A 72,089-nucleotide genomic window follows, 5' to 3' on the forward strand; every position below is an offset into this window, starting at 1 on the left:
TGGAGGGCCCTAATTCTTAGGGTAGACTTGAAGGGACTGGGCCTTTGAGAAGCCATAGGTGGACTCTGGTGAGCTTATTAGCACGTATGTAGGTTCTTTTATTGATTTTAACATTTTCTCTGTGATACTTTTCACCTTAAGAATAAAGGAGGCTAGCTTAGAAAGAGCTGTGTGGCAACTTAGACTGATTGCTACATGTATGTTATCAGTATCTGAAGAGAAAGCAAGCAGGTCTGTGTAGCCAGGGAAATACACAGCAAAGGCAGGGAACTAGTCAGCCTGGACATACTCTGATTAGAAGGGAGTGAGACATCAGTTTCCACACAAGAGAGGCAACAGCTGGGAAGGTAGAAGCTAAGAATGGGTGCCCTTGCAGAACCACGGAGGGGAAATACAGGTGGCAGACCCTATGCTGTATGATAAATAGAACTGACAAAACTGGAGTGACTTAGGCCTGAGTGACGACAGTTGAGGATGTGACTGAACTATTTAAACTGGCCAAGAGTTACAACATATTATTGTTTTTTACTGTAATTGCAACAGTGCCCTGAACGAGCTAGGCACTGTACAGACAGGAGAAAATGTGTCTTCTGGGCTAAACTTATATTTAGGAAGAGATACAAATTACAAGGAAAATGATCAGGGCATGGACTGTCACAGCCCTGGTGGTTAGCCAGGCACTTGTCATGTGTAACACAATATAGCTTTTTGTCCCTTTCTCATGGCCATGCCACATGTAACCACTTGTGAGTCTGCTGCTGCCCTTGAGCTAACAGACTGAGTCCTTTTATCTCAGCCAGCAGGTGCTCAGAGTTTTTTGATTCAGAGGGTCAGTCTCGTCTCAGATGTAGGGGACTCAACTTGTTGACCAAGATGATACCATCCAGTTCTATTTTCGTATGCCCTGAGTAGAGGCATTTGCTAAATATATAAGTCCTAATAAATTAATAAAATACATGGCTACCTTCTTACCCAGCCTCATTTTATTTAACCCGTGTATATTTTTTTAATAGGGAATGATTAGGGGAAGCTGGTAAAACCCAATCGGAATTGGGTAGGAGGGAGCAGGGGCCATGTTGGGGGAGGGGGCGGGGCATATGTGGGTTCTTCATCCTAAAATCTGCAGAAATACTTGTTTAAGTTAGAAAAAAAATCAGGTGGAGAGATGGGAAAAACTATTAGAAATAGTTTGCTCAACCTTCCCTCCAATGTGCCCACATGGTTACAAACTGGTTTGAGGTCTTTCTTATTTTTTGGGTAGGCACCACATTTTTGTTCTGTGTTTGTACAGCACGTAGCACAATGAGGTCCTGGTCCATGACTGGGGCTCCCACATGCTATTGCAATACAAACACTAAATAATAATAAATCAAATTTGCCTTCTGAAGCGTTCAGTTGATGAAAACTGCTTGCTTTACATGCAGTGACTTTCCGTGGGTAATGTCATTGCCTTAAAGCAATGGAGCTCCGACTGAGCCACACAGAGTGCAGCCACCAGCAAAAAACATGGTGCTGCTGAGCATGTGGACACTAAACAATGAGCTGGCAGTGGAAACAGAAAAGCCCATGGCCAATGGCAGGTCTCCCATAATATATTCCTCTGCAAAGGGTAAGGCTGCACATGCTTAAATTTCTCCTTTAAAATAAACCCCTCTGTCCTTCCAAATCCTACCTCCAATAAACTGAAAATCATCTTGTATTTCCTTATTACAAAAACTTAAAGGAAAATAATATTAAACATCAATAGCGGTCAAGAATACAGATTTTTTTTAAAATTGCTGATAGAGACATTGAGTCAAACGTCTGTAGAATTATCTGCAAGACTCTGACGCTTGAATCCCTCTAAACATGAACTTTAGAAGAAACCATTGCCAAATTGCCACAATGAAAGTTTTAAATGATATTCAGTTTTCACAGGCTAGCAATAAATATAGCGTTACACTGTACATTGACCTTGCAAAGGCATCTGATAGAACAGCTTGTAGTCAACTGTAGGGATTTACTTGCTTGAAAACAGAGTGCAGCAAACTTGATTTATTTATGTACACGAGGCAATGTTACAGCATATATTCCACTCTCTAGTTTTTAAACAGATTGAAAGGAATTATGGTCAGCATTCAAATGTTTATTTCCATGCATATTAAAAGCCCAAATAAAACCCTGCATTTTTTAATTGACCACTTCTGTAGATAGTGTTATTCTCCATCTAAATATATAAAATTATATATTGTGTCTTCAGTCATCATTGCATTAATCTGGAATAGTGGGGGAATGTGAACACAAAGCTGATATTTTCTAATCATCACTTTTGTAACAATCTATTTTTTCTTAGCTTGACAAATACAAATACTTACACTTGATAGTAATTTAAAATTTAAAATTCATTGGCAGCCAGCTGATAAGACACATATCAAATATTGGATTTCACTACTTAAACAGGGATTTCCAGAAGAACAAAGAGGATTCTGAGGATGACTTTCATTTGTTGCGGTGCCTCGATTATCAAAGTTCCTACTAACCAAAACTTTTGGTTCTGCTGTGTCCTCCATAGCTTTACATATCCAGTACCGCACCCCTATTTATCAAAGGTCTGTTCTGTAGAAAACCTCTTTCAGACAGAAGAATTATACTGTGTGTGTGGCACTCACAACTCAAATTCAATGTTGATTTACAATTTTGCACTCTTCAAAAGACTTCAAAGATAAAGGAAGAACTAACAATGTCTGAGAGTAAGAGAACAAACTGCTCTTGCTACTTTGAGACATGATGAGGGAGGACAGAATGGAGAGTCGTAAAATGCAATGACAATACCCTGCTGGAGAGTGCTGTTTGGTAATGTTAAGATAGGCAACCAAGAAGACCATCCCTGCCTAAGAGAATTTTCAATCTACATGACAGAGAGGGTGCAAGAGCTGGATGAGACAACAAATGAGGATAAGGGGGGTGGAGCTATGTGGTGAGTTCACAATAAAACAAATTGAGTTGAGTGGAAAAGTAACAATCACAGCTCATCACTCCTCTAACAAATGCCAGATGGAATTCTATTCACGGTAGAAGGAAGTTTTTAAGAGGGATTTTAAAAAGAATAAAGTGACAGCTTTATTATTAATCATATTTATTATGGTAGTGCCTAAGGCCCAGCCAAGAATGGAGCCTCATTGTGTAGTCACTATACACACAAGAGTAGTAGACGGTTCCTGCCTGGAAGAGCTTACAGCCTGAACTGCGAAGACAGACAGCGAGGGGGTGGGAGGAGGGGTAGAAAACATAAGCAGAGTGACCAATATGATGGCAGCAAATGTCGTTAATTCCATTATGTTTTTCTGGGTGGGAGGAGAGGTTGGGGACTGGGGAGAGACAGGCAGGAAATGAATTTAAATTGGAAGAACTAAGAGCAAGCTAGATGCTAGTGGGTTGTAGACGCAATAGCACAATGCAAGATGTTTTGGACAATGGAGTTCCAGGCACAAATGTAATGAAAGGCTAGGGTGCATAACTGAAAGTGATCGGTGGGGAGGCTGTGCAAATGTGAATGCTAGGCTCAGCTAAGCATATCTCACCTAATCAATTCCCTATCATTGCAGAGGCCTTGGGCATTGGTGGGACCTGGTGTTTCCTGTTCTCTGCCTGTGACACACAACAATTTAGGCTCCTGAGGACTGAAAAGTTTCGTTAGAACAAAGGCTGTTGGGCTCAACATAGGGGTATGCAGGTGAAATTTAATGCTTGTGATATCCAAGAGGCCAGACCTAGATGATCTAATGGTCTCTTGTGGCCTTAAACTTTGTGAAACAATGAAAAGTAAAGAGGCACAATTCTGAGCTGCATAGTGGAAGCTCAATAACAACCTAATTGTTGTGAAGACAGAAGGGACAGGGCTAAAATGAGAATACCAGAGGTCACACAGAGATGCTATGGAAGGGACTATGAATAGGGTTTTTAGTGACTACATGGAGACTATTTGGGAAGAAGAGGTTGGGTTGAGAGGCCAGGAACAGCTAGCAGTAATTGTGTAGTTCTGATCTTTTAACATACATTAGAGTTTATTTGCTATCTGAGCAGCAATTGCCAACTGAACTACTCCATCAGAGGACTCTGCAAAGCATAATAACTATGTCAACAGCCTTGTACTGCTTTGAAATTAGCTCAGACCCCTGGGTTTGCAACAGATGTTGGTGAACGGGAGAAAAGGCATTAACAATACTTATTTTTAACATTAGTTCTGGAAAATAATCCTGACTCACATTAAGTTTTTCAGACTCAGAAACCAAAGCTAGCTCTGTTTTATTTGAAGGATGCTGACTGATGATTGGTTTTTTGAGATGATAAGGAAGATTTCATGTTAATTTGGAAGAGTTATTAATGTTAGTAATTAAGAAACAGACATCTTACTAAAATCTCAGTTGCTTTTTAAAACAATAAAAGGACTCAATTTGCTAATCAAATTGTTCAAGTCTTGAAAATCATATTTACTCAAGGGGTATTTTCCATTTGATTTAATGGGATTAGGGCATTTGCAAATGGCTTCCTTGTATAATAATTATAAGTTCTAAAACCTAAGTTGACGATCATCTGCTGCTCAAAATGACAAGTCTCTGGCAGGGTTGTCTGTTCTTGTCTTAGAGATGGTGATCATTCAAATTCCTCGTATCTCCTGGTAATTAGTGTAGCTCCTCCCCTATATCACGGCTCAAGCCTCCTCCCTGATGCTTGCTAATCAGAGTAGCCCCTTCCCCCTTCTCGCATGGGTTGGGGCCTGGGTTTTTGTTGCACCACCTGGAGCCTCCACCCAAGGTGACTCCATTCTGTGCCTGGGACACAAGGGGTGCTGTCCCTTGGGAAAATGACCAGTACTACCACTTGTAACAAGGAGTATAACCTAGTACACAGGAAACAAAATACAAAAATACAAACACCAATAAACAAATCGCAACACCCCAGAAATAACAGTGTAACAAGGGGGGACAGGAAACAGACTCCAGAGAAGGAAAGGGTTAAGGTTAACTAATAAATGCCATAACAGTAAGAATATAACAACTTCCCCACCTTCCACCATCCACAATTGTGCCAAATGTCCCAGCTTCCTTCCTGGCACCTTCCCAGGCAGACAGAATGCCTTGGGTGAGTCTGGAGATGAGTGTAACAGCACTGCAAATGTTGGCCAACTTAAAGAAAATGAAAGGGGACTCAGAGTGTTTTCACCCCTGGGTGGGGCAGGGCCCTTTCCAGGTATGGAGTTTTGGGAAGGTCTTGCCTGGCTTTAGGTAGCCAGTGCCAGGTTTGTTCCCTGCCTCTCTGGACACTGGGCTGGAGCTGTCTGACCACATACCAGATCCCCCAGCAGTTCACAGTCTTCCTTTGTGGGGACTGGGAGCTAAGAAGAGACTCCTTGGGCCATTCTCCTTCTCTCTCAGCTCCAAACTCAAACAGCCCCCTCAACAAAACCAAACAAAACCCTTTATCTCTGAGTCAGGCTGTCTCCTCCTACCAAAGGGGCTGAGCAGCTCACGTTCGTCATTGGCTCAGGAAACTGTCTGTATAAATCACCCCATCAGAAGCCTCCCTATTTGGATTTGAAGGTGTTTTTCAGTCTATTCTGTCCCTGGCCTGGACGCTCAGAAAGTCTATAAAGTAGGTCCCCCAGAATCTCAGTCCAGTGTTCCAGGAGATATCAAACTCCAAAGAAGGTGTGACCCTAAGAACTCCTCAGTTCCAACTGGCAAAGGGTTCACTGTTCTGTAACAGTTACTCCTGACAGGCCTGCCAAAACTCGGTGGTTTAGCATTGCTTTCATAATATTTTATCCACAGAGGGTCAAGTGAGATCTCTAATAAAAGCTTATGTCATATTGATCCTCATAATCAATGTGACATATATGTATTCATGATATTTATGGAGTTATGTATATATACTGGGGAATATGTTTTAAAGTCTGGCTCACAGAAGACTGTCCAGAGGCTACCTTCTGACTACCCAAAAGATGTATATTCAGTGGTCTGCCTTACTTCACATGTGAAATAGGTATTGTAAGGCCACACAGTGGATGCCTGTTTGCATACAACATCAACATGAAGACAATTTGGAGCCAGCACACCAGGGAGTAAACCATGGGCTCATCCTGATTCTGGGGACAAAACAATGAACTTTGGCGATATAAGGAGAAGGCAAAAAGACACCTCTTTATTCTTAAGCAAGGGAGCAAAAAATGCTGTGCTTTTGCATTGATGAAAGAGGGATACCAGCCATGTTGGTTGGAGATTCTGGGAGATTGCTTTAGGTGGTAGAAACTAGAAAACATGTTATTTTGGTTTATTTTAGATATATAATAATTTCTGTTTCCATTATTATTCTTACTCAGTATCTCTTCAATCTTAATCTTTGATAATAAATGTATGATTTTTTTCACTACAGATATATCTCAGCACTGTGAGAAGTATTGGAGCTGATCCAGAGTTGAATCGAACATGCTGCTGTGTGCATTATTCCTTTGGAGATGGCTTATCTGGTAATTTCTGTGAGTGTCCAGTGGGTAAGGCTGGATACTGCGGAGGAACACTTCAAGGTGACCTACTGTTAACCTTCAAGGCAAAGGAAGGGCTGGCAGAGCCCTGAGGAGATGGTATGGGTAACTATCAGGCTGGTGATGTCAGGGAATTGACACCCAGTTAAGCACAAGAACATTTTCATCTTGCTAGAGGCAGGCAGATAACAAGGTGACTTGCAGTACTGGGCACCCCAAGAAAGCATCACAGGCGGTACGCTAGACTCTAATGTACTTGGTAAAGTTGATAACTATCATCTAAAACTATCTGCTTGAACCAACACTGATTGTTCCAACTGTAGACAACTGTACACATCACCATCATCCATTCAGCAAAGGCAGGAAGTGAAGAAGTATATCCTATCTCGTTCAAACTACAGCAGCAGTGTTAGATTGTGTTATTATTTGTTTATGGCGAAACCCATAATCTACTGGGACCTTTCCAGAGGTTCAAGAAGGGATGATCCTTGCAAGACAATCATGCAGTTTAAGGACAGACAGACTACGACTGCGTGTATATCCCATACAAGCAAGAAATGGGTTACTGTTGGCCTAAAAAGTCAATTAACATACCAGGCTTCATCTGAAGGGGTAGCCAGGCGTAACTGATGATGAAGCCCCCCCCAGGAAGGGGCTGGGAGAGGACTATAAACATAGGAAGTTGAGTAAAGAAGCGGCCTGTCATGCAATCTTGCATGAGAGTAATGGCGAAATAGGACTAGTAGGGGAATCTCAGTCTTCAGTTGGAATGTGTACAGTTTGGTAGCACATGGGCCAGGAAACATGGTTTGTTGAAAAGTTTGCTGTTAAAATTCCACTATATATTGCCTTTCGGCAAGACCAAAAACTAGATAGCGGTAGAGATGTTTGCACTTTCATAAGGGAAAGTGTTCTCTGCTTCTATGCACTTTAATAAGTGCTGTTGAGATCCCCATGTGGCAGAAAACTTCTCTAAGAATTTATTATATCTATAAACTATGTGGGAAATCAGAAAGCTTGGAATTACAAGAAACAGTGAAGAATGCTAAAGAACATATATTATATGTAGTGACCTAAACAATCATAATAAGCTGTGGGGAAGTAGGACAACAAGTGATATTAATGGTGCATGCCTAGTAATGCTCATAGATGAAAACAACCTAGGGATTTTAAATGATGGCTCCTCAAATAAATTTAATGCAGCAGATGAAGGTTTTCTTGCTTAGACTGAGGAATTATAATGGAAGATATTGAAAGCAAATGCAACTGGGAAATATACAAGGAAGAAGGAATGGGGTGTGATCATTTCCCTATACTTATTACTTTTCAAGGACAAAGTAAGGTTGAAGGTAATGGAAAATTACCCACCTGGAATTTTAAGAAAGCTAACTCGGAGCTATTTTCAAGTAAATCTACTGAACTGGTGAATGTTTCCTGTGAGTGATAACATAGAGAATTTCAATGATTATGTAATAAAGGGGATAATAGCAAAAGCTACTGTAGCCATTCCTAAGATACTGAAGTACCTCAAAACCAAGATGGAATGAGGAGAGCAAAATGGCAGTTAAAGAAGTGGGGTGGAAATCATATAAGGAAGCAAAAAATATAATGAATAATGAAGAGGGGAAGGGGCTAATTTCTGGAGAGGGGACTAGAAATCACAACTGGCAAGAAGAAAAGCAATCTGCAAAATATCTTTGATGCCTATATACAAATGCAAGGAGTACGGGGACCAAGCTGGATGAACTGGAAGTCATGGTTTATGAAGAAAATTATAACTAACTTGGCATTACAGTGATTTGATGGGATAACTCCCATGATCGGAATACCAGCATTGAAGGGTATAGCTTGTTTTGAAAGGCTAGGTAAGGGGAAAAAGGAGGGGATGTTGTGCTGTATGTCAAGAATGTGTACACTTGCTTCAAGATCCAAGAGGAAGTGAGCAACAGACTTACTGAGAGCTCTGGGTGAGGAAAAAGAGGGAAAAGAACAGTAGCAATGGTATGGTCAGAGTCTATTATAGACCACCAAATCAGAAAAAGGGAGTGGATGATTCATTCCACAAACAGGTAACAAGATTATCTAACACACATGAGCTAGTATTTATGGGGCATTTTAACTTCCCTGATATCTGTTGGAGGACTATTACAGCAAAACTGAATATGTGCTGCAAATTCTTAGCATGTATAGGGGACAACTTTCTGATTCAGAACGTTGAGGAAACAACTATGAGGTCCTCAATTTTGGATCTGGTTTGGACCACTGGGATGAATTAGTTGCATGGTTGGGAACTTGGGAGGAAGTGATCGTGATCTGATAGAATTCAAGATGCTCTGGAAAGGAAGACATGAGAAAAACAAAACAAAGGCTCTGGACTTCAGAAAGGCAGATTTTAATCAGCTCAGAGGAATAGTAGGCAACGTCCCATGGAAAGACCAATTAGGAAGAAAAGGAGTCAAAGGGGGTTGACAGTTCCTAAAAGATGTCATACTAAAGGCTCAACATCAAGTTATTCTGATGCAGAGAAAAGGTAAGAAGGACCACAGGAGGCCAATGTGGCTGCACAAGGAGATTTTTAGCTATCTAAAAACCAAAAGGGTTACATACAGGAAAAGGAAGAAGGGGAGTGTCATCAAGGAAGTATACATGAATAGTATGAGCATATAGGGACAAAATCAGGAAAGTCAAGGCAAAGGATGAGTTATATGGAATGTGAGAGACAAGAAGAAAGGGTTCTTCAAGCATGTCAGACAAGAAAGAAAGATCAAGGACAGTGTAGGTCCGCTGGTGCAATGGGCCGGATTCATGTAACTTCAGAAGTGGGTCATACGCAGGGCCACCCGGGGGGGCAAGTGGGGCAATTTGCCCCAGGCCCCGGGCTCCGCAGGGACCCCCATGAGAATGGCCGAGGCTCCCTCCCCAACCCCATCCGACCCCATCTCTGCCCCTCTCCCGGAGCCTCAGCACCTCCAGCAGTGTCCCTCAACAGCTGCAGCGAGGCTCCGGCAGGGCCCCTGAGCCCCTCCCCGCTCAGAGCGGCGTGGTCAGAGTGCGGGGCTGTGAGCTCCAGGCTGAGCTCAACTCCCTCTGCTCAGCCTGGAGCTCGCAGCCCCGACCCCTGACCACGTGGCTCTGAGCAGGGTGGGGCTCAGGCCCCGGAGCCATGCTGCAGCTGTCGAGCGAAGCTCCTGGATGGGCTGAGGCTCTGGGTGAGGGGGGAGCCGGGGGCCGGAGCTGGGGTGGGGGTTGGCTAAGGGGAAGGGAGGGGGCAGAGGTTGGGGAGGATGGTCAGGGGACAGGGAATGGAAGGGTTGGATCGTGAGCATTCCAGGGGTCTGTCAGGACTCAGCGGGTGGCGGGGGGAGATAGGGGTTGGGGCAGTCAGGGGACAGGGAGCAGGGGTGGGGTCTCTGGGGGACGGTGAGGGGACAAGGAGCAGGATGGATCAGGGATTCTCAGGGGGGCGGGCAGTCGAGGGGCAGGAAATGGGTGGGGGTCGGATAGAGGGCAGGGCCAGGCTGTTTGGGAGACACAGCACTCCCTACCCTAAAGCTCATTCAGCAGTTTGAGGCTGGCAGAAGAGCCAAACTGTTAGGTTTTCCATTAGGGCTACCATCCCTTTCACTTGTCAAATGCCAAATTATAGTCTATATTTAATTTCAGTGCCATAGGGAGATTCATGGCAGGGGAGGGTAGCTTCATTTAAAATTAGCCACTGGGGGAGGGATAGAGAGCAATATCCTTCCCAACCCTACCAAGGGAGACCCCCTTCTCCCCTGCATTCCCTGTGACTTCAGAGGGGTTAATTCAGTGGTTCTCAAACTTTTATACTGGTGACCCCTTTCACATAGCAAACCTCTGAGTGCGACACCTCCCCCCATTAATTAAAAACACTTTTTTATATATTTAACACTATTATAAATGCTGGAGGCAAAGCGGGGTTTGAGCTGGAGGCTGACAGCTCGCGATCCCCAGTAATAACCTCGTGACCCCGTGAGGGGTCCTGACCCCCAGTTTGAGAACTTCTGGGTTAATTTAATTTTAGCACCCTGTGTCCATTCACATGCATGTGCTATTTTGAGGATTTCAGTTTTCACAGCATAGGCTCATCCCAGATTCTGGAACAAGCTCAAATGCTCAGTTCGTGGAGTATGTACATAAGCTATATGAAAGACAAACCCACAGTAACCGTCTCCAGTTTGTGAGGGACCCCAGGGAGCCAGTCTCTAGGAAACAGATAAATGCATGGTGGTTAAGTCCATTAATGGCTATTAGCCAGGATGAGTAAGGAATGGTGTCCCTAGCCTCTGTTTGTCAGAGGGTGGAGATGGATGGCAGGAGAGAGATCACTTGATCACTACCTGTTAGGTTTACTCCCTCTGGGGCACTTGGCATTGGTCATTGTCGGTAGACAGGATACTGGGCTGGATGGACCTTTGGTCTGACCCGGTACGGCCGTTCTTATGTTCTAAGCTAAATGAACCCAAAGTTATGGAGACAGATATGAGTCAAGGAAGCCAGCAGAGTATCAGAAACCTGGAAATATCTCTGACTGGATGGACTCAGGCATTTGGTCACAAGCTGAGGTGGTTCAAAAGTTTTGGATCTTTTTAAGCAGAATTTTTTTATTGTTTCTTTAAACAATCAAACACAGCAAGCAGCAAATATTTGGCCACACACTTCTGAAACCCCAAACCTCATTCAGGTTTTGGCAGACTAATTTCAGTTTTTCAATTAATAAAAAACCACAACAAATTCTGAAGGAAAGCAGATATTGTCCGTGATTTTCTTCTGCTTTTTAAAAACCCCTAGTTTTCAATCCAGAAAAAGTTTTGACGGAAAATATTTGTCCAACCCTTTTAATGAGCTTTAGTGCCTTTTAGCACTAGCTGATGCTGAGAACCAGTGATACCTTGTAAAGAAGTTTTCTCAAAACTGTGTTTGTGCCGCGATGCAGAAGGTTTATTTTTCCCAGGGCCGTCTTTGGGGGGGGGGGGGACAGCAAGTGGGACAACTTGCACCGGGCCCTGCAGGGGCCCCCACCAGAATATAGTATTTTATAGTATTGCAATTTTTTTATGGAAGGGGACCCTGAAATTGCTTTGCCCCAGGCCCCCTGAATCCTCTGGGCGGCCCTGGTCATACGAAGCAGGATGAAGGTGAATATTTAATGCGGTGCCATAAATCTAGAAAGTGCCTTACAGAGACGGTTGAATATGCCTCCATGTCCTTAAACAGAATCTGAAATTGCCTAATGAAATGATCATAGCAGTCAATTGCAAAAAGATCCACTTGTGACTTAGAACTAACAATAATAATAACAAGGAAGATAAAATATCTCTAATAGGGACTTCTCCCCTAGTACACGAGAGCAACAAGGGTGCTAGGCTAGGCATTGGGAGATGCAGATTTGATGCCACAGACTTTGGACACGTCACTAAGTCTTTCTCTGCCTCAGTTCCCCATTTGCAAGAGTAGATATAGCACTTTCCTACCTCACAGGGGTGTTGTGAGGATAATTCAATACAGTAAAGACTATGAGGTGTTCAGATACTACAGTAACGGGGTGCCATTTAAACACCTTAGATAAGATCCGTTCCCACTCTTCAATGACAGAGCTTTCTGTGTGCTTTGTTGTAACTTAATTACTCTGTGAGAACATTAAAGAGAGGAAAGCTCCTTTCTGTGTTCAATGCCACCAACAAAAGGGCAGAAAAAGAGGTAGGGGGAGTTAAATTTCAGTGTTGCATAAATACAAGAGAATATTTGTCTTGTGCTACTGATACCATTTTCCCTCCTTAAGATCTACTTGCTATCATAACACTTATAAGAAATTAGCCAGCAATTACCCTGATCTTGCAAATATGCACATGCTTAACTTTAAGTCAATCAGGTCCAGATCCTCAAGGGTGCCCAACTACCGGTGATGTCTTTAGATGAGTAAAGCTAAATATGTACATAGCTATATGCATGATCAGGGCATAATAATAGTAATATAGAGCAGCAGCAGGGAATAGTGAAAACTTCAAGACATACATACCTCTTAACCCCCATGTATGTCTGGTTATTCATTTTGGATTGTAAACTCCTAAAGTCTCTGTGGTTTCCTACATGTCTGTATAGCACATAGCACATTTGGGTTTCTGCTTTATAAGTAATGACAAAACAAAATATTTTAATATGCATCTTGAGACTAAGGGTGACAGGGGCGGCTCTAGTCACCAGCGCACCAAGCACATGCCTGGGGCGGCAAGCCACGAGGGGCAGCGTGCCAATCGCCATGAGGGCGGCAGTCAAGCTGCCTTCGGTGGCATTCCTGCAGGAGGTCCGCCAGTCCCCCGGCTTTGGTGGCAATTCAGCGGCGGGTACGCCAAAGGTGTGGGACTGGCGGACCTCCCGCAGGTGTGCCACCGAATCTGCGTTACCAGCGGACCTCCCGTAGACGCATCGCCGAAAGCCACCTGATAGCCGTGCTTGGGGCAGTAAAATATATAGAGCACCTCTGAAGGGTGGGCAACTGATTTAGAGAAAATATATCTTTAAAAGTCTCATACTTCTGTTCAGATTTTGGGCAGCACTTGAAAATGTATTGAGGGTGGAAAGTTAACTTATATTCCATCCTTTCTCCTCCTCCCTGCCTTCTGCAAGCATGGAAGTAGAAATAATGAAAAACAGATGGATGGGGTTTGGGTTCTTTTTACCAGACAGGTTTGTTTCCAATATCAGGTGGCGATTTTGTAATATCACTTTTTAAAAAAATTAAAAAAGGCAAATTCACTAGCTGCCTGATCCAGAGCCTAGTGAATTCAACTGAAAGACTCCCATTTACTTTCCTGGGCAGGAGAACATTTTACTAAGGTTCATTCTGTAGGCTTTAAAATGTAGTCCATCTCTTTTGGGAAGTGACTTGTCCCCTTTAAGATGCAATAAATAATTCAGAATTTAAAAACACAAATCAAACATAAAAATTTCCCCCACAGAAAGCTTGAAGATGACACAAACTCTCTGATAGGAAAGACATGGCTCGCAGGATATCACTAACTGAATTAATACCAAAGTTTTGTAGTCGTTGATAAAGACCTTTATAAAATTCAGACCATAACAGAAAACTATAACAAATCCATAGTCCCACAGGACTTCACAGTCATCATTATACTAGACCCCACGATCCTTCAGAATTCCATGATGATGTTGGGATTCTCATGCCCTAAAAGCACAAACCTCTATCGTTTCATCTATGGAAAATCACTGTTTGACCTGTGACGCTCAGACTTAGGCAGTTTCAATTCTTTCCATTAGTGTCTGATGCATATTGGAGTGGGCTGAAAAGTATTTGTCAAACCAAAACATTGAAAAACTTTAGCTTTGTTGATTGATTAGTAAATGATTTGAAAGCCAGTCCTGATGTTGACAATTAATTCAGCATTTGTGAGAATTGAGTGAGAAGTTTGAACAAGCAATTTTTGGATGATGGTGTATGCGTAGACTGTTGGGTTTGTGGTGTATAAAATGGTGTTAAACAGGAGAGAATAGCAAATGACAAACAGCAAATAGCACACTTCTGGTACAATCCTGTGATGCTTTAGGCAGTTTAACATTTTCATAAATCCTCAGGGTTGATCCGAATAGTCACAAATAGCAAACAATAGGACTCTATAAATAGCAACCAATCAAATCTTAACAATTTATTTGCAATTTTTCCCCCATTTTTGACCGGTTCTAGTGCACCTACACATGACCCAATGCTTTCCAATGTGGGCCTCAGATCAGGGGTTAGCCACCATAATCCTGCCTTTGTCACCTACAAATTAGACTGCTGCAACTGCCTCTAGGGGGGAATGCAACTGAGTTATGGAAGAAGCTGCTTCAGCACAAATCAACCCATTTCTGCCAGTGAAAGCTGCTGCAACCAAATCAGTCTTGTGGTCTGCAAATTCAACTGCTTCCCTATTTGTTTCTGTTCCGTATTCAAAGTCCTAGTCCTAGTGGTTTAAGATCTAGATGACCTCAGATACTTGTTGTCAGGGGCAGCTCTAGAGATTTTGCTGCCTCAAGCATGGCAGGCAGGCTGCCTCCGGCAGTTTGTCTGCAGAGGGTCCGCTGGTCCTGCGGAACCAGCGGACCCTCCGAAGGCACGCCTGCGGGAGGTCCTCCATAGCCGCGGGACCAGCGTACCCTCCACAGGCAAACTGCCAGAGGCAGCCTGCCTGCCGCCCTCGCAGCGCCGGCAGAGCGCCCCCCACAGCTTGCCACCCCAAGCACGTGCTTGGCGTGCTGGGGCCTGGAGCCGCCCCTGCTCATTGTCCATCTCTGATTTATCTAGGCACTTGTGCTCCTCAGACACTATGCAGTTAGGGGAAACTCAGGCTGAGACTCAGGCACTGAGGCAGGATCCTGATTCCAAGCTTAACTGTGTTCAGGTAAAACTAGAAGATCCACATTTCCAATAATGCCTTTCACCTGTAGTGATACATTCAGCATTAAGGTGACCAGCTCTTTGTGCTGTAAAGGTCAGGGCAATCAAGTTTGCTAGCAGAACAGACCAGTCAAGTCGTATACACCAATCCAAGACACGGCCACTACTTTGCACCTGGGAACAAGTCTCTGATAAGAACACCAGTGCTCTAATCCTGTAACAGCAGAGCACTAATATTTTAACAACCTAGGGATGCAAAAGGAGTTTTCAGAACAGCATTTCCCAGACAGTGGCTGTTCTTCAGTTTAAAAATGTTCATTACCTGTGCTAGGGCCCAGTTTTGCAGCCCTTATGCAGGACTTCAGTGGGAAGTTGAGCTGAGAAAGGATTGGACAGTTTGGCTCTATTTTTCGTGCTTCTTATCCTCTTGCAATTTTATATAAAAATAATTGTCCTACTACTTTCAAAATGGATACTGAAGATTCTGAAGGCTACATCCTTTCTGTAAATTCCAGAGTATGTTCTGTCTTAATTTTCAAGACTTTGTTTTCATCTTCAGGAAATTAAATTACAATGGCAATAGCACCAACCAACCAACACAGCAAAATTTTCATGTAGAGAAAAAACCTAAGTCAGAAACCAGACTGTTATATTTCGGTTGAGGAAGTTGTAGAATCTAAGCAGATTATAGAGAATGCACAATGTAAAAGACTAAACAATGATCTTGGTGGGAAAATAGAAGAAGAAAAAAATTAAACATACACAATTTGGGCTGTGGGTCTATAGAAGGGCTCAGCTGAGGCTTGTCCCTCCGCGGGGCTGTGGGGTATCCCACTGCCTCACACTAGGTCACTCTGGGCCCAAGCCCTGGGTCAGGGCCGGCCAGTAAACAAACAGTCGGGAGCTCGGGCCCTTAGGCAGGGGCGGAGCCAATAGTTCAATGGGAGCCCTGGCCCTAGGTCAGGGCGGGGCAGCAAACACACAGTCAGGAGCTCAGGCCCTTAAGCAGGGACTGAGACAATAGTTCAGTGCAAGCCCAGGCACTAGGTCAGGGCGGGATAGCAAACACACAGTCAGGAGCTCTGGTGAGGGGGAGACTGTCACCTATGAGTGGGGTGGTGGGGAGATTCTGACTGCAACACACTGACATTGGTTCTGGCCCTGCTGTGGCCAGGCCAGGGTCGGCTGCCCCCTGGCTACTTCCAGACTCCCCCTCGTAAGGTACCTGGGCTTGGCCGGCATCCTCAGCAGTTCCCAGCACCAACAGTTCCTCTGGGTAACTAGCGAAGGGTAGGCTCGGGTCCTCCTCAGGGTAGCTGGCGAGGGGTAGGTGCGACTCCTCTTTGGGGTAGCTGGCGGGGGTAGGCACAGCAGGCCCAGCCAGTCTTTGGGTTGGCCACGGCCTGCCAGCGTCCCCCAACCCGGAGCTAGGCCACAGGCATCTGGCCTCTCCGGCGGCTGGCTCTCAACTGAGCTTTGCAGCGAGGCTTTTCTTCTTCTTGTCCTGTGCTGTGACCTCTGGGGGATGGGCACAGGATCCACTGGCTCCGCCCACATTGGTGCTAGGGGAGGCTCATCCCTCAGTGGGGCTGTGGGGTATCCTACCACCTCACTACTGGGTTGCATAGTTATAAACTAAAGAAACCTTCTCCAGAAACGCTGATGGTGCAGGAGCAGGTTCTACCAACTACTTATGCCAGTCTCTGGATTATAGATGTGGCAATGAGTCCACGTAGTCCCTTTAGAAAGTACATTGGCTTGATAGCAAAATGCTCATCGTGATGCTCTTAGACCAATTCCCTGTGGACATATCCATAATATACAATATCAACCATTATTATAGGAGGGGTTCATAGCACTGTTCATTATGAATGTTGCTTGACACTTCCCATTATAAGACCCTGTTTTAAGCTGCTTGTAACTTTTTCAAACTTTAACTGAAAGTTAACTTTAGCTGAAATTTTTCTTTAGTATTTACTATTTATAGTACAGTAGCACTTAGGAGGGACCAACAATAGATCAGGGCCCCATTGTGCTAGACACTGTGCAAATACTGAACAAAGAGATTATCCCTGCTCTGAAGTTCTTATAATCTAACCACGACTGCTATCCTTATTGCCAGACACAAAGCCCGATAGAGATGCCATGGATTGAAAGGTTGTGGAGACCGAATAACACACAACATGGTCCGTCTGGATAAGGGTTGAGGCAGAGTAGCATAGGGAAGCTAATATAGCCACTGCCTTTGCTGCACACATCTATTCTTTGCCTTCATCTTCAGCGCTGTCACTACTAGCGTGCAGATTAAACAAGAGCTGGAAAAAACATCCCATTACATAATAACCTCATTTTAAGAGTATGTGAGTATTGTATGACACAACTGACACAAGATAGTAAATTGAAAACTATAAGGTTGACATTCCATTGTCCTTGGAGATTTGCAACACATACATAGACACACTGATCGTGCTCTGCTGTGAGCGCTCTGAAGTTGTTGACATATCAGTAGGAGGTTAGCAGGAAGTGTCATTCGTTTGTTTCACTACTTTTTTAAAATTCAGTTTGTATCACAACCTTTATGCTGTTTGTGGAAAGACAGAACCTTTTTATCCTGATGGCTAGAAAACACACACTAAACATTCTTGCTGTGTCAATTGTGTCTGTACCTCTTTGAAATAAATGGCCTTATTCTGCCACCTCAAATCATATTGACTATTATTAACAATTATTTCTATTTTGGTAATGCCTAGGAGCCTCAGTCATAGACCAGGACCCCCATTGTGTTGGGCACTGTACAGCACAAAACAAAAATATGGTCCCTTTCCTAAGGAGCTTACAATCTAAGTATAGCCTTTCTGCCACGTGAAATTGGCAGCAACATGGTCCGGGTCCAATATCTTGGGGTCCTTCTTAACAAGACAAATCAGAACTGGCTTGAGCCTCCACCAAGTAATCTGGGAAAATTAAGCACCACCCCAGGTGCCTCATAGAGTCAATACCTCCTCACTCGCAAGCACGGAGTCTGTGTATAGCAAAGAAAACTTTTAATAAAAAGGGGAAAAAGTCCAGCATTAATTTGGGAAAATACCACAACCATGATTTGGAAGCAAATGACCAAGAACAAACACTCATCCTTTGCCTCAGTTTCTCACCTTTTGGTGAAATTCCAACAAACAAGTGTTCCTTTAACATGCCACTCCTCCCTCCCTCCACTGCACCCCATTCACAGTTGCTGCCGTGGGTCAGTGAAGACCCAGAGTTCAGGGATGCATTCACTTGAGTTCAAGGGGCCAGGTGGGGGGAATGTCAAGGAATGCCTGAGCTGCTGTGCCACCACTGCAGCTGGCACACAGTTGCTGCCATTCACTCTGCTGCCACCATATCCACTGCTGTGACCTGCTACCCCTGCCTCTCTGCTGCAACAGCACTGCCTGAAGTCCCCCCGTGTAACCCAGTTTTTAATGTATAAGGCGGGGGGGTCTCAGAGGCTTGCTGTGTAAAAGGAGTCACCATACAGAAGTCTGAGAACCCCTGGTTTAGATATTAGTATCCAAATATTCAGGTACATCACTCATCAAAGGTTATCTTAAGAGTAGCTTGTTGAAAGCAAATGTAGCAATGAGCATAACTGTCCCTCAGTAATTGAGAATTTAGGATATGTTGTCCCTTAGTAAATACAATTCATCAGAGAAGTATTTCAGTTACTTTCCTGACTTCACTTCTCAGTGGCACTCCAGCTCATCTTTCCTCCTATTGCCAACTGGTAACCCAACACCAGCCAAAAGTGATCATTTTGGTAAAGCAGCTCCATCATGTTGTGCATCTAGGCAGAGTGGGAGTGTCTATGCAAACAAGATCTTCTCCTGAAGTCTTTTCCCACAGCTCATCACTAGATGTCAGGGGACAGCTCATTCATGCCTGCTTACATAAATATAAGACAAAACCCAACAGATGGAGACAGGAAAACACAAGGAAATAATGAGACAATGTTGGCCAGTGTGGTGGGCAGTGTTCTCATTACCCCAGCAGCCTAGCCATTATCAAGTTTTTCAGAGGCATTGCACAAAGGTGAGTGTTAAGGAGGGTTTTGAAGGAGGATAATGAGATAGTTTTGTGGATGGTAAAAGGGATCTCCTCTGAAACAAGCATGAAGGGTAGAATAGAAGAAAGCATGAAAGAGCTTGTTTCAAATTTAACATGTGGGCAGTGGAGGCTGGCATGATGGGCTGATTGGAGGTGGAAGTTGACATCCCAGTAGTGAATGAGAGATGATAGGTAAGAGAAAGAGAGGGATGAGAGAGGGCACAAGGGAGAGCTGGCTTTGGAATGGGATCACTGCAGCAAGTAGAGGGCTATAGGAGGAGAGTAGAGGAGATAGGGTGACCAGATGTCCCGATTTTATAGGGACTGTCCCTATATTTGGGGCTTTTTCTTACATAGGCTCCTATTTCCCTCCACTCCCTGTCCCAATTTTTCACACTTGCCATTTGGTCAGCCTAAGAGGAGATATTTTGTGTCTGTGAAAGGGAAGAAGAAGAGTTGCAGGAGGGGGAAGGGTAGAGAGGTCACTTTACCCAGGCAAGTATTCTCTTGAGCCTCTCTATTGTTGGTTCATGAGTGGCTGGCAAAAGTGATTTACAGTTTGTCACAAGATCACAGTGTGAGAGGAAGCCCAGGTGGTAAACCAGAGGGCTCAGTTCCTCCAGGGTTCCATGCACTCCGGAGGAACTTGTCACAAATGTGACTCATTAACTTCACCAGGATTGTGAGGGTGCAGAGTGTACTGCTGAGTAAGGGTCGCAAAACCACTACCAAAGTCATTATTTCTTAGGGAACATCAACACCAAAAATAACCCTAACATTATTTAGTGTTTTGGAGCAGATATAATCTCTTGCTAAAATGATCTTCGTTAGGCTATTATTCTTAAAACACATAGCTAAAGCGGAAAAAAAACCTCATGTGATTTACATGAAGTAATTTCAGCCGCTTGACTGTATGTAATTGTAAAATCTGGTTTCTGGATTGGTGTTGTGCATCTGATAAACCCGTTCTTGTCTAACATGTAATTGTGCAATTATGTAGCATCCTATTCATGGTTTTAAAAGGATGTAGAAATTGTAGGATAATTTAACATGCATGTTGATTACTTTACAGTTCAGCATCATAGTTATTTAAGGGGCACATTTAGGTTGTGTTAGTTAAGGTGGATTTAAGCCCAGCATTTAGATTTTGTGAAAACTAAATTGGAAATGGAAATGTCTCTAGGGTTTTTGTTTGTTTTTTGAAATGTCTGTGAAAACAGTTTTTGGTTTAGATTTAAACATTTCCCTCACAGTAAGTGCAACCAAACATCACAGCACTAGGTGAGTGTAGGAAAGACAAAGAGAAAAACTGAATAATCTCTTTCCATTGTTACATGCTAAATAAAATGCAAGATGTAAACAAGCCACAAAAAAACTCAACCCTTCAGTCTGCTCTGGAGGGATGGATCACTGCATGGAGCCCCACTGAAGTCAATGGGGATGTATGGTAGCTAGAAGGTAAGGGGCCCAAGAGTGAGAGAAGTAAACAAGATTTTTAAAATTCTGTCACACTTTAAGCTGTTTGTAGTTCAGGGACAGATACCTGGGGATTTAAATGGCTGCTGTGAACTTCAAAAATTACACTCTGAAAACTGTTTCCCTACTATTGGCTGGGATAATTTTCCTCACATTTGCCTATAAAGAGTCCCCTGTCCCTCCTCCCAGCACAGAAAGGAGAGCCCATGATGCTGTTTGCCACCCTTCCAAACCTTGCAGAGCATGCACCATTGGCTCAGAGGCTGGAGGCTGGCCAGACTTGAAGTAGGAGAATGTACATCCTTCATCAGCCTGACAGAGATTCCAGTAAAAAATATTTCCCTTCATCAAACTAGATACACATGTACAACTTTCAAGTGTAGACCTAATGGGAAAACTCTTTTGTTTCCACTCTAGCCATTACTATTTTTTTCTCATTGTGGCAGGAAGCACATTGCACCTTCCCATGAAACCCCACCTAGTCCTTTCCTACCATTTTAAAATAAAGCCGTAACTGTGGATTCTTATTATCTGAACAAAAACAAATACTGCCTGTTTTCTTTCCAGCTCAGGGTTTGAAAGAATATAAACTTGCTGTGGTCCTGCCATCTGAGGAATTGGCTCCCAGCAAAATCATAATCTATTCTGTTTAAAGGAGTTCAAGGAGCTTGGAATCACAGCTACAGACCCTTCCAGAATAAATGAGGCAATGTTAACAAACCCTCCATCAATTCTGTGCCTTGTACTGGCACAAAACAGAGAGAAAGAAAGACATCCTCCCCCTCAAAACAATATCCTGTACAAATACTGCTTGATGGAAGGGGCCCCTTTTACCTACCCACCCCTTCTGTTTCAAACTCCAAGACATTTACTTTGATGTCTCCCAATCAATTTTCCTGGTGCACAAAGAGGTCCTTTAAAGTCAACTAAATGGTCTTTCTTTCTGCTTGTCCTTATGGAATCACAGCAAGCAGGATCACATCACTGTGAGCTCCCTGCACTGTTCCTGGTAACCCCTATGCACTAACCTCTTATACACTACACCTTCCTGCGTCATTCAACTATGTCTATACTGCCACTTCAAAGACTTAATGTTGCTTCAAGGGATACTGCCTTTAAAGAATTTCTCATCAGCGAGAGGATTTTCTCTTCATATCACATCCAACTTTTCAAGTTTCTTGTTAATAGGGGTCACCTTTGAAGGTCTGCAAATTGCTGAAAAGGTTCTTCTCCAAGTTCTTCATGTGACTGGAGTGGCTCTCTGAAGAGCTCTTTAGCATTCCTCCAGAGGAGTCTTTTATCTTCAGGAGCATCGCTGAGGAGCTTCTTATTGACTGGGTCTGGGCTCCCTTGAAGAGTGTTGATGCCCTCTGACAAGTCACTGCTTATGGGCAAATTCGTGATTCGGTGCCTCTACATTATTGAGTTCAAGGGGAATTCTCACCTGAGTAAACTGAGCAGGATATGGCAAATACAGGAGTGAGTACAAGAGAACAGATTTTTTTGTTCATCACTAAATCTAATTGCTGTAAGAAACAAATAGCAAACTCTGTTAAAAATGAAGACAGACATCCTGCCAGGCAGTACTTGGCATTTTAAATTAGTGATGGGCAAATATTTGTGTATGACATCAGAACCTAACTCTTCACTTTAATCTTGAGCCTTTTTCTTTGTTTATTTGAAAAAGTTTGATACATTGTTTTCTTCCCCATTGTTTTCTTTATTTTTAGTCCCCTCCCCAGAGTGCTGCACTACCTTACGCACTCTGGACAGTACTACATGCACTTCTGAAGGCCTAACTGCAAAGAGGAAGTACCAAAGATCTCATGGGAAAGCCTCTTCTCAGGAGATCTGCATGCCTAAAGGAACTACTCCAAGCTTACCTGTGCCAAACCTGTGAGCTTTTTGAGGTTTGCTCATCACTAAGTCAATTTGCCAGAGTAATGATTGCAAGATAAGTGTAAAATTCTTTGAGGTATTTCTTAGTGCCAATTTTTTTAGTGTACAAATTTTAAATGGGTTCTATTTTTCGCACATAGAAAATTCCTATTGCCTTGCCTTAATGTTTTAAGCATACAAGGAATGCAAGCCCAGGCCCTAAAATTCATTCAGTATATATGACCTTTTAATACTAAACAGTGTGTAACAAGCACATCCATTTTCCCACTTGCTATCTAGTAAAGTACTGCTTTCAAAATCCTGCTTTTTCAAGTCTGTTTCTTTATGTAAATTTTTAAAGGGTACTTATTTGATTTGGGGTCATGGTCTCTGCTTCTATGTGATTTCTGGAAGGGAGTTTACTTCTGAAAGCAGGGAGCCATTACAAAAATACCAACAGTATAATCAGACCAATTGCTGACACTCTTAAAAATGATGTGAAACTGCCTGTGAATCTCAATGACAAAAATAATATAATTTAGAGTTTAAGTAAAGGAGTAGATTGGGCAATTATTTACAGACAACCCAGAAACAACAATTACTGTCACAGGGAGAGCTAGATCTTCCCAATTACTGTCACTAGGAGAGCCAGATTCAAGTCTGAGTTATGACCTGGGCTTAGTGTAACCTGTGGGTTGGCTAGAATTTACTTCATTGTGCTTCTCCAGTGCCTAAAAAAACCCAACTCCCATAGAAAAGCACTTGGAGACCCAGAATTCAGTCACTGAGGATATTCAGCAAGGATTGCACAGGGTCAACCTCACCACAGTCAGGTCCAAAAGAATAAAAGAATTAACTTATTTTTAAAGTATCAACTTTATAAAATCTTATGATAAAGAAACATTAATAATAATAATTTTTACAACATAATATGGCTGCTTTCTAAGCCACATACATTATCTTCACAGTTATACATAAACATAAGAAAACAAATTAAATCTTAGCAGGTCAGTCCCCACAGAAACACACTGTGAAGAAACTCAGAGTTTCCAAAAGCTTAGGTTGAGTTCATCTGTCTCAGTTAGAATCTTTGATCATCAAATCTATACAGTCTGCTTAGTCAAAAGCAACATCTTCCTTCCACTTGCTAGCAGAAATCTGCAGTTAGAATCCAAGCAGATTCTTCCTCCTCTGCTGAAATCATTCAGTTAGCTAGTCAGCTAATCAATTAACCAACCACTCAGGTAAGGGTTTCGATCAGAGTGGCCAAACTTACTGACCCTCTGAGCCACATATGGCAATTGTCAGAAATTCGAGAGCTAGGGTGCACCTGCCGGGGCTTGGGGCTTCAGCCCTGCTCCTGCTGAAGCCCCCAGCCTTGGCACATGCACCCCGCAGGACAGAAGCCCTGAGACCCCTCCCTCCCCACTGGGATGTGTGAGGGGGACACATGGGTTCACATACACATCCCCCCAGATTTTTACCAGGGTTTGCTGGCCCTGCTCGCTCACATGGTGCTGTTGGGCTTCCCTCCGTACACAGCAGCTGCTGGAGCCAGCAAGCTGGGAGCTGAGGCCATGGGGACAGGCAGTGGCAAACGGCTGAGAGTTGCAGGGAGAGCTGCTGCTTTTGCTGCTTCCTTTCCTCCCAGAGCTAAAGCAGCAACTCCTCCCTGCAATTCCAAGTTGTTTGCCACTACCTCTCCATGCAGAACAAACAGCTGGGAGGTGCAGGGAGGGGCCACTGATGGTAAGAGTGGAGTGTGTGCCAAGGGAGGGGGGGACATGACTCAAGCTGTTGCGGGGGCGGTGAACCTTTACATTGTGGCCCCCCATTCTCAGCAGGCACCGGTCATCTCTGATAGATGCTAATAGCCCCACCACAGGGCAGAATCCCCAAGCTCCCTCCCTCCAGTATGGCAGACGGACAATGGTGGGGTGGGGGGGTGGGGGCTATGGGATCTGCACTTTAACTGTAAAGGAGCCGTATGCAGCTCACGAGCAGCGGTTTGGCCACCCTGATGTAGATTTTTTAAAATCCTGTTAGAAGACCAATACAAAACTGAGAACAGTAATGTAAATGACACTTTCTCCCTCAACATATTTAAATAAGAGAAAAGTTGGTGACTCAGACAAGTTGAGACAATTTAACTAAAACAGTTTGGCTAAAATCAAACAACATTCAAAATGTACAATTAAAATAAATTATTTTTCCCTCTCAATTTCCCCTTTCTATAATTAACACTGCCTGGCCTTCCATGGTGGAGGGTTAACCATATCACTAACATGCTGCAGAATGCTTCAAAGTTAGGGACAACAGCCTGCTTCCTGCTCTTGGGCTCAGCTTCTCCCAACCCACCCACTGCACATCGGCTTTTGCAAAGCAGCTGCCCTGTCTGCTTGCCCTCATGGACTCTGAATCCAGCAACAGGGAACCTATTGAGCATACCAAAAACTATCACACTCAATTCCAGAAACTTCTGGTTCTGAGTGTGGACAGCTAATTGTGCATCTGCCTAGCAACAATGACCCAGACACAACTCATTCCTACCCACCCACCTTAAAGAGCTATCTCCCCTATTAGGCATGTTGGTTACGCCCACTTCCTCTTGGGCCCTGGGAATTCAGGACCCTGGAGTTTCAAATAACTGAGGCCTGCTTGGAAAATCTTCCTGTTCTCAGTGGGAAGGAGAGCTGCGACTGGTGGTTGAGTTGGGTCTTCAAGCTAAGACAAAGAGTGAGGGCTTCCCTATGAAGAGAAAGAAAGAGAGAGCTAGGAATCGAGCTTGCAAGGGGCTTGGCTGAAAAATGTCTGTGGAAGAGGATAAGAAGAAATAGGCTGAAGTAGGAGGTAGCCCTGTGAATTGCAGAACAAAGCAGTTTGATGCTGAGAACAGATAGCTTCTTCAGAGAGGAGTCCAGCGCCCGAGCACTACCCAATGATGCCATCTACTGGTGGTGGGAAGAAATCTTTGTAACTAAAGGGAAGAGCTGAGAGGACAGGTGTGGTCCCAGGAGGGAGGACAACTTGATCTTGAGGTAAAGAGAGAAGGAGACGTCTGCAGCCAAGGGGAAGGACTTATAGGTTGGAGGGGTCAGTGACCCCAAGGAGGGCAAAGGATTTGCCTTGAGCAGCTATTCATTGTGCTTTACTTTGGGCTTTCCTTGCCCTCAAAGGAAGGACTTCTGATTTGGCTCTCTGGTCAAATCACATACAAGCCTGAGGAAGGCTGTCTTTGGCAGGGAAGCTGAGGTATGGACAGCCTGGTGCCAAACTTAGTAAGCTGAGCCTGTTAACGCCTTCTACCATTTTTTTCAAATATCCACAAACTTTTTTCTATCTGTTTCAATTTACAGGCAGCAACCTTCATCTTCTCCATTCTGAAGGATGTATCTACCAGGATTGTTTAAAATCTGTTTACCTGTTATCATATTATATCCATTATGAGAATAGTGAATTAATAAGTCTGACAAATATGCCTCTATTATTGTCCATTTTGCAATCCTGCCTCTCACTTGGTGGGTTATTAGGCTGCATCCATATGTGACTTCAAACATGCTCTTCTGTCACAGTGTGACTAGTTTCCAAGTCTCAACCCACAGTCTGCAATTGCTGGTAACATGGTTGCTACCTTCGGGAAAACTCATGCTCCCTTAACATCTGACAGTCTTATCCTGGAGAGTAACTCTGAATTCTACTGGAAATTGAGTACTGCCTGTTACTCATCAGTTCTCAAACTCCTGGAGATACTTTCCATCTTTCCTTATAAATATTACATCATTTTTCATCAGTAATATCCATTTTATCAAAATTATCAATCAATGGAAACACTATCCTTCTATGCTTTAACTTATACTGAAACTAACATTCCTCTGATTGAAAATGGGCCAGATGCATGCTGTATGCAATAAATGATGGAGTTTTCAATTTGTAATAAGAGATTATTATGATTAATATCAAACATGACTTTGAATGATTAAACTCCTAGCCATACAATGCACACTCAGTGAGAGACCCTAATGGCTCCTTTCCTACTTACGTGACATTATTACTGCATCTAAAAGCAGTTACAGAATCATCTCTAAAGCAGGATCCAGTTGATATTTCTGCTCCAAACTATCGAGCTTTAAAAAAAAAAAAAAGCAACAATGGTTCCTCATAGCTTTTATCTCAGGCAGTAAAAACCTGCTTGTCTAAGGGACCAGTTAATCTTGGAGCAAAATGCAGCTCAAGTTACATAAATGAACAGCAGAAAATAATCCTTGCTGAAGTAAAACGTATATTAATTAGGCAGCCATTGTAAGAGGCAATAAGCTTCCCTGCTCTCCCTAACAATTCCAGTAGGTAACCAATAACTTTGCGGTAGAATTCTGGATCTTTTGCAGTAGGTGGTTGGAGTTTATCTCACTCTATATAACTTGCCACATCATCCCCTTAATAACTCATGTACTAATGTGTTCAACTAGTCTTTGACCCTGTAGATTAACCTGAAGATGTCTTGACTCCTAGAAGTTGTGGTCATTTCGGTTTGAAGCCTAGAATTCGCCAGCAGAACACAACAGAGGAAATGGGCTTCACGTACCAGGAATTGGCCACATCCCAGCTTTACTCTGGATGCAGGCACTTCTGGCATGCTGTAACAGGAACAGCGGTTGTGGCTGGTTGCTCCTTGTTTTGGTACAACTGATTCTCTGCCTGTATTTTATTGCACACAATACTGTAACAAATGCGGAGCCATCCAGCAACTGTGTGGCTGTTGCTATGTTACAAGCCATGGCCTCCTGGAATTTGACAGTGCCAGCTGGATGCTGTGCTCCAGAAAACATGAACCCCTTGAGCTAAAGCCAAAGCAACAGTTCCTCTGTCTGCAGCAGTGATGCAAATATTTCCCCTAAATATTCCTTCACATTTTCCATGGATTTCGCTCTCGACCCTTTGTGACTGCTGCCCAGGGCTGGCGCTTCCACTTAGGTGGCCTAGGCAATCACCTAGGGTGCCAGGATTATTGGGGGGCAGCATTTTGCCGGGGGGGGTGGCAGGTGGCTCCGGTTGACCTGCCACAGTCATGCCTGCAGAGGGTCCGCTGCTCCCGCGGCTCCGGTGGACCTCCTGCAGGCACGATTGAGGCAGCTCCACCGGAGCTGTGGACCAGGGGACCCTCCGCAGGCATGACTGTGGCAGCTCCACCGAAGCCACGGGACCAGAGCGCGGGGCGGCGAAATGGCCGTGCGCCTAGGGCGCTAAAAATACTAGCGCTGATCTTGCTGCTGCCTACAAATTCTAGGCCTTTAATAGAATCCTGTGGCACCTTATAGACTAACAGAGGTTTTGGAGCATGAGCTTTCGTGGGTGAATACCCACTTCGTCAGATGCATGTAGTGGAAATTTCCAGGGGATGGATTTCCACTCCATGCGGCATGGTGTCAAGGCACTGCATTTAGCCGTATGGAGTGGAAATCCATCCCCTGGAAATTTCCACTACATGCATCTGACGAAGTGGGTATTCACCCACGAAAGCTCATGCTCCAAAACCTCTGTTAGTCTATAAGGTGCCACAGGATTCTTTGACAGATCCAGACTAACACGGCTACCCCTCTGATGCTAGGCCTTTAATGACACCTATACTTACATTGAGTAATGTCTTGCTCTGAGAGTAAATCCTCTGAAGACATTTAAATTAGCATAATTATTCATCTAATTAGATGAATGGAAGCTGGTCATACCTGTCAAAGTTATTGTTTCAGGCTCAGGCAAACATCACTGCATGTGTTTGTGCTTAGTTCTCATTGTGAAGCTTCTGTCAGCAGTCATAAAGGCTCAAAACTCATATTTTTTAAGAATTAAAACCTTTGATTCTGAAACACAAAATGGCATCCACCACAAAATAAGTGCAAAATCACAGTAGGCCAGCTCAAATCAGGCTTTGGCCATGACTGCAGAATACATGTCAGTGCTGGGGTTAGAACTTGAATTTCTAATGCCGAGTCCTGACTCATTGTATTAGACATTTCATTAAGTTAGCCTGTATTTTGGCTGTTGAGCCCCTACTTGCATTTGGCAGCAGTGGGCAAGTATAAAGCAAGAACTAATGATAGTGGGTGACTCACTAATGGGTTATAAGCTCAGTTCAGATAACCAGCCAGAACTTCAAATGCTTACCCAAACTTTTGATGATTGTACAGCTCCCTCATTTCAATTAAAAAACAAAACAAAACAGAAAACTATTCAGTGGTAACCGGGTATTATTATGTATCCTATTTTTTGGAAAGTTCTATTATGAAAATTATATATCAATTTATTTTACAACATTGCATTCCATTTATGAGTCAAATGTACAGTGTGTTTTTAAACATGCTATGTATTAAAATGCTATTCTTTACCAGTGTCACATAGTAATTTTCTGAATTGGGGGTAATTTATAATTTCATCGAGCTTTCCAGGTATTTATAAAAAATTGAGTAATAGAAGTATTGTCCCCTAGACTCAGAATATTCCTGTAGAGGCCACAGTATATTGTTAGGTTTCAGAGTGGTAGCCATGTTCGTCTGTATCAGCAAAAAGAACAAGAAGTACTTGGACCTAATCACATCAGCCACACCGAAGGTTCATTCACCTGCACATCTACCAATGTGAGATATGCTATCATGTGCCAGTAATGCTTCTCTGCCATGTACATTGGCCAAACTGGATAGTCTCTACAAAAAAGAATAAATGGACACAAATCAGACATCAAGAATTATTCAGATACCAGATGGAGAACACTTCAACCTCCCTGGTCACTCAGTTACAGACCTGAAAGTGGCAATTCTTCAACAAAAAAACTTCAAAAACAGACTCCAATGAGAAACTGCAGAATTGCAATTAATTTGCAAACTGGACACCATTAAGTTAGGCTTGAATAAAGACTGGGAATGGATGGGTCATTATACAAAGTAAAAGTTATTTCCCCATGATAATTTTCCCCCTATTGTTACTCACACCTTCTTGTCAACTGTTTGAAATGGGCCATCCTGATTATCACTACAAAAGTTTTTTTTTTCCTCCTGCTGATAATAGCCCACCTTAATTGATTAGTCTTGTTAGAGTTGGTATGGCAACGCCCATTTTTTCATGTTCTCTGTGTATATATCTTCCTACTGTATTTTCGTGTGCATGCATCTGATGAAGTGAGTTTTAGCCCACAAAAGCTTAAGTCTAAATAAATTTGTTAGTCTCTAAGGTGCCACAAGTATTCCTCATTCTTTTTGAGTATATTGTTAGACTCATTGCTCTAGCAACTCCAGTAACACAGGATAAATTGTATTAATCAACTATTTACTTAGCAGAAGCTCTTTCTTACCACCTTTCAGTTCCATTTTTTAAAGGAAACATTAAATCATTAAGTAGCTTTTCATGATCAAGCAGAAAGACTTTTGCAGAGCTGGGAATAAAACACAGGTCTTTAACTGCAAGGCCATCCTTCCTCCTCATAATTGATAGCAGATGGACTAGTGAACCCAAGGTATCTTCCGTTTCTAATGTCTACGATTAACATGTCAACTTGTTTTTTAAATCAGTACAATGTGTTCTTGGTTACATAGAGCTTTGCCTTCCAGATAATATGCATGCAGCTAAATATAACCAGCTCAAAAGCTCATTGTCCTCCCACTAGGCATGACTCAAGGGCTTTTTCCTCTGTGACAGGCATAGACAAAGGTCACATAATGTAGATATATTTGCACCTCTATGCAAATAATGCACTGAATGTGCAAAGAAGACCCACTGGTCAGGAAACGGTACAACTGCTACTAAGATCATATTTAACAGAGAACTCATTCTGTGTTTGTCTTTTGGTGGTGAAATATTACAAACATAACATGAGAAGGAAAGTCTTTACTGACCCAGAAACCCCTGGTGACTCCCTAACCACCAACCAGGCCTTTGGTCCCACAGGAAAAGTATCTTGTGCAAGTGAATTTCAGACTAGTGCAATTCATGTACAAAGCAAAATCTTGGATATAAAGGAAATTTGGCAATATATAAGTTTTGGAAAGTCACTTTTTTTGTTGTTTTGGTATGTGGAACATTCAGTGTTACAGCTGGAGCCCCAGCAGCTTTCTGTTGCTGCTGCATTATTGTGGTATTTCAAGCCGTGTACTTGGTCTGTGTAATTCCTATTCCACGCTCCTTTTTTATTTCCTTTGGGGGAAGGGGCAGTAGTAAGTGAAATGCATGGTTTCCATTTTGTGCTGGATTCACCTCTTGCCTTTCTCTCCAGTAATCATGGCACCAATAGAGAGCTGAGGAATGCAAGGTGGGCTGTCAGCTGTAGAACTGCTGATCTGCTGTGGGTCACAGGTGAGCATTTCTGCTGGAATGCCAAGAATTGTACTGGGTTTCTATAAAGTCATTTTTGCAAAATGCACACTGATTAATAATAGCAGATAGTCATAGAAATGTAGGGCTGGACAGGATCTCCAGAGGTCATCTAGTCCAGCCCCCTGTGCTGAGGCAAGACCAGGGAAACCTAGACCATCTCTGACAGGTGTTTGCCTAACCTATTCTTAAAAATCTCCAATGATGGGAATTCCACAACCTCTCTTGGAAGCCTATTCCAGAGCTTAACTATCTTTATAGTTGGAAAGTTTTTTCTTATTTCTAAGCTAAATATTCCTTGCTGTAAATTAAGCCCATGACTTCTTGTCCTACCTTTGTTGATCACTGTCCTCTTTACAACAGCCGTTAACATGTTTAAGACTGCTCAGATTCTCCCCTCAGTATTCTTTTCTCAAAACTAAACATGCTCATTTTTTTAACCTTTCCTCATAGGTCAGCTTTTCTAAACTTCTTATCATTTTTGTTGCTCTCCTCTGGATTCTCTCTAATTTGTCCACATCTTCCTTTGAGTGTGGCATCCAGAACTGAATCACAGAATCGTAGAAGATTAGGGTTGGAAGAGACCTCAGGAGTCATCTAGTCAAAGTCCAGGCTCAAAGCAGGACCAACACCAGCTAAATCATCCCAACCAGGGCTTTGTCAAGCCAGGCCTTAAAACCCCCTAAGGATGGAGATTCCACCACCTCCCTAGGTATCCCATTCCAGTGCTTTGCCACCCTCCAAGTGAAATAGTGGTTCCTAATATCCAACTTAGACCTCCCCCACTGCAACTTGTGACCATTGCTTCTTGTTCTGTCATTTACCACCACTGAGAACAGCCTAGTTCCATCCTCTTTGGAACCCCCCCTTCAGGTAGTTGAAGGCTGCTATCAAATCCCCCTTCACTCTTCTCTTCTGCAGACTAAATAACCCCAGTTCCCTCAGCCTCTCCTCATCAATCATATGCCCCAGCCCCAGCCTCTGCTGGACTCTTTCCAATTTGTTCACATCCTTTCTGTAGTGGGGGGCCCAAAACTGGATGCAATAGTCACGGCCGTCCCTAGACATTGTGATCCCTGCTCAACCCCCCCATGGAGGGGGCTAGCTCCAGGCCTCCATGGGGATCCATCCCCAGCCCTCCACAGGGGGGAGGGGGGACTGCACCCAAGGTCTGTGGGGGGAAGGAGCAGAATTGGAGGGCAGGAGGGAACCACCCCCCAGCATGAGCCAGTGGAGCGGAGCGGGTTGGGGCGGGGCCAAGCTGCTCCACTTCTGCCGCTCTGTGATTGTAGGGCGGGCCTGACCCCGCACTCATAGGATGATGGGAAGTGAAGCAACCTGGCCACAGTCCGCTCCGCTCAGCTCTCCTGACTCCCAGCCTTGGACTTGGGGGGCACAGGGGAACTTCCCTGCAACTCTCACTGGCAGTGCAGCTGGGAGCTAGTGGAGTGGAGTGGGCTGGAGTTGGGTTGCTCCGCTTCCTTCCTCCCAGTGAAAATTGGGCACACCTGACCCCTGCTGCAGTCCCCTGGAATGTAGCTCAGGGGAAGGGATGTAGTGGGGGCAGGGCTGGGGCAGAGCAGGGGTGGGGGCAGCTTTCCTGGCCAACTCAGCAGTCCAGGGGATCAAGCTGGCCGCTGGAGGCTGGAGCAGCACACAGCTGCATAGGGCACCAGGAAATTTGGGGCAATTTGGTGCCCCAAATTTCCTGGTGCCCTACAGAGCTGTGTAGTTTGGGTATGAGTAAAGACAGTCCTGGCACTAGTCCAGATGTGGCCTCACCAGTGCCTAATAGAGGGGAATAATCACTTCCCTTGATCTGCTGGCAATGCTCCTACTAATGCAGCCCAATATGCGGTTAGCCTTCTTGGCAACAGGGGCACACAATGTTTACTTATAGCCAGCTTCTCATCCAATGTAATCCCCAGGTCCTTTTCTACAGAACTGCCACTTAGCCAGTCAGTCCTCAGCCTGTAGTGATGCATGGGATTCTTCCATCCTAAGTGCAGGTTTCTGCATTTGTCCTTGTTGACCCTTATCAGATTTCTTTTAGCCCAATCCTCCAATTTGTCTAGGTCACCCCCGGACCCTATCCCTACCCTCCAGCATATCTACCACTCCCTGCAGCTTAGTGTAATCTGCAAACTTGCTGTGGGTGCAATCCATCCCATCATCCAGATCATTAATGAAGATGTTGAACAAAACCAGCCCCAGACAGATCCCTGGGGCATTCTGCTTGATACTGGCTGTCAACTAGACATTGAGCCATTGAACACTACTCATTGTGCCCAACGATCTCGCCAGCTTTCTATCCACCTTGTAGTCCATTCATCCAGTCCATACTTTTTCAACTTGTATCAAAAGCTTTGCTAAAGTCAAGCTATATCACAGTCACAGTACTCAAGCCGAGGCTTCACCAGTGCAAAGTAGAGCAAGACAATTACCTCCCATGTCTTACATACAATAGTCCTTTTAGCATGTTCCAGAATATTGATCTTTTTTTGCAATTGCATCACATTCTTGACTCATTAAATTTGTAATTCACTATAATACCCAGATCCTTTTCTGCATTACTACTACCTAGCCAGTTAGTCCCGATTTTGTATCTATGCATTTGATTTTTTTTCCTTTCTAAGTATATTACTTTGCACTAGTCTACATTGTATTTCATCTTGTTGATTTCACACCAACTCCCCAATTTTCAAGGTCCTTTTGAATTCTAATCCTGTTTTCCAAAGTGCTTGCAACGCCCCCGCCCCCGCATGGTGTCATCTGAAAATTTTATAATCATATCCTCCACTTGTTATCCAAGTCTTTAATGAAAATATTGTATAGTACTGGACTCAGGACACACTCTGAAGGACCACACTAGGTAAATCCCCGAAATTTGACTGTGAACCATTGATGACTACTCTTTGAGACTGTTCTTTCAACCACTTGTGTACTCACAATATAATAATTTCATCTAGACCACATTTTCTTAATTTGCTTGAGCATGTTGTGGGATTGCATCAGAAGCCTTCGTAAAATCAGGATATATCACATCTATGGTTTCCCCACTATCCACTAGTCTAGTAACTCTGTCACAGAAGGAAATTAGGTTGGTTTGGTATGATTTGTCCTTGATAAATCCATGCTGGCTATTCCTTACAACCCTATTATCCTCTCTGTGCATACAAATTGTTTAATAATTTGTTCCAGTAGCTTTTCAAGTATCAAAGCTAGGGTCTCTAGTCTATAATTCCCTGGGTCCTCTACGTTTCCTTTTTTAAAGATAGGTACTGTGTTTGCCCTTCGCCAGTCATCTGGGCCTTCACTCACCCTCTATGAGTTCTCATAGATAATAACTAACGATTCTGAGATTGCTTCAATTAGTTCCTTTAGTATCCTAGGATGAATTTAATCAGACCCTGCTGACTTGAATGCATCTAATTTATTTACATGTTCTTTAACCTGCTCTTTCACCATTCTGGCTTCTGTTCCTTCTCCCTTGTTGTTAATATTATTTGTGTTAAGTATTTGGTTACAATTAACCCTTTTAGTGATGACTGAAGCAAAATAGGCATTAAACACCTCAGCCTTCTTGCCATTGGCTGTTGTTAGCTCTGCTTCCCAGCTAAGTAGAGGACCTACACTGTCCTTCATCTTTCTCTTGCTGTAAGGTAGTTACAGAATCTTTTCTTATTGTTTTTTATGTCCCTTTCTAGTTGTAACTCTCTGTGTCTTGGCCTTTCTGATTTTGTCCCTATAGGCTTGGGCTATTCTTTTGTATTCATCCTTAGCAATTTGTCCAATGCATATTGATGCATTTGGCAAACATGAATGCATTCAGCCTCACAGCATTTTATGCATGGCAAAATAATACAGACATGTACTCTCCACTGGTTTTGAGACAACTTGGATTTGACATCATGGAGGTATTGTTAGCAAAGTGCTGTGTATAGACTCGTCAATAATGCCCTAACATAGACTCAGAGGCCCAGATCCTCAAAGGTATTTAGCCTTCTAACGGTCACTGAAATCAGGGGCAGTTAGGATCCTAAATACATTTGAGGATCTGGGCCAAAATGGCTAAAATGTATACACACAGCTGAGTCCTGCAGTCTTTAATCAGGCAATATTCCCACTGACTTCAATGCGGGCTCACATAATAAATATTCATAGCCTGCAGTCTGTCCAAATAGTTCTTGATTCATAAGGAGAACTTGCTGTGTGGGCAAACTGTATAAAGGTGTATTGACATCCCCCCCAAGACAATTCATATTGCTGCCGAACCTGGTAAAATATTTCATTGTCTCACAGACTATGACCTTGAGTAGGAAATGCAGAGGTCTGATTTACTGATAAATAAGTACTATCCCTTTGTGTTCTGAGAGAGGGGACTAAACAACCACGGGAGAGAAGTGACACATCAAAACATGCTGTTTCGGCTGGATTGGACAGTGCTGCTCAGAACTGAACTACTTGCCTCTCTTTTCCCTGCTGGAGCAGCTGTTGCTTAAGAAAAGATACAGCCTGCTGGGTCTAAAGTTAATTTATGCTGTTGCAGGAAAAGAGGAGGAATATGAACTTCAGTGTACTAAGAATGGAGGCACAGCTTCAAAAAGTAGCCTAAAAATAAAGATTTTTGCGTTTGAGCCACCAACTCTTAAAGTGGAATCATTTATTCTCCCTCTTCAGTGGAACCACTGTGATGATTTCTATCCAGCCCCATCCTAGTACAAAAACGTAGGTGTACAAGAATAGAGTACAAACTACCCATCAAGCCAGTAAAATTGCATTCCCTAGTAGAGCTGGACTTTACTACTGTCGAGGTTTTTTTCCCCACTTTGAACTTTAGCGTCCAAAAGGTGGGGACCTGCATGATCACTTTTAAGCTTAATTACTAGCTTAAATTTGGTACGCTGCCATCGGACAAAAATATAGTGTTTGGCACACTTCCTGTTCCCCCAAAACCTTCCCTGGGGAACCCAAGACTCAAACACCTTGGGTCTTAAAACAAGGAGAAATTAACCATCCCCTCCTTTTCCCCCCGACTTTCCCCTCCCTGGGTTGCCTTGGGAAACTATATAGATCCAAACTCCTTGGATCTTAAACAAATGAGGAATTAACCCTCCCCCCTTCCTTTTCCCCCCATCAATCCATGGTGAGTTTAGACTCAATCCCTTGGATTCCAAACAAGAAAAAATCAATCAGGTTCTTAAAAAGAAAGCTTTTAATTAAAGAAAGAAAATGTAAAAATTATCTCTGTAAAATCAGGATGGAAAATGCTTACAGGGTATTCAGATTCATATAGCCTAGAGGAACTCCTCCCACCCCCTAGCCTGAGATTCAAAGTTACAGCAAACAGAGGTAAAAATCCTTCCAGAAAAAGACATATTTACAAGTTAAGAAAACAAACATAAGACTAATCTGCCTTGCCTGGCTATACTTACAATTTTGAAACATGAAAGACTGATTCAGAAAGATTGGGAACACCTGGGTGTACATCTGGTCCCTCTTAGCCCCAAGAGCGAACAACGAACAAAACAAACAGCACAAACAAAGACTTCCCTCCACCAAGATTTGAAAGTATCTTGTCCCCCTATTGATCCTCTGGTCAGGTGTCAGCCAGGTTTACTGATCTTCTTAACCCTTTACAGGTAAAAGAGACATTAACATTTAACCATCTGTTTATGACAACTAGTTACACTGGATCCTTAGAATCCTTGGAGACATTTTGGGTAACCACTTAAGGAGGCTGTCTAATTCAAGTGTATGTAGTGTGTAATATTAAGCGTGTACTTGGGCAATCTAGCTTCAATTCTTGCCTCTGCTACAGACTTCATATGTGACCTTGGGCAAGTCACTTAATTTTTCTGTGCTTCAGTTCCCATTTGTGCAATGGGGACAATAACACTTCCCTACCACCCAGGAGTATTGTGAGGTGCTCAGATACTATGATGATTGAGATACAAGTACCTAGATTAATAAGAGGTTGGGTTTGCCAAGAGAGACGGCATTTGTTAGCTACTTGAGCATTCAACTCAGTTTGACTCTGCTTAGATTTCTGGAATCCGCTAGCTCACCCTGGGCAGGCTCACACTTATATCAGCTTAGTCATACCCATGTTAACATTAGATAAACTTATTTGTACAGCGTGACAATCTGCTGGGGTTTCCAGAATTGTGACTTACTGTGTTACCCCTCTCAGCTTCAGCAAGTGAGAGGTTTGCTACTGCTAAACTGTGTGACAACTCCCTGAACCACAGCTTGTCTGCCTTGCCTGCAAACTCTTCAGGTCTCTGCCAGTTCAAACCTTGCCTTACAGGTCATAAAGAGTGAACCTCAACTCCTGAGTTCCCCAGTGATGTCTTTCCACTGCGCCCAGCCCCCTTAATGAAGATTCACAGAAGTGATTAAGTTCCTTTAAAGAGACAATACACTGTAACCTGTTATCTTAACTAGCATTAACAAACCTCACGCTTCAATCAATGCACTGAATTGGTTTATAGTAAAAGCAAAACAAGTTTATTTAACAAAAGAGCATAGGATTAAGTGATCCTAAGTATAAGGAATAAAGGGTTACAAGCAAGCATACAATTGTAAAACTAAAACCTGAGTTAACAAATTAGACTCTCTTGATCAAAGAAGTGTTTCTCACCAAGTCTCTTTCCAGCATGGCTGCCCAGACTCTCTGGCCAGGACCATTCAGGGAGCTCAAAGTGCTCGGTTCTTTTATCGCTTCAGGTAAGAGATGCCAAAACAGCTTTTTTTCTCTTTCTCTCTCCTTATATTTTCCCAAAGTTTGTTGACTATGCTTCAAGAGGCAGGAAGGCTTCCTGGGGGTGTTGTCTCCTTCCCCCATTTAAAATTGTTAAGTAATCCTCTTTCCTCACTTGTTACCTGAGGTTTTTTTAACCCAAAGCTTTTGATAACTTTTACTCTGTGCGAGGTGGAGTCAGGAAATAAATCAGGGAAGACATGGCCATCCGACCCAGGGCTGGCTCCAGGGGTTTTGCCACCCCAAGCAGCCAAAAAAAAGACTTGATCGCAATTGCGATCTGTGGCAATTCAGCGGGAGGTCCTTTGCTCCGAGTGGGAGTGAGGGACTCTCCACCGAATTGCCGCCGAATACCTGAACCTGCTGCCCCGCTCTGGAGTGGCCACCCCAAGCACCTGCTTGCCAAGCTGGTGCCTGGAGCCGGCCCTGATGCATGTACACGAACACAAGAAGCCTGGGAAACAAGCAGGAAGAACTGGAAATCCTTATACAATCATGGAACTATGATGTGATTAGAATAACAGAAACTTGGTGGGATAACTCACATGACTGGAGCACTGTCCTGGATGAGCATAAACTGTTCAGGAAGGACAGGTATGGGAGGAAAGGTGGAGGAGTTGCATTGTATGTAAGAGACCGGTGTGATTGCTCAGAGCTCCAGTATGAAACTGGAGAAAAACCTGTTGAGAGTCTTTGGGTTAAGTTTAGAGGAAAAAGCAACAAGAGTGATGTCATGGTGTGTGTGTGCTATAGACAACCAGATCAGAAGGATGAGGTAGACAAGGCTTTCTTCAGACAAGTAACTGAAGTTTCCAGATCACAGGCCCTGGTTCTAATGGGGGACTTCAATCACTCTGACATCTGCTGGGAGAGCAATACAGCAATGCACAGACAATCCAGGAAGTTTTTGGAGAATGTTGGGGACAACTTCCTAGTACAAGTGCTGGAAGAACTGACTAGGGTCTGTGGTCCTCTTGACCTGTTGCTTACAAACAGGGAAGAGTTGGTAGGGGAAGTAGAAGTGGGTGGCAACCTAGGCAGCAGTGACCATGAGATGGCTGTGTTCAGGATTCTGACAAAAGGAAGAAAGGAGAGTAGCAAAATAAGGACCCTGGACTTCAAAAAAGCAGACTTTGACCACTTTAGGTAACTGATGGCAGGATCCCCTGGGAGGCTAATATGAGGGGGAAAGAAGTCCAGGAGAGCTGGCTATATTTTAAAGAAGCCTTGTTGAGGGCGCAGGAACAACCCATCCGGATGTGCAGAAAGAATAGCAAATATGGCAGGCGACCAGTTTGGCTTAAAAGTGAAATCTTTGGTGAGCTTAAACTCAAAAAGAAAGCTTACAAGAAGTGAAAACTTGGACAGATGACTAGGGAGGAGTATAAAAATATTGCTAGAGCATGCAGTGGTGTAATCAGGAAGGTCAAGGCACAATTGGAGTTGCAGCTAGCAAGGGGTGTGAAGGATAACAAGAAGGCTTTCTACAGGTTTGTTAGCAACAAGAAGAAGGTCAGGTAAAGTATGTGGGAGGACCAAGTGACACATGATGCGGAAAAAGCTTAAGTACTCAAAGCTTTTTTTGGCTCTGTCTTCACAGATAAGGTCATCTCCCAGACTGCTGTTCTGGGCAACACAGTATGGGAAGGAGGTGAACAGCCCTCAGTAGTGAAAGAACAGATTAAGGACTATTTAGAAAAGTTGGACATGCACAAGTCCATGGGGCTGGATGCAAGGCATTTAAGAGTGCTGAGGGAGTTGGCTGATATGATTGCAGAGCCATTAGCCATTATCTTTGAAAATTTGTGATCGGAGGAGGTCCCTGACAGGGCCAGCTTTAGGCACTGAGGGGCCTGATTTGAATGAACTGCCATCAAAGTCCTGCCACTGTCTTCGGTGGCAGCTCAATCGCTGTCATGGAGGAAGGTCCCTTGGCCAAAATGTCGTCAAAGACAGCGGCAACGATTGAGCTGCCACCGTTGACACTGGCGGGACTTTGGCGGAAGCTCAACCAGCTGCCGGTGCCTTCGGTAGCATTTCGGGGGAGGGATCTTCCTCCGTGGCAGTGATTGAGCTGCTGCCAAAGACAGTGGCGAGACTTCAGTGGCAGCTCCTTCGGGATGGTGCAGGGCCCTCTTAGCGGCACAGGGCCCGATTCTGGGGAATCGGCTGAATCGCCCTAAAGCCAGCCCTGGTCCCAGATGGTTGGAAAAAAGCAAATATAGTGCCCATATTTTAAATAAGGAAGAAAGAGAACCTAGGGAACTACAGACCGGTCAGCTTCACTTCAGTCCCCAACCAAATCATGGAGCAGGTCGTCAGGTAATCCATTTTGAAGCACTTGGAAGAGAGGAAGGTGGTTAGGAACAGTCAATATGGAGTTACCAAAGGCAAGTCATGCCTGACCAACCTGATTGCCTTCTATGATGAGATAACTGGCTCTGTGGATATGGGGAAAGCGGTCAATGTAATATACCTTGACTGTAGCAAAGCTTTTGATACGGTCTCCCACAGTATTCTTGCCAGCAAGTTAAAGAAGTATGGATTGGATGAATAGACTATAAGGTTGAAATTTGACTAGATCATTGGGCTCAACAGGTAGTGATCAATGGCTCGATGTATATTTGGCAGCCATTATCAAGCAGAGTGCCCCAGGGGTCGGTCCTGGAGCCGGTTTTGTTGAATATCTTTATTAATGCTCTGGATGATGGGATGATGGGATGCACCCTCAGCAAGTTCGCAGATGACACTAAGGTGGGAGGAGAGATAGATACACTGGAGGATACGGATAGGGTCCAGAGTGACCTAGAAAAATTGGAGGATTGGGCCAAAAGAAATATGATGAGGTTTAACAAGGAAGAATCCCATGTACCGCTACAGGCTGGGAAACGACTGGTTAAGCAGCAGTTCTGCAGAAAGGGGCCTGGGGATTACAGTGGATGAGAAGCTAGATATGAGTCAGCAGTGTTCCCTTGTTGCCAAGAAGGCCAACAGCATATTGGGCTGTATTAGTAGGAGCATTGCCAGCAGATCGTGGGAAGTGATTATTCCCCTCTATTTGGCACTGGTGAGGCCACACGTGGAGTATTGTGTTCAGTTTTGGTCCGTCCACTACAGAAGGGATGTGGACAAATTGGAGAGAGTCCAGCAGAGGGCAACACAAATGATTAGGGGGCTGTTGCACATGACTTACAAAGAGAGGCTGAGGGAACTGGGGTTATTTAGTCTGCAGAAGAGAAGAGTGAGGGGGGATTTGATAGCAGCCTTCAACTACCTGATGAGGGGTTCCAAAGAAAATGGAGCTGGGCTGTTCTCAGTAGTGGCAGATAACAGAACAAGAATACTTTATAACTTTCACAATTACACTTGCTAACTGTCTCTAAAGAGAAAGCAAGCAGGTTCTGCTTGGGCAGCATGTCTCTGCTGGGGATGACACAGGGTAGGCAGGGAACTGTGCAGCCTGGAAGTACCCCAGTCATAAGGGAGTGGGACATATGTATCCACCTAAGAAAGGCCATAGCAGGAGAGCTGGAAGCCTGAGAGTGGATGTCCTTGCCGGACCACTGAGGGTAAGTACAAGTGCAGTTACCTGAACTGTGAAAAGCCCTGTTCAATTTATGTCATGGGTGAACGTGAAGGTGGTGGCAGTGAGGAGAACATTAATGTTTATTGAATCACGTTGCCTTTTAACCTGCAATGTCTGTTTACTAGGTTATCTTGTGTAGGACATGAGGGACCTTTCTAATGTATTAGTTCTCAGGGCTTTGACACCAGCATTGCTATGATATACTTATAATCATATCTATTTTATTAGGTGCCCAAAAGTCTTCCAGTGCCTGACTCAAGACATCTGATGAAGTGGGTATTCACCCACGAAAGCTCATGCTCCAAAACGTCTGCTAGTCTATAAGGTGCCATAGGACTTCTTGCTGCTTTTACTGTAATAAATATCATTTTACTGGAGACTGACATGACAAATCTAAAACTCAGTGCCTGTCGCTACCCAGAATGCTTTGGCAGTCTTTGGCAAAGAGCTGGTGTGTGGGCTCTGGAACGAAGCTGAAAATTGTATGCTGCCTCTATTTCTGCACTGAGTTCTCTTCTGCAGTGTGCACTTACATAAAAAGGGGAGTTCAAAACAAGCATCTGCACGCCCTGTTCTAGTCCATGCCTGAGCCTCCTGATTCAGGCTGCTACTTGGTTAGCAGCATTAATAAGTCATTCTTCCTGGATGTACAGAAAAAAAATATTCTCAGCCAGCTGGACTAAAATCTAAAACTCAGCTTGAGTTGTTTATAAATGGCATGAAACATAGTACTAGAAAATAAGCCCTGTGCATTTGGTAGGTTTTAATGGCTGGTAGATTAGACCTGTCTGCAGGAAACAGTAAAAGCCAAGTCTTCTTGCAGTTCTTACCTCTGTGAGTGGGCCAAATGACTGATGTAACCGGGACTACTCACATGAGTAAGCATTGCCGGATCAACACCAAGAGTTGAAGTCATAAAACCCCTAAGGCTATAACTGTAAAAAAAAAGCAATTTTTAGCCCATTTTACAGCACTTACTAAGAAATGAACACAGTGAAACTGGCAGGAAAGGAAATTTGGCACTGGTGAGTTGGCAACAGGTTGGTCCTGCTAGTGAAGGCAGGGGGCTGAACTCGATGACTTTTCGAAGTCCCTTCCAGTTCTAGGAGATAGGTATATCTCCAATTAATTATTATTATTATTATTATTATTATTATTATTATTATTATTATTATTATTTTATTGTGTTTGACAAACCAGCAGTACCATGCAGTGAAAACAGTGCCTGGTCTGGCCACCAAGAAGATCAGCAGGACTGTCACACTGGACTTTCTGAGAGATCGAGACTCCTAAGAAATAACTAGTGGTTGTTTAATTACTTTCAGTTGAACCTCTGAGTCAGATCTGAATTATTATTAAACAAAAAACTGAGCTTCCATGCTAGCATTTTCTAAACTATGGTAGAAGTCTTTTGCACTATCTGTCTAGGACAGACAGGGCAGAAAAGTACAGATCAGAAGGAATGCTAATCATTGTAATTCTCAGCAACACCAGCAGAGAATGAAGAGTGCGTGTTAATTCTGCAAAGGAAGTGCAGACCAAGATCAATGGGGTAGGCTAAGGAAAAGATGGTGCCTGCAGTGAACATGACCAGTGTCTGAGTTGCCAAAATTAAGGACCTCTATTGTTTGTTTCAGCTTATGGATCTGTGCCAAGGCTTCTAATAATGATCATACCAGCTGTCCTTAGTTGGAAAGGAAAGGTCTTATTCTTAGCAGGCACAAAAATATAATATAGGGGCAGCATTCTGATGACCTTGTATTGTGATCTTGTGTCATCAAAAACTAAGTGGGTTTATTCAGGATCACTTCTGGGATAGGAAGGCTTCCAAGAACCATCTCTGTAGTGTCCGTGATTTAGTAGGTGGAGTTCTTCCTTCTGATTCCATGGGCCAGCATGGTCGTAGAAAGGTGTCTCTCAGATGAGAAGTAAAACCAATATCTTGACCAGGTATGTTCATGTGGGGCCATATTTCCAAATTCTCAGCATTCAGAACTGGGCCCAGGTTTTTCAAAAGAGCTCAGCCTGCAGTAACTCTAACTGTGACACTTATGGCCACACAATCAGAGTTTGGCACCCAATATTCCAAGAGATTTTTTTTCTTTTCTTGTCTATTTTTGGAAAATCTGACTCTCAATGAAAAGAATAAGGGTGTTAACCCCAGTGTCCTAGCTTCAAAAAGGGGTTATGAACATTCATCCAAGTGCTTTCATTCCCCCTCCACTTTCAGTTGGTGTCAGGGACTGATTTATTTCTGCATTTCTTCAGTTTTACGACACTAACTCTATTGACTTCCAGGAGAATTACTAGTATAAAATTAGACTAATGCAGTGGTGAAGCAGATGAACCTGTCTTCACATGATGCCCTGCAGTGTGATCCTGTGATCATACAAATCAATGGAAAGACTCTGACTTAGGCTTTGGATCAGGCCACTACATAGCATTGCTGTGCCCTGTTGAAGAGCTGCTGTATTTCATTAATGCCTGAAAATATCCCACTGCTTTTTTTTGAAAAGGATGATCCTGATAAATCTACAATAGTAAATATCTGTGAAGCATTTTCACATTCTCAAATTAAAGGTGATAGAGAAAGGCAAAGAATTTTTTGTCTTTATTCTCCCTCTCCAAAGCGTTTGCTGATCTCAGTGCATTTCAGCATTATTAAAAAGCGCGTCCCTCTTTCCCCTTCCACTCCCCTACTGAAGTGTCTTTACAAATCTCTCTCAACTGCTGGTCTCCATGCCATACTATAGTTGTACTGTAGCTATGGGGTTGGGTGAGTTCACCTTAGCGAAGTGACATAAAGTAGTGATGGCAGAAATAAAGTTTCATTTTGTTGCAAACGGGTGAAAAGACAAAATTCGTTGCTTTCCCTGTCTATGAAGATGCTCACTTGCTGGCATTTTAACCAGGCTTGTATTTTTGTAAGGGATAAACTCTTTTTCCCTTTGAGGAGCACAACCATCGCTTCTCTGATTTTATTTCTGTTTGTTCAGAGATGTACAGAAGCGAGAAGGCTCAATCCTGAAAATCTTACATGACTGAGCCTGTTGACTTTGCTGAGGCAACTTGGGTAAGGCTTGCAGCCGTGGCCCCTTATTTTGTTGTTCTAGTTGAGATTTAACTCTTTATTGAACAGGTATAATCAGCAAAGTCTTCAGGGGCTGGAATGGAGATATCTTTGCTTGGCACATCCAAAACTGGCCTCAGGTTCGTTTCACCTGAGATAAGCAGTTTCCCTTTTTTGAAGCCTTTTCTGAATTAGAAGTGGACCCAAATCAAGATGCTAGATGCAACAACATCTGGACCTGAGCTTTGTGGCTGAGGCTCATCTCTAATCTGAATTGTTATGAGGCTTCTTCTTTACAAACCCTCCAGTTATTTCCTAGCTCCCCCATCCTACTGGAAACCTTCAATTACTACTTTGCTTATTTCTCCTCTCTGACACATCGATAAATCCTGACTATCCCCCCTACCTTTCCACAAACCTTCAAAAGCAGCTGGATTGCAAGCAGCTATTGAAGTTTCCCGTCATGGGGCCCATCAATTCTGCCAGGGGCTCTGGGGGGCCTCTGATGTTGCATACTTCAAATCCCACTTGCTGTGGGGGTTTTGTACCTCCCAGAGCACACTGTGCATCCCAGGGTGAGTATGATTTAAACTGGCTAACAACCAGAGTCCAACAGAGATGTTGTTGGTTCCTATAATAGAAGCAACAAAGACGGTTGAGGTAATAGCCTAGGAAGTGTGGGAGGGAGGAGAGAGAGAGATGATGGATTGGAGTTCACTGGTTGGGAAGAACATCCAGTCTCTATTGGTTGGATGGTCCTTACGTATTACGTTGAACCCTCATCCAGACATCCTGACACACATTCCATAGAAAACTACGGCCAATGCAGCTTCCAGAAGGATCAAAGTTGTTTAAAAGTATTGTCTAGGCAAGCATGCAGGAGGAACTCAGTCTGGGTAAAGATTAAGAAGTTATCTTTGTTTTTCTTCCTGTTTTTCTGGGGAACTGTCTGTATTTAGTTAGCTAGAATCAAACAACGTTCTTTCCTGTTTTAAAAGGTGTTTCCAGCTAAGGAAGGGCCCTTTGAACAGAGGCAAGACCACTGATATATACCAGGGTTAGGTGGAACAAGGAAGTTACTGGAGGCATTATGAAAAGGTGAGTGATGAGCTATGGGACTTATAGTTAGAAACAAAAGAAGATCAGAAATTGCTTTAAAAGTGATTTTTTAAAAATGAATTCAGTAATCTTGTACTAGCTCTTCATGGCTGTTTCTTCCGCACTATAGAACCATTGCATAATGTCTGATTGTACACCATAGGCCACACCCTCAGCTGATGTAAATCAGCATCACCCAGTTCACTACATTTACGCTAGCTGAAGATGTGGCCCCGTGTGTACTCTTCTATCACTTGTAGAGAAGGACAAGAGCCACAGAACTGTGCTCCCGATTCAAACTTCCTCATAGCATGGGGGTGTTGGGAGCTGGAGTTCTATTTCTCTACTGGAAAAGTAGCTCTGAGCTGTAGCTGAGTCTAGAGAGAGGGAGAACTACTCAACATTGTACATAAAGGAGCAGGAGCTGAGTGCAGGCACTTCTGCTGAAAGGAACCACAATATACAAATGGCTTCACTGAAGCCATTTGGAAATGATGCCGAGTTTGAAATGTACCATAATGTTAGGAGGGAATAAAAGCTGAGACGGAAAGAGGAGTTCCACAGAGATCTGAGTTCTACGCGCAGCTCTGCTACTGACCCACTGCATGGCCTTGGCCAAGTCATGTTAGCTCTCTGCCTCTGTTTCTCATCACACGCTCTGCTCTTCCGGACTTACTACAAATGTGTAAACTGCCTAGTACAATGAGGCCTCAGCCTTGGGCAGGGTTTCTAGGGACAACTCTAATACAAATAAATAATATTTGGAAGAGTACTTGGGTCTGTTCTGCAGTGATTCCTCTACCTATCCTATCCCTCCCCTGGCTTGCCTCCCTAGCTTTGAGGAGTGTCTCTGCTTCCCAATCACAGTCACTTCATCTGTATTTGGAAAGCATCTAGCTCATTTTCAGAGCTATAGGAATGAAAATAAAGTAATCTCATACATGTGAAAGAGAATATATTGTGTGATTTAAAGATTTTTTTTATCCCAAATGCATGCAAACAGATTTTAAGTAGGGAATCTTAAAAAAAATGGTCAACTATCACTATTTGAAAAATGTTTCCATTTGTTGGACAATTTGTTCTGTGATTTTTATTTAATCATCTCTGCTCACTTCTTTTATTAACTTTATATATTGAATAACATTTTTGCAAGAATTTTCTAGCATGTTTGCCAGGGAACTAAATCAGGCTAATGTCTCTGTCCTCAAAACCCTAAATCAGGCTAACCATGACCCTATCACTGCACAACATTAAATACTTAACACCTTTGACTTTCTGGGCTCACTTATTCCATTGAAATTAACACAACATAACTCCTTAGACGCTTGAAGTTAGATGTGGTTTCCTTGCTGGTTCTTGTGGACTCTGTCACATGTGTACCTAACTCTGTCATGTTTTTTTATGGAGGTGTTGTTGGCAGTGATTTTTATATAGCAGTGAAACATTTGTTTAGAAATAAAACTTTAAAGAAAAAAACATGCATATTGCAAACAGGTATTGGAGCAGAGGTCAAAGTTATGGCTCACCAACCTTGGTAGGTAACACACCTTTAAAGTGGCACTAACTTCTATTGGTACTGTGTCTGCACAGAATGATGCTGGTGTGCCAAGACTGAGATTAGCATCTACTTGTTTCAACCTGCGAGCAGCAGTAAAAATTGTGTGTTAATCACAGGTGGATTAGTGGCCTCGCTGAACTATTGTGAATTTCTCTTGAAAGTTACAATTGCACAAGAATGGTTCCATTGATTCTTATCATGTTTTTCAGCAGACCCGAGCTATTTAAATGTCCTGCCTTTAGCATATCAGCAAGCAGGTCTCCTGCCTTGGCTATAAAATGGATAGCCAAGAGTAATTTTTTTCACAGAACAATGACAATAAGCAATTAGTTAGATCTCAGAATTAATCAGGCCAGACCACTGCTTTTATGGAAGGTCTCCCTGGAGCACCCACAACCTGTGGAAAGTTGGGTTACTGATTCAATAGGAAGAACCCTTTCCTCAGAATAAGAACATGGCTAATGCCCTAGAATGGTGTCAACATATTTCATGTCTGAAGGCACCATTTTCCAGTTGCTAGATCATAGATGTTAGAGCCAGAAGGAAGCATTAGATCATCTAGTCTGATCTTCTGTATAACACAGGCCAGAGAATTTCATATAAGTACTACTGTATTTATCCCCATAGCTTGTGTTGGACTTAAACATATCTTCCAGAAAAGGCTCCAGTCTTCATCTGAAGACCTCAAGAGATGGACAATCTCCCACTTCCCTTGGGTAGTTTGTTCCAAAGGTTAATTGCCTTCACTATTTAAAAAAAAAAGTAATCTGAATTGGTCTGGCTTTAACTTCCAGCCATTGGTTCTTGTTATGCCTTTCTCCACTAGATCAGAGTCTTCTGAGATGTACAATCTCTATGCAGTTTAATTTAGGCATTTCTAATATGCCTATCACTAGGTGGGGTTCAGACCACTCATTTTCATTACAGATCCCACTTTTCTGTAAGAATATGGCTAGGACATAGTAGCTATCAACCCAACTGCATCATGGGTAGTTAAATTCCACTTGCCTAAATTTCCCCCTGAGACTTCTAAAATTCAGTTGCATGACATTGTAGCATCACTTTCATGCTCCAGTCAAAAGACAGGGCCTCTTCAATGTTTGAGAGTGATCCCTGTATATGCACAGTTTAAAAAGCACTTGGAAACTTTATGGATTAAAGACACTTTGGGACACACAAAGCAACCTAATCCCTGAGTGAAATTTTCATAAGACAATGACAATATGTAATTTAGTTGGATCTCCTGTGCTAGATTGATTCTGGCTGGGGCTTATTTATTATTTATCTGTCAGTATCTATTACTTATTTGGATTACAGTACCACTTAGGAGCCTTAATCATGGACCAGGACTCTGTTGTGCTAGGCGCTGCACAAACACAGAACAAAATGAAAATCTTAGGATTTTGTTCTCCTGCCCGTTGCTGTAGTATCTGAGATACTTTATTAACCAAGGAGTAAGATTCCTATTGTACCTCATGGAGCTTTTAGCTCTTCTCCCTTCTCTAGTTACAGGAAGCTCTGTATTACAACAATAATAACCATCAATAAAATAATTGCCCAATGTATTGTCCAGAATCAAAGATGAAGGGAACTATCAAGAATTGTAAACTCTGAATGAGACCTACTAAGTGGGTTTGGTTTATATGGAGTTGCATACATGGTGTTCTGACTTTCTGCTGTGCTGGTCCCCTTAGCTCTTGTGAGGTAGACAAGGGATTAATGTGGACAAGAATCCAGAGCAGAACCCTGACCCTGCAAACACTCATCTCCATGAATAAGGATTACTCACATGAATTGTCCTATTGACATCAATGGACCTGCACACATGAGCCAGAGTTTGCAAGACTGAACCCTAGTTTCTATATATACACGTTTCTTAAAATCAGTAAAGAGTTTTCTCTTACTGCTTACAGCCTCTGAGTTGGAGCCAGTGAGACCCACCTAATCTGGTTGTTCGGATGAATCAATAGGAAGCTGTGCAGTGCACTGAGTCATAAAACCTGACATCCTTTCAGAATTTGTATTTTTCTTACCTAACCTATATTTCAGTCAGCTTCTCTTGTTCTTAAAATGTCTTCAGTCTGAGAACAAGCATGTAAAATGTCTGTGATTCCACTCTTACCCTTTCCCCTCTCATTTTCATTGATTAATTCTTATTCTATCTTCTGCACTGAGGACTTTTCATAGTGCAATACCATGGCCAGTATTGGCAAAACCCAAGTGCTCAAAAATCATGAGGCTGCCACCAGTCCATCATGAGATTGGCTTGAAAAGTATGAGATTTTAAATAATTGTAACAAATATTAACTAAAGTGCATCTATTCCAGTCTGAAAACTGGTGACCTCCTAGCAGAATATTCAAAAGTATTCTCTATCCATCTCTAATTTTGAACACACAGCAGCTGACCTCCCAGCATGCCGTCTATCCATTTCTTCGCTGGTTGTCCCCTTCTAAGATGACCTGCCACCATGCCTTCCATGATAACTGTCTCTAGGTTATTTCCATGTCTACAGCTAATGGAACCAAAGTACATATGTCTGTGCCTGTTGACTTCTGAAAGCAGAGTCTGTTCTCTCCAATAATATTCCTAACAGAAGTGTTCATCTTCTTTTCAATCCAGGAGATACTAAATTAATATAGTTTAAATATAAATATTGAGCTCCCTTTATTTGCCTTCTGGTGTATGAGTCTTGGGTTTATGTCTTCAAGCTTTTATTCTGAGCCATGAGGAATACAAAGCAGTGGTACAGTGGTAAAAAAAGAAGTGGGTAAACTAACCTAAACTGAGCTCTATATTCCTCAAATGAGAACTGGGTCAGCTTCTCAACTACACTGCTGCTAGAAGGTCACTTGTTTTAAAATAAACAGTGAGAATCTCATGTAATCACCTGACTCCAGAAGCTGGGACTTTAAAAAAAGAACACCAAATATTGTGAAACTCATAATAAAATCACAAATTTTGCAATGCTGTGTTGCCTGTATCGGTTGCTGGTAGGCCATGTTAGGAGTGCTGGTGATAATGTAGGATTCAGGCCACGCTGCTGAAAATCTGGGATTTTATCTGTGAGGCAGTCCTTGTCCATCTAGGAGGGTTGGTAACCTCTTCAAGACCTTGGCCCTGATTTAGCACTGTGGTCCTGTAGTGGTAGGTCCTGATTCAGCAAGGTACTTAAGCACATGCTTGATTGTAGCCACATGAGTAGACTTCAATAGGCTCATTTTTGTGAGATATGTTTGCAAGCTCATGTATTTACAATTAGGCACGTGTTTAAGGATCCTGTTGTGCTGGGGTTTTCATACTTCCCAACATTTGAATTACTGTCCCCAGGTGTTGGGAGGCCCTGGTAGAGGCCCAGGTGCTGCCCTCCGGTGGGGCCTGCAGACTGAGCCCACTGTCTACTCACCCTACAGCAATAGCTCCTGTCCCGCAGGGCTGGCTGGGCTCAGATCTCCACCTTGGGTGTTGTGACCTGGCCCCTGGTGCATGAGGTTTCAGCATTGCTCAGATTGGGCCCATCCACCCTTCTGCCTCCATCTGCAGAGGGGAGGATGGGCCAAACATGAGTGATGTTTGTGACCTTGTGTGCTAGGGACCAAGCCATGATGCCTGGAGTGAGGAGTCTAGTCAAGTCAGTCCCTCCCTACATGGAATTTTGGGGGGGTCAAAGCAGAACAGTCCCAGGTTTCATGGGAAGTCTGGGTTTTACACCAATGTAACTGGAGTAATGCAGTGGCTATTCAGGCCTGCAAATTGACTAGTGGTTTCAAGTGTCAAGTTTTGGAGCGCTCAACTTGAAGATGCTGAATTTCAGACTGTGCTTGGCATGCTCATCCTCTGAAAGTCGGGCCCCTTCTTGATCTCAAATTGAGCACCCTAATATCAAGTCACCTGTAGTGTATAGGAATAGGGTAAGATCCCTTTAAATAGTGTCCCTCCCTGTCTTCTATTATAGAAGCCATCAGAACCCTGTCAGAGCAGCAGTGCACAATTGGTAGCTTGGTCTTGTATATTTGTACCTTGTTAATAAATATGGTTATTTGGAATCCAGCTGTGCCAGAGTGTTTTCCCCAAATTCTTAATGTTGTGTGGAGCGCAAGGACACAACAGGATCCATTTTTATAAATGGGGCATTTTAAATTGTGTTTTATATTTTGGGGCCTGTTATCCCTGACACTGCTTTGTTTCCATTGTTTTTCTCTTTTTCAAATTTGATTTTAGTTTGGTATCAAAGATTAATAGAAAATATATGGAAAACAAATGTGGAAAATTGCATGGTTAAGAAGATAAACTGGTGTATTTTCAATGAATTACCATTCTTCATTATGCTGAGCCTAATGGTAACCCTTAATGTGAAATACTGCAGATGAACTGACTCATTTAAAAGAGAAACATACGCCCAATTATCATTCAGATGTGTAGGCATCTCATTAGATTGCAACAATTTTTCTTTTGTCATAATGCAGCAGAAAAATTCTATTCGCAATAGAAAATTAATTATTCTAATTATGGCCTGCTACAGATATTATAATGATTTGTTATTAACATAAATTATCAAGAGGCGTTACACAGTGGAAGATTATTTAGTACGTAGTCATGGTTTATAGAAAATACAGTATCTTCACTTATCATTTACCATCATATCACTCAAAAGAACTTTCATTTATTTGCTATATAACAGCAGAGGGAAGAGGACCTATCATATTCTTTTAATTTTGGATCCATTTATTCCAAATTACTGTCACTCCAAAGAGAAGTTATTTTGCATCTTTTCTCCCACTCCTGATTGAGGAAGGTGCTAAGACCACTTGAGGAGTTCTGAACACATTCAGCTCCCACAGAAATCATCATCTTTTGACGGACTTGATGAAATGCCTGTTGAAGTCAACGGGAATATTTCCACTGACTTGGCCCTAAATTGTAATTTAAAAAATAATGAACAATCAAACAGGAAAACACCATTTGACAGGCAAGATGGCATAGTTTGAGTCATAGGAAATGAATTTTAGTAATGACTCAAGCCAGCAAAGCATTTAATTACATACTTAAATTCAGGTTATGGATATAAACTGGCCATCAACAAGTTTGGCTTGAAATTAGATAAAGATTTCTAACCATCAGAGGAGTGAAATTCTGTAACAGCCCTCCAAGGGAAGCAGCGGGGGCAGAAAACCTAGCTGGTTTCAAGACTGAGCTTGCTAAGTTTATGGAAGGGATGGTATGACGAGACTTCCTACAATGGTATCTGGCCCATCTGCAACTGCTAGCAGCAAATATCTCCAACTGCTGGTGGTGGGACACTAGATGGGAAGGATTCTAGGTTACTACAAATAATTCTTTTCCAGGTGCCTGGCTGGTGGATTTTGTCAGGATGCTCAGGCTCTAACTGATTGCCATATTTGGGATGGGGAAGGAATTTTTCCTTGGTTCAGATTGGCAGAGACCCTGAGGTTTTTTTGCATTCCTCTGCAGCATGGGACATGGGTCACTTGCAAGTTTAAATGAGTGTAAATGGTGGACTCTCTGTAATCTGAAGTCTTTAATTCATGATTTGAGGACTTCAGTAACTCAGCCAGAGGTTATGGGTCTATTACAGGAGTGGGTAAGTGAGATTCTGTGGCCTGCAATGTGCAGGAGAACAGACTAGATGATCATGATGGTCCCTTATGGCTTTAAAGTCTATGAGTCTATGTGGTTCATGGAAAGGAATTGTGCTTTGGCTCAGGAACTGGGGCCTGATCCTGTATCCATTAAAGCCAATGGAAAAACTCACATTCATGTAAATGAGGGTTGGATTGGGCCTTTGATGCAGTACGTTTTGCTAGTGTATGTAATGTCTTAAAGCAAGACAAGAAAAGATAAGAGGAAGCTTCAGTTCCGGCAAAAGTTCATCAGGGATGTGAAAGCAAAGGAAATGGTGCATTTGGTTATTATATTTGTACCTATCTCAAAACATGAACATTTCTTTTTATTTCAGACTGCATATAAATCAACAGGGGCGGTATACTTACCTGTGTACTCCTAGAGAGTGGAAGGCAATGAATGAGTTCTGTGCACACACAAGGAAGAGGAAGGGACACTTGTTGGTTAAACATGGTGTAAGGACAGGTATGTGGATTATTACAGACTATATTGTGGAAGTACCCAGAGGCTCCAAACAGAATCAATCTTCAGTTGTGTTGGGCACTAACAAGGTATAAATTATATGGATTATTATTTACCTACTGTATTGTGGGACCTCCCAGAGTCCCAAATAAAAATCAATCCTTGATTGTATTGAAAGACAGTCCCTGCCATAAAGCGCCAGAAGGACAATGGTGTGCATGAAATGATAGTGGAATATTCCTGGATCATGATGACGTGTGATTTTATTTCTTAGGTTTTTGATATTAAAAATAATGGCAACATTTAAAAACAAAAATCATGCCAATGGTTTTCAAACCTTTAGTTTCTTTTAACTAAAAGCTCAATAGACAAAAGCCTCTAGTTTATATTACAGCCTAATGGAGTGCACAATTTCATTTGCTACAAATAACTCAGAAGATTGGGGTGGGGGTGGGAGAATGAAAAGAAACTAGTTTACTTGCAGATTTTTGAGATTCAGATCAGTTTAAAACTGTGAAATGTGTTTGTTAGAACATGCCTAGAGAAGAGCTTGAACCAAATCCCACGTCAATTCCTGGAACCAGATTCAGAACCACATTCACAGCTCAAAACTACCTCTGCAATGGACTGAATGGAATATGAAGGGCCAGATTCTCAGGTGGGGTAAATCGGCATAGCTCTGTCATCTGAAGATCTGACCTCAAATCTATACTTGCTTTGCTTAGGGGGTTTGAGCTTGGCAATGGATTTCAACCCCCCCAAGTGCAGAAGTGGTTGGATCTGAGGTTATGGCTGTCACTTGTATAGATACTAAGGTAAGATCTACAATTCAAATCCATGATTTTGGTTCTACTGAGTATAGACATACAAAGTTTATATCCAAATCTAGCCCTGTTTCTGCCCGCAAATGATTTTACTAGGACAACTTTATGCTACATTTCCAGCCACAGTGACTTTTGTAGTCCTTTCATACCTCTAAAATTAAATCTTTCCACATTCGAGTTTATATTGGAAACAATGGTAAAGCCTTTGCTAATGCTAACAGACGTCTGTTGTAATACTGCAAGAGAAATGTACTTTATTTTCAAAACACTGGCAGTTCTCTTTCCATTACGTATTAACAATATTTATGTAGCAATAATGATGAGGAGCCCCGGTCATGAACCATGGCCATATTGTGCAAGGCACTGTACAAACACAGAACAAAAACACAGTCTCAGCCCCAAAGATTAACATCTATGTATAAGACAACAGGTGGATACAGACAGGTAGGAGAGCACAAAGAAACAATGAGATGCTACTGCTTAAAATGATAAGTGCTGGTCTCAGTACACCAGCTGCCTGAAGGTTGTTAGTCCTACTTCCAGGATCGCCCTCTTACAGTCTTTTAATAGCAACACTACTAGACATTCCTTATAATATTTAAAGTGTTCTTCAGAATTCCTCTTGCTGCTTATTTTAATATCTCTCCCTGGTCCTGAGACTCTCTTATTGAAGGGGAAGTGGACTTTGGAAAGCACACAAGGTACATAATGCAATACTTTGCATTGCAAAAGCAGATATTGCACAAGTTTATTTTTCAAGCCCCCATAAGTGTCATAAGAACATAAGAACATAAGAACGGCCGTACCGGGTCAGACCAAAGGTCCATCTAGCCCAATATCTGTCTACCAATAGTGGCCAATGCCAGGTGCCCCAGAGGGAGTGAAGCTAACAGGCAATGATCAAGTGATCTCTCTCCTGCCATCCATCTCCATCCTCTGATGAACAAACGCTAGGGACACCATTCTTTACCCTTCCTGGCTAATAGCCATTTATGGACTTAGCCACCATGAATTTATCCAGTTCCCTTTTAAACACTGTTATAGTCCTAGCCTTCACAACCTCCTCAGGTAAGGAGTTCCACAAGTTGACTGTGCACTGTGTGAAGAACTTCCTTTTATTTGTTTTAAACCTGTTACCTATTAATTTCATTTGGTGACCCCTAGTTCTTGTATTATGGGAATAAGTAAATAACTTTTCCTTATCCACTTTCTCCACATCACTCATGATTTTATATATCTCTATCATATCCCCCCTTAGTCTCCTCTTTTCCAAGCTGAAGAGGCCTAGCCTCTCTAATCTTTCCTCATATGAGCCCCTCTCCAAACCCCTAATCATTTTAGTTGCCCTTTTCTGAACCTTTTCTAGTGCTAGAACAGCTTTTTTGAGGTGAGGAGACTACATCTGTACACAGTATTTGAGATGTGGGCCGACCATGAATTTATATAAGGGCAATAATATATTCTCAGTCTTATTCTCTATCCCCTTTTTAATGATTCCTAACATCCTGTTTGCTTTTTTGACCACCTCTGCACACTGCATGGACATCTTCAGAGAACTATCCACGATGACGCCAAGATCTTTTTCCAGACTCATTGTAGCTAAATTAGCCCCCATCATATTGTATGTATAGCTGGGTTTATTTTTTTCAATGTGCATTACTTTACATTTATCCACATTAAATTTCATTTGCCATTTTGTTGCCCAATCACTTAGTTTTGTGAGATCTTCTTGAAGTTCTTCACAATCTGCTTTGGTCTTAACTATCTTGAGTAGTTTAGTATCATCTGCAAACTTTGCCACCTCACTATTTACCCCTTTCTCCAGATCATTTATGAATAAATTGAATAGGATTGGTCCTAGGACTGACCATTGGGGAACACCACTAGTTACCCCTCTCCATTCTGAGAATTTACCATTAATTCCTACTCTTTGTTTCTTGTCTTTTAACCAGTTCTCAGTCTATGAAAGGACTTTCCCTTTTATCTCATGACAGCTTAATTTACGCAAGAGCCTTTGGTGAGGGACTTTGTCAAAGGCTTTCTGGAAATCTAAGTACACTATGTCCACTGGATCCCCCTTGTCCACATGTTTGTTGACCCCTTCAAAGGACTCTAATAGATTAGTAAGACATGATTTCCCTTTACAGAAACCATGTTGACTATTGCTCAACAGTTTATGTTTTTCTATGTGTCTGACAATTTTATTCTTAACTATTGTTTCGACTAATTTGCCCGGTACTGACGTTAGACTTATGAGTCTGTGATTGCCGGGATCACTTCTAGAGACCTTTTTAAATATTGGCATTACATTAGCTAACTTCCAGTCATTGAGTACCGAAGCCGATTTAAAGGACAGGTTACAAACCTTAGATAATAGTTCCGCAACTTCACATTTGAGTTCTTTCAGAACTCTTGGGTGAATGCCATCTGGTTCCCGTGACTTGTTAATGTTGAGTTTATCAATTAATTCCAAAACCTCCTCTAGTGACACTTCAATCTGTGACAGTCCCTCAGATTTGTCACCTACAAAAGCCGGCTCAGGTTTGGGAATCTCCCTAACATCCTCAGCCGTGAAGACTGAAGCAAAGAATCCATTTAGTTTCTCTGCAATGACTTTATCGTCTTTAAGCGCACCTTTTGTATTTTGATCGTCAAGGGGCCCCACTGGTTGTTTAGCAGGCTTCTTGCTTCTGATGTACTTAAAAAACATTTCGTTATTACCTTTGGAGTTTTTGGCTAGCCATTCTTCAAACTCCTCTTTGGCTTTTCTTATTACACTCTTGCACTTAAGCGTGCAGTGTTTGTGCTCCTTTTTATTTGCCTCACTAGGATTCGACTTTTACTTTTTAAAGGAAGTCTTTTTATCTCTCATTGCTTCTTTTACATGGTTGTTAAGCCACGGTGGCTCTTTTTTAGTTCTTTTACTGTGTTTCTTAATTTGGGGTATACATTGAAGTTGGGCCTCAATTATGGTGTCTTTAAAAAGGGCCCATGCAACTTGCAGGGATTTCACTTTAGTCACTGTACTTTTAACTTTTGTCTAACTAACTCCCTCATTTTTGTATAGTTTCCTCTTTTGAAATTAAATGTCACAGTGTTGGGCTGTTGAGGTGTTCTTCCCCCCACAGGGATGTTGAATGCTATTGTATTATGGTCACTATTTCCAAGCGGTCCTGCTATAGTTATCTCTTGGACCAGCTCCTGCGCTTCACTCAGGATTAAATCTGGAGTTGCCTCTCCACTTGTGGGTTCCCGTACCACCTGCTCCATGAAGCAGTCATTTAAAGTATTGAGAAATTTTATCTCTGCATTTTGTCCTGAAGTGAAATGTTCCCAGTCAATATGGGGATAATTGAAATCCCCCACTATTATTGGGTTCTCAATTTTGATAGCCTCTCTAATTTCCCTTAGCATTTCATCATCACTATTACTGTCCTGGTCAGGTGGTCGATAATAGATCCCTAATGTTATATTTTTATTAGAGCATGACATTTCTATCCATAGAGATTCTATGGAACGTGGATTCGCTTAAGATTTTTACTTCATTTGAATCTACATTTTCTTTCATATATAGTGCCACTCCTCCCCCTGCACGACCTGTTCTGTCCTTCCGATATATTTTGTACCCTGGAATGATTGTGTCCCATTGATTGCTCTCAGTCCACCAGGTTTCTGTGATGCCTATTATATCAATATCCTCCTTTATCACAAGGCACTCTAGTTCACCCATCTTATTATTTAGACTTCTAGCATTTGAGTACAAGCACTTTAAAAACTTGTCCCTGTTTATTTGTCTGCCCTTTTCTGATGTGCCAGATTCTTTTTTATGTGACTGTTTATCATCTGATCTGGCCCTTACATTATCCTCTTCCGTCCTCTGTTCCTGCCTATAACCTGGAGATTCCCTATCATCAGACTCTCTGCTAAGAGAAGTCTGTGTCCAATCCACATGCTCCTCTGCAGCAGTAGGCTTTCCCCCATCTCCTAGTTTAAAGACTGCTCTTTTTAATGTTTAGTGCCAGCAGTCTGGTTCCACTTTGGTTTAGGTGGAGCCCATCTCTCCTGTTTAGGCTCCACCCATCCCAAAAGTTTCCCCAGTTCCTAATGAACGTAAACCCCTCCTCTCCACACCATCGTCTCATCTACACACTGAGACTCTGAAGCTCTGCCTGCCTACCGGGCCCTGCGTGTGGAACTGGGAGCATTTCTGAGAATGCCACCATAGAGGTCCTGGATTTCAGTCTCTTCCCTAGCAGCCTAAATTTGGCTTCCAGGACATCTCTCCTACCCTTCCCTATGTCATTGGTACCTATATGTACCACGACCACCAGCTCCTCCCCAGCACTACACATAAGTCTGTCTAGATGCCTCGAGAGATCCGCAACCTTCACACCAGGCAGGCAAGTCACCATACGGTTCTCTTGGTCATCACAAACCAGCTATCTATGTTTCTAATGATCGAATCTCCCATTACTAACACCTGCCTTTTCGTTGCAACTGGAGTTCCCTCCCCCAGAGAGGTAACCTTAGTGCGAGAGGCAACCCCAGCACCATCTGGAAGGAGGGTCCCAACTATGGGAAGGTTTCCCTCTGCTCCTATTGACTGCTCTGCTTCCCTGGGCCTTTCTTCCTCCTCAACAGCACAGAGGCTGTTTGAGCAGAGGTGGGACAATTCTACAGTGTCCTGGAAAGCCTCATCAACATACCTCTCTGCCTTTCTTAGCTCCTCCAGTTCAGCCACTCTGGCCTCCAAAGTCCGAACGTGGTCTCTGAGGGCCAGGAACTCCTTGCACTGACTGCACACATATGCCACCCGCCCAGAAGGCAGGTAATCATACATGCTACACTCAGTGCAATAAACTGGATAGCCCCCACTCTGCTGGAGGGCTTCTGCCTGCATTGTCTCCTAGTTAATGAAAGAGTGGTTTAAAGAAAGGGGTTTTGGAATATGGTTTGGATTATAGGTTTTAAGGGGACTACAGGGGAACAGGTAGGACCGACAAGGGACCCCCTCTCCCTTTCCACTCTCCTTCCAAACTCCCTATTAGCAGCCCTTGGTCGCTTGTGCGCAGCTTTATAAAGCCCTGGCCTGAGTTAATGCCCCACCCACTGATTAAGACTCAGCCAATTACCAGAGGCTTCGAACTTTCAAACCTTCCTTTGAAGCTCACGGCCTCCAACTGCCAGCCACAGCACACTGTCCTTCAAATAACCAACCAACCAACCAAACAGACTGACAAACACAAACTCAGCAAACAGCACACAGCAAGTAACCCCCAAACGCAAACACACACACACACTACAGACAGTCACTTACCCAACAGATGCTGTATTTGCTCTTCCTTCACCTGGAGAACTCCCTTGCAAAACTCCCTGTTAGCAGCCCCTGTTCGCAAGCTCCTGTCTTGAGGTCTTGGCAATTTGTGCTCGTGTTCCAGACCAAAGAAACAGATTAAAAAAACAAACAAACAAACAAACAAAAACCCACAAAAAACCACAAACCTAAGCTAAGCAACAGTAAAGACTGTAAATGTGTACCAATATCTTAAGTGGGTAAGACCCTTACAAGGAAATTACAGCTTAAAAATAAATGTCAAACAGCGAAAAGGCAGGAAGTTCTAAGTCGAGGTAAAATGTGGTCAGGTTCCCTGCAGCTGGGGATATTTTAAATCCCTTGCACCTTGATTACACTACATGTGACTTGCTTTTGAGTTACAGTGGACACATGCAGTCAGGACTAGACAAGACAGGTGCATTATAGGCCTGTGACTAGGGCCTGTGCTCCTGGAGTCATGTGATTACACCAGGATCTCAGCTTTCATTTAAAATAAAAGTGAGTTTCTAGCCTTTGTGGCTGTGAAGAAAAGTCTGAATGTGAATGGGGCATAACCAATACAGGGACGTCTGCAAGTCTGACATCTGCAAGTAGAACTGAGAACTGTGGCCTGCACCATTCATCTCAACAGGGAAGTTAACTCTAAGATGCATAGTGCTTGGGGATCCCATGCCACTTCTTCTATATCTCTGCCACTCCAAATGAATAGTAGAGCCATGGCACAGAGGTGGAGCAGAGGAATGTGCCTAGAGCACTGGATTGCCTTAGTTTGGTCCTGTGTGCAACTCTGGTCTACCATGCCTCCTCCCCATCCCAAATGCCCCAAGCTAGGTGGGAGCCCACAGGAACTGGGCCTGGATTCAGCATGCTTACATCTTATTCTCTGCTGGGCATTTGCAGCCAGATTAGAATCCCTTTACACCACCTACGATAGAGCAGAAAATCTGACACATGTAGTGTATACAGGGTTTAATATCTGCCTAGAAATTAGGTTCATGACATGACGATCCCTTCCAGCTGCATGTATGGATGCTTTAATTCCTGCATTAGACCTCACAGACATTATGTATATAGGATGCCAAGGTTTCTAAAGGACTGAGTAACTTAAAAATCTAACTTTCCCATTATTAGGCAGACACCAAAAATCACAGAGGATGACAGAATCCATCTAACGTGGAGTTTCTAGGCCACGCTTTTTGCTTGAGCTGACATTCCACAAAACTTCAGAACAATTCAGCACAAGTGAAAGCTCTGATATTTTCTGACTCCTGTCTCAAATATGCACAAAGCTCCCAGAAAGTAACTTCCCCTGTGACAAGGAGCTATATTGCTTCTCCTCAGGTCAATTTAGTGGAGTGGGGGTAGTGTGTGTGTGTGTGTGGAAAGAAGGCTTATAATGAAAAGCCAGCTCCTCTGACTGGTTTATTGTGATTTTGTTTTCAATTATTTACACCGGTGAGCCAGTAATTCCTAGTGAATAATTTGAGTTTAACACCTCTTTTTCTGCTTTCTGACCATGGGCAGATCATAAATCATAAAGCCTTCTGGCTATGGGCAGATCATAAATTTATTTATTATACAAATACAATTACCAATTTTTATGGAGAAGTTCACTCCCACCTGCTTTTTATGGCTTGATCATGAACAATCCACTGCATGGATTTCTTACTCACCTATTTGAAAATGCAGTTGTGTTGGTTAGTTTGTGACTGGTCATGTAAGTCACAAGATGTTGCTTCTGTTTCCTCACTGGGTGAATGTAAACCTGATAATCAGCTGAAGGCCCTGGGCTTTGACTCTCTCAGAAGTGACAGATAAGAAAGAGTAGGTTTCTGAGGCATATGGGCATCATTCATAGAAGAAAAACAGTCAACAATTAAGAGGATGCAACTATTGCTTTCAGGATTCCAGTTTGGCAGAACCTATGCTACTACTGTCCATTACACTGGGACCAATGATACTTTAACATCCATGCAGTGGTTCCTTCATGGACCTTCGACCTCCCCTTTTCAAACTGACCCTGTTGCGCCATTGGTACTTCTGGGGTTAAAATGAAAGGGAGGAAAACCAGACATTGAATTGAGCTGATATTGTTGGGGAAAATGCCTTATCCATCTCAGACACATTTTCTGGAATGTTTATTCAAGCTCAGTGAGATCCTTCATACCTCCATGCTTGACAGGCTTATGAAGCCACTTGGGTACAGTTCTCTCTACGGCTTCACTGCCTCACTAACGCTTCAATAATCCCCCCTTCCTCAAAGCTGTGAAGCATGAAAATATTAATTACACATTTCCAATGTAAACAGTCTATTTTATTTTCTTAAAACATATCTGTCACCAAATGCTAAAGCATCACTCAATTCAGGTTGCCTTTCAAATATTACTTTTTCTTAGGGCATGGAAAATGATTAGTAACTTGGCAATGCTAAGGATTACTCACAAGAACTGAGGGCTTCTCTCCCAACATAAATATTTTTGTCCTTTTGACAAATCTCCTTATGGGGATATCCTCAGTCAGAACAGAATACACATACAATATATCTTGCATTATAGATGCTAAAAAAGAGTGGGTGTGACATTTCAACTTGTTATTTCGGTGGGTGTAAAGTAAAATTCACCAGTGGCATTGAAGGTGTCTCGCTGAGATAAGGTGATACTATTTGCTTATATTTAAAAGATTACTTTTCTGTTTTCAGTTTTTAAATATGGATGTGAATACATTCATCAGACCAGCTGGTTCCTATAGAGTAGCACAGCTGGAAATATATGCTGATGACTTGGTTAATTTAGTTAACATTTTACAGAGCATAATATGGGAATGGAATGCTAATTTCTGGCGAGCCAGACTTAGCTTTCAAGGGAAGGCAGGAAAAATCATATGGAACAAATGGTGTCCTTCATCAGCATTGTTTACATAGTGAGCACCTCTCATGGGAAGTAAGAGTATTTTGGGATTTCAGCCTGCAGTGAAAGGTCTTCTTATTCCTCAGGTTTCTTTGAGAGCAAGCTGACACTCAGACTTCATTCTTCCTGGCTAAACTTGTTACAGAGTGTATCCTCTCATGATTCCTGACAGACGCAGATTAGTTGACTCAACTCACCTGCTAACTGGAAAAATGCTTTCATGTTCCAAATAGATATTTCCATAAACCAGCTCACAACATCCTAGCTTCCCCCAATGGCTCTCTGTCTGTCCCCAAGGAGGCATTTTTAGCTCACTGCATCATCCACACTCACCTGTCTCAGTATTTGTGAAAAGCAAAGGTCATGTCCTTCTTAATACTAATGGAATAACTTCTGCTTCACATCCTCCTCAGGTGCAGACAGTAAGCACTTCACCGGTCAAATGTTTATATTGCCATAGAGTGATGTGACAGTGCTATGGTCAGACAGTAAGTATGAGCAAGCAATAATTGAAAGTTGGGTTGCATGCGCTCTTGGGAAGATGTATCCTCCAAGATCCCGCTAATGCAAGTTGGCAGCTTGTGAAGATGTAACCCAGATCCCATTCAATGCTACAAGAAAATATATCTATGTTGTGCTTCACACCAGGCCTTAGAAATTTCTAAAAAACTTGCTGCTAAGCATAAAAGGATCTGATACAAAGCCCACTGAAGTAACTTGTAAAACTCCCGTTGACTCAATTGAGTCAGACCCAAAGAGACTCCAAGATATAGATGAAAACAATGGTGCATCATCACTTAAATAGTCACACCTCATTGAGTAGTTCAATGGCGGGTGCCACTGTCATATGCCGCATGGAGAAAAAACTGCATAAGGAAAAAATATAATTAACAAGACAATCTTTTCCTAATACTTTAGAGGCATATGACTTGCTTGCACTTTGCAGGCCCCTTGATTCCTTAGGGCTTTTGTGATGTGACCTAGAGAGGGGATTCTTCCATTGGTGAGATTTGCCTATGTTGTAGAAGTGAATGTGAACTCCATCTGGTAGATGTACCAAAGGCAAGGCCTTTCTGTATAGTGGCTGGCCCTTCTGGGGCTGGAAGGAAAGCATTACTGAGTTTTTATCCTCTCTCTGAGCCCAACTCCCTCTATGCCTTGGGCACTCCACTTGCCTCTCCTTTATGATTTTTTCTTCAAATCTCCCACTGTTGGGAGCCCTAGTGATAAGCTCATGTTCTTACTATAGTGTTAACTAACCCTGCTCAGACCAGGTCTGACTGGTTTGGTGGTTAAAAGGAGAGGCAGCCTAGTGGCACTACTGCAACCACAGTTGCTAGCCCTGCTGGAGCTGCAGCAGTGGGAGATCTTAAAAAAAAATGCTAGAGGAAACAAGGCCATTGTGATTCAGTTTTCCCATCTGTAAAATTGGGATGATGATAATTAGCTAACTCACTAAGTGTTGTGAGGATTCATTAGATGATATCTGTGGAGTGCACTCTCTGGGTATGTCTGTGCTGCAATTGGCAGGTGAGATCGCAGCACATGCAGACATACCTGAGCTAGCTTTGGTCAAGTTAGCTCACTAAAAATAGTAGTGAAGCCATGATGGCATGGCCTACCTGCCCAAGTACATACTTAGCATCCTAGATGGGCTTGAACTGGGGAGCTGGCGCATGTTGACACCTGTGCTGCCGTGGTTTCACGGCTATTTTTAGCAAGCTAACTTGATCAAAAGTAGCATGGCTATGCTGCTAAGTGATGAATCAAACCTCTGTTGCAGTGTAGCAGTAGCATATGCATAGAGTCAGTCTGAGCCCCTTTCAACTACGCTCCACTTGTAATTAGGCTCAGGCTTCAGCTTCAGCCCCAGGCGATGGGGCTTGGGCTTTGGCCCTGGCCCCTGGGCCCCAACAAGTCTAAGACAGCCCTGGCAACCCCATTAAAATGGTGTTGTCACTCATTTTGGGGCCCTGACCCACAGTTTGAGTATCGCTGGTTCTCTGTCACTGGTGCTCGAGAAATACCAATGCTTATATAGCACCTTCAATCCATGGTTCTCAATATTCTGCCATTCAAACCAGTAGCAGCTTGTGACATTCTGTATCTTGGAGGAGCATCCTGTAACCCCAATATTACTCATTTATGTATAATTGTGATATTGCTTATAAAGCAGGCCATGTGAGGTATCAGGGGAAAGGTTATGATCTGCTGAAAGTCACTGTTCGATCTAAATATATATTATAAGAAGCCGGGGTGGCCTCCCTCCAAACCAGAGGGTAAGGAACCACTGCCTCAGCTGGAGTAGGCGGAAGCAGGCCAAGTTTACTGCATCCCCCTGAAATAGGGTAACCAGACAGCAAGTGTGAAAAATCAGGACAGGGGCTGGGGGGTAATAGGAGGCTATATAAGAAAAAGACCTAAAAATTGGGACTGTCCCTATAAAATCGGGACATCTGGTCACTCTACCTGGAAGGGGAGGGGTGGAACAGGAAATACAAAAGGCAAGTCCCTTAGCCGAGTGAGAGAATGACCAGGGAAGGAGACAGACACAGGCTGTTGGCTTCTCCCTGTGGACCCTGCTGCCGAACCAGAGGATGCCCTGGACCAGGGGAAATCTGACCCAGAGGAAGGACTTGGGCTACCAGGACTGCTGGCAGCAGAATACCCTGAGGAACTGGAAGAGCCGGGCAGTGATCCAAGCCCGAGTGAGCCCGACACTGAGGGTGAACTGGAGCTACCAGGGCTACTGGTGGCTGAATATCCTGACGAGTTGGAGGAACAAGAGGGACCCACTCGAGAGACCAGGTAGGAAGTAGCCTGGGGCAGAACTGGACAGTGCGGTGAGTTAGTGTTTGATCAGCATGTTGTGGACAGATCCCTGCTGACCCAGTGGCTAGACCCTCTCCCCCCAACACTATCAGGGCCCTGTGCTGGAATGCAGTAGAGTAGGGGGGGGGAAGGGCTGTGTTCCCCTATCCCTGCTACCCTGCCTTGGGGTGGCAGAAACCAGAAAAAGTGGCAAGGACTCTTGCCAGCATTCTCCTGCCTGAGGGGTGTGCCACAGACTCGTGCTGGCACTCCCCTGCCTGAGAAGCGCAATTCCCCCGCCTGAGGGGCGTGCCACAGACTCTGGCTGGTACTTCTGTGTCGTGCCAGCTGTGAATGCACACCTCCCTCTGCTAATTCCCCATCGACGGAGAGGTGTGACCAAGGCATTTCAGCAAGGCAGTAGCTCCCCACCGCCCTCCAGTGGCCAGCTGAGACCTTGCTACATGTATATCATTAATGCATATGAAGTTATGAGCATTGTGCTGTATGGTTGTCACTAAAATATGCTGTGGGTTTGGGAGGCACCCAGATATTGGTGGGGGGGAGTTTAGACTGCATGCTTATGTTTTATTTTCTTTTGGTAACTAACTCTGACTTTTTGCCTATCACTTATAATCACTTAAAATCTATCTTTTGTAGTCGATACATTTGTTTAACTGTTTATCTTTACCAGTGAGTTCGACTGAAGTGTGTGGTAAATCTGCTCAGGTTTGCAAAGGCTGGTGTATATCCACTTTCCACTAATGAAGTGGTGAACCAACTGCCCATCTTGAGCAGTGCAAGATGGTATATTCCTGAGGTACAAGGCTGGAAGCTGGGACGGGTGGGGGGAGAAGGTTGGCTGGAGCCTTTCTCTATGCGATTCATGAGTGGTTCAGGGAGCATTCATGCATCTAGCTGGGTTTCGGGCTCCACATGCTGTTATGCTGAGTGATCACAGTGCCTGGAGGGGTTTGCTGCTTGTCATTAGCAAAGCATTGTGAGACAGCCCAGGCTGGAGAGTTAGGGGGGCACAGCTGTCCCACAGTCCTATACCAAATCCCAGGGATCCCGTCACACAGCTTATCTAATCTTGCTAGCCTAGAGGTCATATTTAAAACAAGCAAACCAAAAAATCCCAATGGTAGTATTCTCCCAAACTCCACCCACTTATGGTACTAAAATGAGATTCCACTCACAGTAGATTATTTAGAGCTTTGTGATTATCCCTCTTCACAGTGTGCTTTTCTCAGGACTGAAATAGTTATCAATGCTGACATTTAAATGGTCAGCATTAGATTTCAGATCCATTGACCCATTGAGATGAATGGGAACAGGTCAGATCTCTGAGAGCTCTTGTTTCAAGCTGTCTGTTGACTCAGGCAGACATCACTGAATTGGTTTACTGTAGGCTCATATTTAGAAAGTTATCTTTGCAACCAAAAAAGGCGAGAGAGTCAGGCACAAATTTTCAAAGGTAACCTTTGATTTTGGGCATCAAGTTTTGAAAATATGGGCCCAAGTGTCAAAAGTTTGGCCCCACAAATTTGAGACCATTTTGAAAACTTGGGTAGGGAGAGGTAGCAGGTCACTGAACCAAGATGACCTGGGCCAACCTGACCCATGCTCTAGTCTAGATTATGAGTTGGATCTTACCCTTAAACTGTGGGAGCGTTGTGCAGTTGAGGAGTAGCTGTGCCACAGAAAGAACCCCTGCAGGAATTCTGGTTGCCTCCATTTCTCCAGCTCTTCACAGACCATATGCTGCTCTGGAACGTCTTGTCCTCAGTAAACCAGTCAATACTGCTGCTAATGCAGACACAACTTCAACCTGGAGTTTTAGAAATAAAAAAGGAACTTAAGGAAACCCGATGCAACTAATTTTTGTCTGTAAAAGTCTGGGCCAAGATAATGCTGATGGGGAGGTGGGTGTTCTTTAAGATAACTGATGAAAACATTCACAGACGGCGTTCTTATCTGTCTCATCCATAGAAAGGTACTTTCAGTTGGTTTCTAAAGACATTTCAGACTATATCCTAGTACAAGAAATTTTAGTTCTTTTTCTCTATATATCCAGGCAATTGTTCCTACAACCGTGACTACTACTCCACATGACAGCCCCTGTGTGTCTTTCTCCATTATTAAAGAAACAAGGTGGGGGAGGTAATATCTTTATTTGGATCAATTTCTATTGGTGAGAAAGACAAGACTTGAAGCTACACAGAGCTCTTCTTCAGGTCTGGGAAAGGTACTAACAGTGTCACAGCTAAGATCAAACAGATAGTTTAGCATAAGTAGTTAGCACATATTCTAAGGGACCATTGAAAGTGAAAAGGTCTTTAGAATATGTGCTAACTACTTATGCTAAACTGTCTGTTTATTTAGCTGTCACTCTCTCATAATCTTTTCCAGATCTAAAGAAGAGCTCTGTGTAGCTCAAAAACTTGTCTCTCTCACCAACAGAGGTTGATCCAATAAAAGATTGGACCGCACCCACCTTGTTTCTCTAACATCCGACACAGTTACAACACTTTCTCCACTCTTATCATTGACTTCTCAAGTGAGGAACCATTCGTTTGTTTGACTGAAATATCTGTCTTGTTCCTTATGAGTGTATTACATCAATAAAAGTCCATTCTGCAAAGCAAATAAGTCATTTTCTGGCTATGTAGACTCCCTCCTCAGGCCCTACGCTACCAGCACTCCTAGCTATCTTCGAGGCACCACTGACTTCCTGAGGAAATTACAATCCATTGGTAATCTTCTTAAAAACACCATCCTAGCAACTATGGATGTAGAAACCCTCTACACCAACATTCCACACAAAGCTGGACTACAGGCCATCAGGAACAGCATCTCCGATAATGTCCCGGCAAACCTGGTGGCAGAACTTTGTGACTTTGTCCTCATCCACAACAATTTCACATTTGGGGACAACATATACCTTCAAATCAGTGGCACTGCTATGGATACCTGCATGGCCCCACAGTATGTCAACATTTTTATGGCTGACTTAGAACAACGCTTCCTCAGTTCTCGTCCCCTAATGCCCTTTCTCTACTTGTGCTACACTGATGACATCTTCATCAAATGGACCCATGGAAAAGAAGCCCTTGAGTAACTCCACCATGATTTTAACAATTTCCACCCCACCATCAACCTCAGCCTGGACCAGTCCACTCAAAAGATCCACTTCCTGGACACTACAGTGTTCATAAGCGATAGTCACATAAACATCATCCTATATCGGAAACCTACTGACTGCTATACTCACCTACATGCCTCCAGCTTTCATCCAGACCACACCACACGATTCATTGTCTACAGCCACGCTCTACGATACAATCACATTTGCACCAACCCCTCAGACAGAGACAAACACCTACAAGATCTCTCTCAAGCATTCTTACAACTACAATACCCACCTGCTGAAGTGAAGAAACAGATTGACAGAGCCAGAAGAGTACCCAGAAGTCACCTACTACAAGACAAACCCAACAAAGAAAGTAAGAGAACGCCACTAGCCATCACCTTCAGCCCCCAACTAAAACCTTTCCAGCACATTGTCAAGGCTCTACAACCTATCCTGAAGGATGCTCCATCACTCTCACAGATCTTGGGAGACAGGCCAGTCCTTGCTTACAGACAGCCCCCCAACCTGAAGCAAATACTCACCAGCAAACACAGACCACACAACAAAAACAGTAACCCACGAACCTATTCTTGCAACAAAGTCCGTTGCCAACTCTGTCCACATATCTATTCAGGGGACACCATCATGGGACCTAATCAAATCAGCCACACTATCAGAGGCTTGTTCACCTGCACATCTATCAATGTGCCATCATGTGCCAGCAATGCCCCACTGCCATGTACATTGGCCAAACCGGACAGTCTCTACATAAAAGAATAAATGGACACAAATCAGACATCCAGAATTATAACATTCAAAAAGCAGTCGGAGAACATTTCAATCTCCCTGGTCACTCAATTACAGACCTAAAAGTCGCAATATTACAACAAAAAAACTTCAAAAACAGACTCCAATGAGAGACTGTTGAATTGGAATTAATTTGCAAACTGGACACCATTAGATTAGGCTTGAATAAAGACTGGGAGTAGATGGGTCATTACACAAAGTAAAACTATTTCTCATGCATGCATCTGATGAAGCGGGCTATAGCCCACGGAAGCTTACGCTCAAATAAATTTGTTAGTCTCTAAGGTGCCACAAGTACTCCTGTTCTTTTTGCGGATACAGACTAACATGACTGCTACTCTGAAACTCTTCTACCATAGTTCTTCATCAACAACCAATGCATCCTTTTTTGCTGCTTTTATGACAGCTCTGTAAATGGCACAGCATCCATCCACAACTTCCTCTTTTGTATGGCAGATTAATCAGTCAATAAATTATTGGATGAAATGGATTTCCAAACTCATATCAAGAGCAATCTTCTGAGTTTGCTTCATCATTACATGGCACACTAAGTCAGAACTAGCTCAGATCATTCACATGACATAAATACAATGAATAAATGCTGCTCTTGTTTGCAATAACTCACTATTTTAATAGTACAGAGCTTTTCAAATGTGACTGGTGATTTTGGTTGCCCGAATTAAGACAGCTTAGAGGGTCCTGTTTTTCAGAAAGTACTGAGCATCCAGCCTGCTGAGAATCAGGAAGTGTGCTCTGGAATTTTAGTTCTCTCACAGGCAGAAGCAGGATTCCCTTGCTATTTACAATCCCAGAATTATTTTAAATATTCCCCTTCCATTGTTGGTTGTAGTTCAGGCTTGTACTAAAAGTTTTACAGAGTCATATAGATTGGTTTGAGGAGGTTATATTGTAAATTAGATATATAAAATGTGGGTCTGTAAATCTTTTCTCCTCGTTGTTATTTTGTTTACTGAAGTTACTACTTTGCTTTCAGTCCACTTAACAGCATAGTCTCATAAATCCTGTGCTTATATGTTTTGGGCCTAACCTCAGGGTAAAGCACCACATTTTTGATCTGTGGTACCCTCGCCCTTGGATCCCTGTTTTGGTTTGTTTGTTTTTTATCCCAAGGAACCTGAAATCTGTCCATTGCAGGAGCAGGAATAAGGCAACATAGGACATGACACTTGATTATTTATTCATTTCTTAACTGACCTGACCCAAAGCTTGTTGAAGCCAATGGAAAGACTACAGGGAAATTCAGTGGCCATTGGATCAGGCCCTTATGAGTGTTCAAGCCCTTTTTCCCAGAGACAACTTTCTTATGCTAATACTAAACTGCAGTGGGAAAAACACAGAGATTTTGAGATAGAAAGATTTTGTTTTCGACTACAAAGCCATCAGTAATGTCCTAATCGGCCAATTTCCTTTTATGTATGAAACTTTTCACTCAGCTCACTGAATAGAATTGTATCTCACAGCTAGGTCTCCCTTTAGACAAATGCTTGGAAACAACCATCTCTGCTCTATGTGACTGGAAGGAATCCTACAAAAACACCCAACACTGCAGCCTGTAGGAGGGAGTGAGACAGTGACACATTGAACACAAGGCTGTAGAGGGAGGCTGCCAAAAGAATAGATGCACAATGCAATGCCATGGTAGCTTCTAAAATCAGGCACAGCTGATGTTTTAGGAATGCACAAACAAGCTGCTTCTTTCAGTGGCCAGCCTTTCTATAAGTATGTGTTAGGTAAATGGAGGAGGTTGAGTCATTGAAGTGGCTTCAAAATAGAAATACAAGCTAGAAGGGCCATTTTAACCATGAAGACTTCCTTCTCCAGGGTCAAGAGTACTTGTGTTGCTCACGGTTTATTCATAAAGCGGCAAATTCTATCACTCTTACTCATGCAGAATAGTGTTGTATTCCATGAGAAGTCCCATCAATAGAATTTCATTTGGGACTACTCACAGAGTAAGGCACTATGTTCTGGGTGAAATTCACCCCCAGGGCAAATGCCTACACACGACTCAAGCTCCAGGCCTTTTGCTGACCCTGTACATTGGAGCAAAGTCTTATTTGACTAAGAGTAGCAGCATTTGTCCTAAAGAATATCATGTGAATAAGTGTAACCCACTGAATATGTTATAGGTCCCCCTCTGCATCTGATCTGCAGAGGACAGAAGACTGTTTCGGGCCAAAGACTGACTTGGCTTTTTAGCTCAAGCTATAACAGCTCATGCCTTTTGCCCTAGAAATACCCACTGTGTCAGTCAAGATGGCAGCTGTCACATAGGAGAGGGCTCTTCTCAACTGCTGTGGGCTTCAGATGCTCGGGATGTGCTTCCTTTGGTCAGAGAAAGTATGCTGCTGCCTTTGACCAAAAGCAGGGTTGTCATAACCTTAGTCCCAGATTTGGACCTTAGCGTCCAAAATATGGGGGTTAGCATGAAAACCTCCAAGCTTAGTTACCAGCTTGGACCTGGTACCTGCTGCCACCACCCAAAAAATTAGAGTGTTTTGGGGCACTCTGGTCCCCCTGAAAAACCTTCCCTGGGGACCCCAAGACCCAAATCCCTTGAGTCTCACAACAAAGGGAAATAATCCTTTTTCCCTTCCCCCCTCTCTGTTCCCAGTCCTGGAAACAAAAGTACTTTCCTATTCCCCCAGAGGGAATGCAAAATCAGGCTAGCAATCCAACACACAGATCTCCCCTTGATTTCTTCCTCCCACCAATTCCCTGGTGAGTACAGACTCAATTTCCCTGAAGTAAAGAAAAACTCCAACAGGTCTTAAAAGAAAGCTTTATATAAAAAAAGAAAGAAAAATACATACCAATGGTCTCTCTGTATTAAGATGATACAATACAGGGTCAATTGCTTAAAAGAATATTGAATAAACAGCCTTATTCAAAAAGAATACAAATCAAAGCACTCCAGCACTTATATTCATGCAAATACCAAAGAAAAGAAACCATAGAATTTACTATCTGATCTCTTTGTCCTTACACTTAGAAACAGAAAATTAGAAAGTAGAACTACTTCTCCAAAGCTCAGAGAAAGCAGGCAGGCAGACAAAAGACTCAGACACTAAATTCCCTCCACCCAAAGTTGAAAAAATCCGGTTTCCTGATTGGTCCTCTGGTCAGGTGCTTCAGGTGAAAGAGACATTAACCCTTAGCTATCTGTTTATGACACGCCCCCCAAATTGCAGACAGTGGGGAAGCTCACTGGCGGCGATTTTCTTTTAGAACTTGAAAATAAACAGATTAATACAACACATACACCTTTACATATACTCCTAAGTATATAACTAACAGACTTCTACATTTTAAGAACACTTTTTAACTACTGAATTTTGGGAAACT

The sequence above is a fragment of the Gopherus flavomarginatus genome, chromosome 2, assembly GCF_025201925.1.
Source record: "Gopherus flavomarginatus isolate rGopFla2 chromosome 2, rGopFla2.mat.asm, whole genome shotgun sequence".
In the NCBI taxonomy this organism is placed as follows: domain Eukaryota; kingdom Metazoa; phylum Chordata; order Testudines; family Testudinidae; genus Gopherus; species Gopherus flavomarginatus.